Source organism: Lotus japonicus, chromosome 3, assembly GCF_012489685.1.
Source record: "Lotus japonicus ecotype B-129 chromosome 3, LjGifu_v1.2".
NCBI classification, from domain to species: domain Eukaryota; kingdom Viridiplantae; phylum Streptophyta; class Magnoliopsida; order Fabales; family Fabaceae; genus Lotus; species Lotus japonicus.
Window position 1 is genome coordinate 39846586 of NC_080043.1, and position 72089 is coordinate 39918674.

The window sequence follows — 72089 nt, forward strand, 5'->3', positions numbered from 1 at the left end:
GCTAGCATGGGCTAATGGGTCGACACTAAAATTAGCGTTAGTAAAGTTGACTCTAGTTGCCCGCTAATTAATTGACAAGAAGACGATTCTAATGTATCTTTTTTTAACGTCGATGCGACTAATGCTAATTTATCAACTTTGACGTTGGTCTGGCCGACGCTATTTACTCGATGTATGAAACAATCTATGGGGTTAGAAACTGCCACAAATTGTTTGTATAATTAAAATGACAGCTTTTGGCTATTAAAGCTGCCAGAAACTGCTTTTCAACCTATTTCAAATTCAGTGGACTGCCAATTATAGCACATCCCATGCCAATCAATGAAATACACCATACAACCCATGTTTTAAAAATCACACCATGAAACATTCCACCAAATTCTATCACTACTTGTTTAAAGTCATGCCGAAATTAAAGATAGTATGATATAATTTAGGGTGTTTAGAAGGCCAGAACTTAAACAGTTAAACAGCAAGGATGCAGAAAATATAATCGAAAGGCAGGGCCGGCCATGGGCCTGTGCAAGCAGGCCCACAGCCCAGGGCCTCCAAAAAGAAGGGGCCTCAAAAAAAAATTCGAATACTTTTTACAGCGTTTTTCTTTTAAAAAGCGCTTTAAATAGTCCATCTTTTACAGCGCTTTGTACCGCTGTATACTATTTTACAGCGGCTAGAGGTCTAAAGCGCTGTAAAAGGCCTTTTTTTGGTTTAGTGTACCTATTAAACTTTCTCCAAAAAAAAATTTAGGGGTCCACTTTTATTATTAACCCAAGGCCTCCAAAATGTCGGGACCGGCCCTGTCGAAAGGAGGATTGTATGAAAACATTCCACCAAGTTCCTGGTTTGTCAAGTGGCCCCTTTCAGGAAAGGAGGATTGCATGATCGAAATTAAGCTGCCATAGTTAATTCTCATAGTTGCCATAGTTAGAAGGATTCCTAGGATAGTTGACATAGTTAATTGGACTAGTTAGGGGTGACCCAAACTAAGGGTCGCTTGAGTTAATTACATGGGTTTGATCGCATTAAGCAGGTTGGTAGTATGGAACTCCATAATGCAGCTACCTGAACTCTACTCAAACTTTTGTAGGAACCCCGTGCAACATTTCGGTCCATTTAATTAATATGAGTTGTGTCGTACTATTATCACAATCTTTTGTTCTCATAATGGTTCAATTTCATGGCTCACCAATTAAACTTTGTCAAGTCAATTAAAAACTTACATGTTCATTTTTAATTGACATGTCCAAATTTTATCGACAAAACAGAGAATGATATACAAATCAATAACAACTACATCAAGGGAAGGCTCGAGGTTACTGTACGGTACTGTAGATAGCGGATTTTATTTGGTGTTGCGTGGGTATACAGTAAGAGTTACTCCATGTAATTCAAGTGTCATGTGCATCGTTATTTACTGATGTGGTTCGCAGAGATTGAATTGTTTGATAATAAAGTGTAATGGTTAGGTATAAATGTCAGTCCTTACTTTAGGCTTCTTTTTTAAATAGTTACAGAGAAAAAGGTACCTACTCTGTACCGCTTTATACACTCAACCATGAAACCCATTTTTCCACTCAACCAAACAATGTGAAATTGTCACTCAACCCCAATGATGAAGAAATCTCTCACTTAAAAGGAGATTGGAGATGTTGGCAAAGAAGAGGAGTCTCACCTTCCAGAAACTGGATTGAAGAGAGATGGATATATAGTGGTTCTGAGATGTCCATGGACAAGGTAGCATGTGGGTTTAGATAGTTGGGAGTTGACATCTATGCCGCCGAGGAGGATCTGTTAATAGGAAGGTAGGCGGTGTCTCCGACGGGCTACATCATACTACTACAGGCCTACAGCTCACGATTTTGGATTGTTGCATTTCCTGAGTCCTGAGCAAAAATCTCCCCTTTTTCTTGCCATTGTGTTTTGCGTCTTCCTCTGAAAGCCCTCTTTGACTAATCCTATAAGAACTTTCCTAGAAATAATATATTTTATGTGACTTGCATTTTAGCTGTTTTCTTTTGCGTTGAAACACTCATTTAAGGTTGCCTTCACGGTTTCGATAATATTATCTTGGATTTCGTGTGCATGGTAGTTTTCATAACTTTTGAAGTTTGATTCTTGATCTCAGGTAGGGGCTATATCTGTACTTAGATATACTAAGCAATTTCCAGGACTTCCTGCTGAATTTGAAGTGTTTTGGAAAAAGGGATGCAGACATGTATGTTCTTTTGGAATTTGTATTTAGTATCCAGGTTTGTTATAACTTTCTCTTAGGTTACTGGATTTGTCATGTCCCAGAGTTTGATAGTTATTCCATCTCTTTGGTTTCATCTCGATTCATCTTTTATATTTCTTGACTTTTTATTTACCCATATAGTTCCAAATATCAATATCTAAACATTAATAAGAATAATTGACAATTGAGAACTCAGGGAAGCGACATTTTTAACTCTATTGTGTAGCCTGAATATATTTTTAATATCATTATGTTCAATGTTAGATTGTTATAGGAAAGATTGAAGTTCAATAAGGTGCAAGTTATTGCTACATTAGTTGTTGATGACTTGCGATGGGAAGAAGGTTTAAGAAATGATCTTCTTTATACTTATGGAGCAAATTAATTAGCTTAATGTAGTAAGTTCTCCTTACCTATCAATTGTTACCGTGGAAGTGTCCTAAGATCAAGGAGCTTGAGCTTGAGTTTGTAGTTCCAGCATCTAAGATGTTACACATGAAAATTAATTAGCTTATGTTTTATTTTTGGTGAGGAGATACAGAGAAATTTTTTTAGGATGAAATTCTAGATTTTGGGTTGCTTGATTTGCTGTCATAGAGGGTGAGTCACCCTAAGTTATGTCCTTACATGGGAGAATATATAGAATGTCTGGGTTGCATTTCATTCGGTTTAAGTCTGCCGAAACCTTTCATGTGTTTCATGGTTTTGTGATTATGTAATCTCTTTGACTATTAGTTCTACTATTTGCAGCATAAAAACCTCTATTGATGCCATGGGCCATGTTTCAACTTGAAGGCACCTCCACTACACCTTTGCTTTAGTTGCTGCAAGTTATTGTATTGAGGTTCAGTGTTAGGAGTTAGAAGATGGATGAAGCAAGAACATGAGTTATTAAGTGGATTTAAGGCTATATATCTAGACATAACTGTGAACTTTTTTGTTTTGTTTTTTGTTTTCCTGATTGTGGGTTTCTTTTGATTTCGACTATTTAATTTCTCAAGTAGGAGAAAAGATTTGATTTGGGTAGGATAAGGGGTTACTAAATTGACTGTCTTTCTTTATTTGTAATATGTAGGCTGGCAAATTTCATAATGACAGTAATGATGAAAGTTTTTGGATTCTTTGGATAAAGCCCAATGATACCAAGTAGTTATTAGACCCTAAGCTACAAAGGAAGGATAACATTTTTGCACAACTGGTGCTGTAAGCTTCTTATATACCCACACATATATTCATGTCTCCAATTTTGATATTGTATAAACATGGAGTTTTCATTGTGTTCATCATAGAGCACACTGTTACTGCTACTTGTGCTTTAGTTAGTATTAATTGTGTTGAACCAGAAAACTAAGTAATATATAGTTGTCCACTGGATACGTTCCTGTAAGTGGTGACAAGTTGCTGTGTTTTTCGGAGATTGAGACTTGCAATGCTAAGACATTAGTCCACATGAATTTCCGTTTTAAATTAATTGATTTTGGTTCACACGTTTGCCTCATGAACAAATTTTTACCTGCTCTTGTCCTTATCAGGTCACTTTTCATAACTCCGCTACTCTCACGTTTCCTCTTTCTTTCTTTCAAAGTTATTACTTTGGTGATATCTTTTGATTTATTGCAAAAGTGAAGCAGAGGTTGTGTTCTGAGCACAACTATATGTGGTGTCCAAGGACGCTATAGCATTGCTATAGTGACTCCCAGTCTCTATCTAAGAAAAAGATAAAGCGTTCAGTACTAAGTTCCTACCCCAATTCCAATGGCTAATTGATCAAGTTATGAACTGAGTTTAGCTGTTACTGATCCTTTATAGAGAAATTCATAATTGAATCATGTTAAAGCAACTGCTTCTGTTTCAGTTACTCATTGAGGCTCTTAATATACACTTGAATCACAAATTGGGATTTTCTACTGCGTTATTTATCCAGAATCACGTTGAAGGTACACTTCATCACCAGTTTCGTTGTTGTCACGGAGATATCTGTTTAACATCCTGAATGGTATATATGTTCCGACATGCATTAGCAGTGTCTTCCCTTATAAATTATTTGTGTCAATTACTTTTTCTAATGAGGGACTACAAAACTTTGATGATTATTTGAACTATGCGGAAGAAATCATATACAGTTCGCATACCAAGGACAAACCAGTTTGACATATCTATCTTCAAATTATACTAGACGATTTTGTATATATAAGCAGATTGTTCCAAGGTTCACAAAAAAATGGGAATGGGACACGAGTGTCAGGTGAAGAGTTGCAGCCAAGTAAACTACTTTGGATTCAATGAGCAATTTTTCCTATTTTTCTTTTCTGATTGTAAATGGTTACATGTCAATAGATTATATAATCTCATTCATATAATGTAACCCATTAACCTTTACTCATATTTATATGCCTTTTGCCAAGATAGTATTGTGCTCAAAATATTCGTGTACAAGTTCTAGATTCACTGTTTGTTGTTTGTTCATTTTCTTTTATAGTTAGAACTTACATGGGAACTTGGAAATCTACACCAGATTGGATTAAGTGTCGAGAAAATTATTTAATACGTGAAAAATTAATAGTTGTTGTAAATTATAATCTTTTTCACCCTTAAATCTGGATTATTGGCACATGACAATCACTTTTTTTTGGTGTGGTGTAGTGTTATAAAGGAAAAAAGATATAAAAAAAACTGATATATGATATATCCTTGGTATGGTGAAACATGTATTTAACTACATTTTTAGTTGTGATCATTTTGATAAGATTTTTTTAATCTATTTGATAAGATATTTATGTTTCGGAAGAATGATTTATATTACATGTTTTTAGCTTATATATTTCAAATGATAATTAATATATATGGTTAAATATGTTTCAGATTCCCAACATATCCAAATAGGTCTTTAGAATTTTTTTAATGATTTTTTATAGTTGACAATTTTTTCTAAATTCAAATGAGAATAGGTGATATTACTTACATGTTCCATTCAGGTTGAATCATTCTCATTATTATTCTAAATTTCATGTTTACATGATCCATTCACATGGACTTTTCATTGCTTTTCACATCACTTCTTTAAAAAAAAATTAATAACTTTTAATCATTCTCTCCTCAGTACTCCTTCTTCCTTCTCCACTCAACCTCCTCAACCACCACTTAACCCCTCCTTTTCCACACTCCACAACCCCTCTCGGCCCCACCTTCGCCCACCTCCAGTAGGAAGTTTATATTTTTTCTATATTGTCACACATAAATGATAAATCTAAGATTTGAATTTAAAAAATAACAAGTACCCGTGCATCGCACGGGATTCATTCTAGTTGGAGACAAAAAAATTCAGTCCTTTCGCCTAATTCATTCAACAAAAATATAAATATTGTTATGTTCAAAGTATTGCATATTAAGAAAAATATTTAGGGATACTTTTCACACACCATTCAAATGATGTTTGGACATCCACAATAAATTTTGCCTAAAATACCCTTAATTGACTTCGAAAATTGCTTGAAGTTTCAACTTTCAGAAGTTAATTTTTTTTTTTTCAGAACAAAAGAATTTAGCTTTCAGAAGTTCAAGTTCTAAAAGTGCAAAACAAATACATTTCCGAAAATTTAATTTTCGAAAGCTACATTTTGTGTTCAAGAAGTTGATATATTTTGCACTTCCGAAACTTAAACTTCCAAAAGATGAAATTTAGCTTACGAAAGTCCAATTTCCGAAGTGAAAAATAAATGCACTTACGGATTCCAGAGCTAAGTCTTGTGTTCCGGAAGTTCGTGTATTTGTTTTGCATTTCCAAAATTTAAATTTAGATACACAAAAATTTGGTTTCTGAAAGTTCAAGTGCCGAAAATACAAACAAATATGGAAGGTAAGTTTATGTGGTCAGTGTATTTGTTTGGCACTTTCGGAACACACAAATATAGCTTTCGGAAATTAAAGTTCCATAAGTGTAAGAACACAGAAATTTAGCTTGTGGAAGTTGGATTTCTCAAAGTACAAAACAAATATACTTTTCGAAACTAAATTTTTGTGTTCTTGAAGTGTATTTGTTTTGAAATTCAAGAAGGCAAAAATTTAACTTTTGAAAGTTCAAATTCTAGTAGGGTATTTTTTTTTCTGCACTTACATAACTTGAACTTCCTGAATACAAAAATTAGCTTTCGGAAGAGAAAAAAAAAGGTTCTCATTCGTTCTCAATGATAACTTACGAATAAAAAAAAAAAGCATTTTGAATGGCTAAATTAATAATTGGAGCATCTATCTGCGACGGGAATTAGGTTTTAGTCTAAAATAAAAGTGAAAGAGTGTCTTTATAAGTAGGGATATGTAGATATACGGAAATCTCTCGTCATCTAAATACATACATACATGTTAGTGATTGTTTTTTACCTCCGCAAAATTTATGATGATTAAAAACCACCACTAACATGTTTGTTTGTTGGATGTCCAAGATTTTTGCATGTCTAGCAATCATTTTTTTTTATAAGCAAATGTTTTTTTTTGAAATATAAAGGATTATATATTATTATCCACAAAAAAACCCTTAAGGACAAGACCCTTAAGGAGAGAGAACAACCCCAATAAAAACGAGGCAGCTTGACAGTAAATAAAAAAGCAATTCAGACCAAGTCAAGGAAGGGATACAAGCCAAAAAGAAGACCCTAAGACTATACAATCATAGCCCTATAGGAACAAAATAAATCAAGACATAAAGTGTTCCTCGTATACCTTTTCCAGACCTCGAACAGCATCAATGTCATTCCCCTCAAACTCTAGCCCCAAGACTTTACCAACAAGCCAGGTCTTTTTCGATCGCGTGAAGTAACGCCCTCCACTAGCTTGATCTGGAGCCTCCGACGCCAAGGGTGTAGAGGCGAGAAGATCCTCCTGAACCTCCTCAAGTACCGAAGGCAGAACAGTAGGTCTCTGACAAGGGGGAAACTTTTTAGGACGCCCCCGCCGGCGAGGTTGCTGCACTGGAACCTCTGCTGAAGGCCCCTCCTCAAGTGAAGAACTTGCATCTTCCGCACCCCCAACCACAGGAACCAAACTCGAAGAAAGGTGAGACTCTGGCAGAACCAGCGGGTCTACCTGAAGCGGCAGAGAAGCTTCAGCGAAAGCTGCACTAAAACCAGAAGCGACCAACTTAGAAGACTCGACGCTCTCCAAAAGCCCACACCCAAACCTCACACCTGCAGAAGGGGAGGTCCTCGGAAAAATCGAATTCCTTAACCCCACCATCAACGACAAAAAAGAGGGGGCAGCAAGAAAACTAAAGCGTAGGCGCGGGACATCATCGCAATGGAGGAATTTGCTCCACCTTCCAGCCGAGGGACCCTGAATAAGGAAAGAAAGCAACCCTTTTTCCAAGAACCCCTGCCCCACTGAAAGAACAGCAGCAAGAGAACCACCATTCTGCACTACCACCGCATCTACCGCTTCACTCGCTTCTAACACACCACTACACCATCGAGCCTTCCTAGCAGAATCCATGAGCTGACCATCTTGCACTCCAACGCTTCCTTTAAACTCTCTCACATCACTATCCAAACCTGAACCCGAAATCTCTGGAAAGAGGACCAAATCCGGAACTCTAAAATTCTGAACAGCAAATCTCCCAGTATTTTCAAACATCCTCAACTCATCCTTGGAGAAGGAAGATGAGTTGCTCACCTTTTTAATCCCCAAGACAGTATCACGCCAGGACAGAAGGGTAGAAGGAGTGCCTACCTTCCATTGTTGCCCCAACGCAAAGGACCACTTCCCCTGTTCTGAACTGCTCTGAGAATCAACATGATTCTTGTCTGAAACAGAATTTTCAACCTTAGGAAACCTGGCCATAGAAGCTGATAGATAAGTTTTGCCTAATTTAAGCCCATCGAACCCCTCAATCGCCTTCAAAGCCTGCTCACGAACCCCATATCTGACGAAGCCAAAGCGCCAATTTCTTCCAACCTTTCTCTGTCGTTGAACAAAGAGGTTGATAACCTTACCATATTTGGAGCAAAGATCACGGAGCTGAAGGTAATCGCTCTTCTCTGCTAACTCATCGATGAACACCGAAAAGCACCTCCTCCTTCTCCCGTGAATTCCGTCTGAGCCACCACCAGCTTCGTCGTCTAGCTCCCCACCGTCCGCCTCTCCCTCCATGTTGCTGTCGCCGCGGGCCGCCGTCGAGCCCCTCCGATGTTAGTTGTTAGTAAATTAGTACAAGCTATCCCTCCTCGGGGTTCGAACCCTGACCATTCCCCTGTAATTACCCTTAGCTCAACCATGTGAGCTACAACCCATGTAATAACCCTGACCACCCAGCAATCATTATTTTAACTTTTTTATAACAATTAGAAAGATCGATAACTTATCAATCTTTATTTACTTATCAGTTCTTATAATAATCATTATTAGTATATACTTTGTGTAATTCACCCTAAGTAAATATGACGTAAAATCGCTCATAGTTTAAGTGGCTTTGACACGTGTCATATGAAATTTCAGCTCATGACACGTGTTAAATATTACTAGATCACCTAAAACGATGATGATCTTACAAAAAATTAACTTTAGATGATTTAGACAACTCATATTTGACACTGAAGAATTCGAGGGAGAGGGGAGAGGAAAGGTTAGATCTTGTTTTGACTTCTCAACTCTTTTTGCCTTAACATCTAAAGAGTTCCTTTAGTACATTTTTTTTTCAAGAACACAAACGTGGCTTCACATATCTCAAGATATCAACTGAGAAGCTAGAATTTTCACGTTAAGTTTAACATGGATAAAGAAGAAGGATTTTGACACCTTTTACAACGTTGTGTTGTACTTAGAAACTGCTGGCAGACCTACTTTTTTTCGGTTAGATCTCTTGGGCCTTGTAGTATCAGCTTTTTTCAGTTAACATTCTTATAAGATCATTTTTTTTTCGGTTAGATCTTTTGGGCTCAGCTGTTATTCAATGAATTTACTTTGACAAAAAGGACTACTAATAATTATGACAAAACAAAAAAGTTTCTTCTAGGGTTTGAAGGCAAACCAAAGACAGGGAGCCGCCAGCCCCCATTGAGGGCTATCTCTAGGGAGGGTTCCTCCTCCTCCATGGAGGCTTCTCTTACTCTTGGTAGGTAGTTTTCTCTCATAATAGGTGGGTTCTCTTCTGCATTAGGTGGATTTGCTACCCAATAAGTGGGTTTTTCTTCTTATTTTTTTAGTTTAGTTTCCCCTTTTCTATTGCTACCGATAGTCCACTCCGCCCACCTCCACCCACCCATTGCCGCTGTTGTCACCGTGCTGCAGCTTATGTGCCTCCATCATCATTTCCATGTCTCCACCATCGCATGTGCCTCGACCGTATCCTCTGTCGCTGTCATCTCCATGTTCAGTTGCTGGCTTTGTTTTGAAGACCACAACCACCTCTGTTTCTTCAATGGTATTTTCTTTGTTGCTTCCTCCAGTGCCACGACCGTGAATTCCACCACCAACCACTAACTGCAGCTTCCATCGTTCGAGAGCGTAACTTGGTCTCATCTTCTATGTCTTCCATATCTGGTTTGCGGCGGGGTTTGTCCCCTTATTTTAAAGGTGTTGAACACATGTGTTATTGATAACCTTGTAGTTGATAACCTTCCAATACTTTGTAGTTCCTGTGCTCATAATTTTCTAATGTCCCTCTTGTGAGAAGAGAACCTTGTAGAAGCAAACGAGCTTGAAAAAGATTGTTAGGAGAAGTCATGTATAATACTTGGTGAAGGAGAAGTCCTTAATAATACTCAGTTAGGAGAAATCCTGTAGAATACTTTGTTAGGAGAAGTCCTGTAGACTACTTGGTTGGGAGAAGTCCTGTCGAATACTTGGTTGGGAGAAGTCCTGTTTAATACTTGGTGTAGGAGAAGTCCTTGATACTTGCTTAGTGAAATCTTGGTTAAGCCAAAGACTAGACGTAACCTCATCGTTTGTGGGTGAACCAAAATATATCGTTTGTGTCTTTATCATTTATCTTTCTGCTCTTTTATCCGCTGCACCAAACGATTGCGAAAACGTTTTGAAAACTTATAATCGTTTGAAAATGAAAGTTTTATAAGAACACAATTCAAACCCCCTTTCTTGTGTTATATTATTGCATTTCAGTTCAGTTGATGGCTTTTTTCTCAAGACCACAACCACCTCTGTTTCTTCAAAAGTATTTTCTTTGTTGCTTCCTCCAGTGCCACGACCGTGACTTCCACCACCAACTACGGCTTCCATCGTTCAAGACAGTACCTTGGTCTCATCTTCTCTTTCTTCTAGATCTGGTCTGTTGCAGGGTTTGTCCTCTGTTGTAAAGGTGTTGAACACCTGTGTTGATAATAACCTTGTAGCAGAGATTATCGCCAGCAAAGCCGACAAGGTAGAAGATGTGATATGTAAAGCTTTCAATATCACATTTTCACTTCTGTTTGCAACATATCTTCTTTGGATTGAACTTTGGAGCCGCAGTTGTTCTTCGTCCGCCACTGCCACTGTTTCGCTACCCTAGATGGCTAGGGCTTGGAGACCTTGAAGGCTTGGTTTGTCTAGCCCAGTTTTCATGGGCTCAGTGTCATGGGCCTAATTCATGGGTTGTACTTGCAAGATTTTTCTTAATCTCCCTTAAATCTAACTCAGTTTAGATGTTTCTTAGGAGTCATATACTTAAGTGTTAATGGGCTGTCTTTGTAAGTTAGATTGAGCTTATAACCTAATTTTCTTCATTTAATGTGTATGATGATCTTTTTTTTTGTCGAAGTATGATGATATATTGTAAGTGTGTTGGACAACCCTTTGGATATTTTTTATTTTTTTAGGGGACCTTTTGGATATTGAATGAGTTATAAACCTTAAAAAAATTTTACAAAAAAAAATTATGACAAAATTAAAAACAAAACAAAACAATACTTTGGTTTCTACAAAAAAAAAAAAAAAAAAAAAAAAAAACTTTGGTTTCCTTTACTTTTGCAAGCCATACGCAGTTGGAATAATCGAGCTAGTTGATACCATCATGTTCTTGTTGAGCAAGATATGCAGATATTCGATCATCGATCACAAGAACTGTGACACACTTGATTTCCTATTAATTTCGTAGCTATTCGGAAAAAAAAATCACTGGAGCTTTAAAGAGAGAAAAATGGTAGTGCTTCCACTAGTGAAGCTAGGAACGCTTGCTTTGAAAACTGCGTGCAAACCCATCGCAAACAGGCTCAAGAAAGAAGCAGGTTACCACCCAAAGTTCCGAACCTTCATCATCAGCATTGCCCAGGTTCTTTCCTTTCTGTGATTTTTTCTTCATTTCTCTGGTGGGTGATTCACACACAGTGATTTATTTACATGGTGGGGTTTTGTTGTCACAGGCCAATCATAGATTCTCAACGAGAATGCAGAGACGCATTTATGGTAATACAACTGATGCTGCGATTCGCCCGCTGAATGAGGAGAAGGCTGTTCAAGCTGCTGCTGACATGCTTGGGGAGCTCTTTGTGTTCACAGTAATACCCTGATACTGCTTTAAGATTATTTGTTGATGAAACTGAAATGCACTCTACCTGTTTGTGTTTTTGACTGTGTTGATGCTATTTGTTATTTCAACTTTTGCGTGTCGGTGTGTTGGATTTAGATGAAACTGGAATGCCTTCTACCTGTTTGTGTGTTTTACTGTGTCAATGCTATTTGTTAATTCAATTGCTGAGTGTTACACTTGTTCTGTTCCTGAATCCAAGATGCTATTTTGGTTTTCAATCTGGAAAAACTAGGTCTTGTTCCGGGAGGGATGTTAATGTTCCTCCTACTCCTAGTACTGGAATTAGATGAGGGGTGGAGGGTGAGAGGTAAAGGAATGTTGCCTGTAAATGCAATTTGACCCCAGGTCTGGTTAATGAAGGGGGAATTGTGCTGGAACTTGGAAGTTGTGTTTACATGGTGGAGCTGCTGGGATGTGTATAGGCATGGTGTCAACAATGGCGGTAGAGCATTTTGTTGCTGGGGTACATGGATTATGGACACCAACTCATAGGATTGATCATATAGGTGATGCTCCCCAAGCTTCCATATTGTTACGGAAGATTGATTGGAGGGAAGGTTGATTGGACCATTCGGGTAGTAAGATTAGTTGGATCAGACTTTGATGCTGGCCTTGGGATTTGGGGACTGGATTCTCGGTCAGGAACAACAATGCTAGAGTTTCTTTAACTTATCACAACAGCTCGCAATTATTCTATATAGATAGATATTTGTATTACCGTACAAGCCCTCAACCCCAGATGTTTGCATTAGTCTCTCTGTAAGATAATAATGCCATTTTTATCCTAGATCAATTTTTTTTTTACTTGATCTTTGAACAAAATAAAAGACATTACTAACTAAACTGTGGAGATGTCAAGGATCATCTTTGACTCTCCTTGCGTACTTGATTAAAAGTCATTAGTTTGATTCGTTAGAGAACATTATATGTAATGGTGATGCATTAGTGCACAGTGGGGAGTGGAACTAAGCCCATGAGTTAAGAGGCCCGGGACGCCCAAACCAACAAAATATTTGGATGGGGATGATGAGGTGAGAATAGCGGTTATGTATTAGATAATGCGCCTCAATGAAAAACACGCATGAGAGCGCATGGAGCTTGTGGTGAAAATGGGTCTACAGGGAAACAGCCAATCTGGATGAGGTGAAGCTGCCGATGAGATTAGCGGCTGCAGAAGATGGTGGCTCGGGTCTGAAATTGGAGATGGAAATTAAAACATTTTTCAGGGGGGTAGAGTTTGCACAGGTGGACATTGTCCACCTCGTAATCATAAATAAGAGTTGCCTCTCGTGAGACTATTGATACCAAGTTGAGAATGATAGCAACATAGTGTTGTCAAATCGCGATCGTGGTGAGCCAAAAATCCGCTATTTTGGTCGCTATTTAGCGGTGAATAGCAGGAATAGCGCGCTATAGTGGGCAATAGCGGCATCACGATTAGCCAAAAATCCGGTCCGCTATAGCGGCGTAGCGCCGCAATAGCCGCTATTTGATAACACTGTAGCAACATGAGATGTAGAATGAATTATGTGTCTCAATTATACAGTGAAGGATAATATATACACGCATAAATATAGGATTTACAGTTACTGTCATTACAATAAATATAAACACAATAATATACAACACCTACTACAACCCATTTGGATGCAAACCGAAGAGCACTTATTGGAACTTATTAAGCTCATATAAGTCCACATCCAAACAGGGGCCTAGTCACACTCATAATTACCCTATTTATAGTTTTTCCAACAATCTCATTATTTTCTTTTTTTTCAAAATTAAAATTCCACTTTTCTTGTGGTTTTGCTTTGATTTGGGGAAATCGCCAGAAGACCTTTTTGCAAGAGCATTATTAGCTGTAGAGCCGTTAGACTGTACAAGTACTAACGACAAAACCATGGAGTTGATGCATATGTTATGTGTCTTGGTCGTTATAAAAATTGTCTCCTTCATTGGTAGAATTTTGCACTGATTTAATTGGATATGACCATTTTGTGCTACCAACTTTTTGTTGTGGTTTTTCACTAAATGATTATGAACATATTACTATTGTTCGACATAAAACCATTAATCTGGCTTGCCCCACAACTTGAGCATTTGAGACTAGTTCGTGTCATGGTATATATTAGATTCTCAATGAACATGTGGTTTAAAGTTTGATCCTTCAAGCCAAATGGCTCTTGCATAGGTAAGTTAGATATGAAGCATGCATGTGCCTTTACCCAACAATTTAATCTTATGGAATACTTGGTTCATGCCAGTGTATAATTATTGTTGTGAAGAACCATCTTTGCCAAAACTTTAATCTATTTATGAAATGCTATGAATTCTTATATATTAGTTTAATTAGAGTCACGTGAGTCATTTCACAGTTACAACAATAATAGTCATACCTTTTTCTCACTTGGTGGGGTTGGCTATATGGATTATACCATGCGACAATGCCTAATCATGTATTAAGTTCTCTTAATGGTTTGGACTTTGGCTTTTAGTTCTCATTGGTCTCCCTCTACCTCTAACTATTTAACTACCTGTCATCTCCTCCATATGGTTGTGATCTTCTTACTGATCCTTGTGCAGGGCTTCTTAACACATGCCCAAATTACCTAAAATGAGATTCTACTATCTTTTCTACAGTCAAAGTTACCAGAACTTCCTCTCCTATGATTAAATTACTAATTGTATTTTATCTCGTCTAACTGTTCCCCACCATAACATTCTTAATTGTTATGGTCCTGGGAGGAAAAAGCTCTGCTGAAAAAGTTAGTGCTGTCTAGCATTTCTCTTGATAATATATATAAGAAGTGCTTCCTAGAATTTGTAGAATTGACAGGTTTTCTATTTGTCAAATTATCCATTTGATCTTCGGTTGATAATTTAAGACTTTCATAGCCTTTTCTTTTGTTTCCAGTTCTTGCTTACAAGATTAATTGCATGCTGAGACTTTCTAACATGTACCACTTAGCAAGATTTTGGCTCTTATTCAATGGTCGTCTTAAGATTATAATTTGATGTCCTATTCAGGTTGCAGGAGCTGCTGTCATCTTTGAGGTGCAAAGAAGTTCTAGATCAGAAGCAAGAAAGGAAGAAGCACGAAGACAGGAGATACAGGTTATCTTTTAGCCTTGACTTTTCTCTCCGTTTTGGATTATCTGCTGTGAAGGTTGATTATGTAGGGATTTCATAGAAGCAAAGTAAATCTTGGTCTTGTAATCAATCTATTCTCTCTGAATGTGATGAATGATGGAGGTTTAAATGCCTTTTTTGGCCTCATGTAGGGGGAGGAAGGGATGTCCTAATATTTTTGTTACTTTGCAGGAAATGAAGACAAGGAATGAAGAGATGGCTAGAAAAATTGAACTTCTTGAACATAAGCTTGAGGAACTGGATCAACTTGCTAGAGCACGTGGACTTGCTGGCGTTCTAAACTTCAGACACACTCATACCAGTGAAGATAAAAAATCAAAATCCAATTGATTATTGCAATCATTCAGCATTGCGCGGAGATTTACCTTAAGAAATCGTTGAATTTCACTAGAACCGCAGCTTTTTGGTTTGGAAATAAATTGATATAATTGCATAAGAGTAGCACTGAGATGGAGAGAAATCACAGATCTAAAAGCAACATATTTAGATGTGTTGAGGGGCATTAGTTAGTCTGACACGAACCTGTAAATAATTTTTTTTTGCAGAATACATATCGCTCTGCTCTCTATGGACAAGTTCCACCAGCTAACAGAGTTTTCAGGCCTTTGGATGATTTACTTTTTTTTATCTCCTCCAAAAAATAAAATTCTGCCACTCTTCACACTAGTCAAGTGATTGGCAGAAAACAAATCCTGTATAATTTTTAGGGAATTGTTATTCAGACCCCCCACAGCTATTCAGACCGAATGAATTTTCTGAAACCTGAAATTACCCCTTTCGAACGCACCTTTAAATTGCGTGATGGTCGCAGTTTGAACCTCATTTTCCGAGTGCGACACGAACGCATACTGAGAGTGCGTTGGTGACGCACTTTGAGAGTGCGTTAAAAACGCACCGGCCATTGACCAAGAGTCAACAACCGGTAAAACTCATTAAATGAGTTATTAAGTGCGTCGTTACAACCTAGGGCACCGCAGCTCTATAAAAAGGGCTTCTCAATCCTTCATTTTTCACACAAAATCTCTCTTCTTCCTCCCCTCCTCTTCTATGCTTTTCTTATGTCTTGTGTTTAATGTTATTCTTTTGGTTTAGGGGGTTTTGAGTGGTTGGGGTTATCTGGATGTAATCCCCAACATTAGCAACTTTGAGTACTTTAAAAGTGAAATTTCAAATTCAGAGTGCCAAAGTTGCTAATGTAGGGGTGACCATCCTTGCTCATCCTTGCTTGTTCAAAGTACTCAAAGTTGCTACATAAAATAGGTCCACGCTCCAGTAGAAAATGTCCTCTGGCGTCTCCTTTTTGTGATGGAAACATCAAGGCTCACCCAGGCTCAGGTGGCTGCACTGGATCCATCCGGAATGCCGAGGAGCATAAGACATGAAAAGGACCTCAGAAGCCAAGAAAGAGACCTGAAGAAGAAGAAGACTGCCTCCTCTTGGTTGTATCCCATATAGGGGTCATTGTACTTGTATATGTCAAGTACTAGGGTTAGGGGGGTCTAGGGGTCATTGTACTTGTATGTTGGAAAATTTTGTAATGTATCATCAAACAATTATGAATAAAGGATATGTTTCTGATGATTCTGTTTCAGATCCGTTTTTGGTTTCGAGTTGCAAATCGCACTCTCAGGGTGCGTCCTAAACGCTGCTCCAAGGAGCGTCTAAGACGCACCCTGGAGAAGCGTCTAAGACGCCCCCTAAGAGTGCGATTAATTCAGAACTTCTGTAATGTACAGGGACCCTGACCATAAAGTTAGTGTTAGAACATACATTTTTATAACATATCGCACTCTCATGGAGTGTCCGTGACGCATCTTGAGCGTACGACTCTGACGCACCCTGAGTGTGCGATTCTTATGTCGCACTTTGAGAGTGCGTGACAAGAACACCTACATGGTGCGATGTTCACGCACCCTGAGAGTGCGTGAACAAGTGAACTCTGCAACAGAAACGTTTCAGGAAAAAGAGAAACAGGCCCATAACACCATCACACAAAACAAAAAGATGATAAAAAACATAGCAGCTTAATGATACAAAACACAACAATTGGAGACTAAATTAATCACATCACAACATAACATAACATGTCAACGACAAGTAATTTGTCTTTTTAACACAACCTACAACCTATGTGAAAAGTAATTTGTCTTCAATACATTCATCCATAAATTAATCCTAAAACACTAGACCTAACTAGTCTTCGAGGTAGAGACCTCAGATGATTTTCCTTTCTTCTTTATGTCAGGGTCACCACCACCATGTGGTGTAACTCCATTGCCACTGCCATTGTCATCATCATCACCTCCATACTCCAAGTGCTGCAGTATGATATCCCGCATACGCTAGTTTGCCTCGAGGATCCGCTGCGGCGTCTCACTGGAGTCAACTATGATATCACTCAACTCCCGTAATTGTTTGAGAACATCCTACAAGCAACAAAGGAACATAATCATAAATTGTAACATAAACAAAATCAAACTAGTCATTAAATTATTGATCCTTACTACAAGAGTTACTGCCACAGGACCTCTTGTTTCAGGAGGGACCACAAAGCGGTGTGAGATTGACTTGTACCACTCAAAGTAGCGAAGCGTTATCGTTGGAGTGTCAGTATGTTGAGCAGCCACGCAATGAGTCATGTTCTCAAACCTCTCATAAATATCCTCAACAGGGGGAATGTTTGCTGGTGGTAAATTGGGTTGATCCTGGAGCATATGGAACTGCCTGAACACACGCTCTGGCAGATATGGGCGGATGATGTCTGAATGCCGAATCCACCCACTGTAAAGACACTCCTGCCGAAAGGGCCAATCCACTTTATGCCCGTCATATGGAGTCCATATAACACTGTTATCCCTAAGGTCATCTAGGATTAGCCTCTTCGCATGCAGGTCCACAGTCCCCCTCTTGGTGACCCATTTGGAAGCTCGCGGGTCTTTCTCACTGTATTTCCTGTTCAGGTTTCTATCAAACAATGACGCAGGGAAGTGCTCAAATATCCATGCCTGCAATCAAATACTCATACATCAAAATGTGATGCATTATACATTAAATTACGTTAATTACAATTTAACTAAAATAAGAGTTATAGAATCATACTTGAAACAGATTTAAGTATCCTCCAAGGCTAGTGGTGTAGACCTTCGTGGCGTCCTTCAGCTGGTCATAATGGAAAGCCAATGTCATGGCAAAGTCCATGAACATCCCCAAATATGCAACATCCACCTTGTTGTTTGTCTTCTCACAGAAGATCGTCATCCCCACCAAACGCAGCAAGAAGGCTCTAGCAGCTTTCTTGGTCTTCCCTTTCTTAGTCATATCCTCGGCCACTTTCAACAACCATGTATAACGAGCATAAGGTCCTAAGGACTTCCGGATCTCCTCTTCAGCAGCTGCTTGTGTAACATCAAGCTGTTTATACAATGCAGTGGTTGCATCCTCACGAGTCAGGACTAGGAGAGTGAAGTATTTTCCCTTCACAGGAATGTGTAGCAAAGAACTAACATCATCCAGTGTGATGGTCATCTCCCCAAATGGCATATGGAAAGAGGATGTCTTCGGCTGCCATCTCTCCACAAACGATGTTAGCATGGTCTTGTCAACAGAGGGAAGGTTGCATGTCAACAAAGGCAATAGATCAGCAGCCACAACCCTTCCCTTTACATAAGTCGAAAAGCATTTTCTCACATCGTTTTGCTTCTCCTTATCATTCCCAAGCATAGCATTCCCATGGTGGTAGGTTTTCAAGACACCCTTATCAAGCACTTCAGCAGATTTCTTGTAATGCTTCCACACCTCTAGTGATATATGTTGCTTGAAGCTCTTTAGCAAGGTATTGTCATAAGGCCCCCTAGGAAAGAATATGTCATCATCATCATCTTCCTCACCTTGACCCGCTTGAATATCCCCTTCCTCCTCTTCCCCCTCCTCTTCCTCCTCCTCTTCCTCCTCTTCCTCCTCCTCCTCCTCAGTAGAACCCTCCTCCTCCTCTTCACCAGAACTCTCCTCCTCTCCTTCACCAGAACCTTGCTCTGCATCAACCATATCTTCAGGCTCCTGTACTGGTTCAGGTTCAGGCTCAGGCTCCTGTACAGCACTGGCAGCAGTCGTTGCACTACATGCACACCTTTTACGGCTTACCTCATCACGCTTTTTACGTGCTTCCTCTTTCTTTCGTAGGGCGGCGGCTTCACGCTCCTTACGTACCGATGTCATGGGGGGATTCTCCTTTCGTTGGCCGGGGGCAAATTCAAATTCTTTGTTCTTGCCATATCTGAACCAACATTGGAAACATAAGACTCAAAACAGAACAAAAACATAAAGGCATAAAAGCTTTGACAGATAAGGGTCTATGACGCACTCTCAGGGTGCGTCTGTGTCGCACCTTCAAGGTGCGTATCAAGCGCACCCTTAAGGTGCGTGCATTCTAAACACGCACCTTCAAGCTGCGACACAGACGCATCTACAAAGTGCGATCAAAACCATAACAGAATGGGTCGGGTCGCGTAACGAACCTAGATTTCGGGAAGAATGTTGGGTGGTTGGCAGCAGAAGGTGGCGATGGGGGTGGCGACGACTCCACTCCGTTGCGGTGTCGCTGGCGGATCCGATGGCGGTGGCAGGCGGAGGCAGTGGAGGAGGATGCGTGAGAGAGGGAGGGAGATTTTGAATGAGTGAAATGTGTTTGGGGGAGGGGGCACTACTACAGAAAAGGCTTTTCGCCACGGTTCCGCACGCCCTTTAGCCACGGTTTAACCGTGGCGATAGCGAGCGTGGCAATTGCTCTATTGCCACGGTTCAAGGTTGAACCGTGTCAATTGGTTAGCCTATTGCCACAGGTCATCAAGTGTAACCGTGGCAATAGAATCCACATATGGCCACGGTTACGTACTTAACCGTGGCAATAGGGTACACATATGGCCACGACTACGCGCTTAACCGTGGCAATAGAGACCTTATTGTCACGGCCCAGTGCCTAACCGTGGCAATATGTAGACTCTATTGCCACGGTTATGGTCTGGGAAATTGCAACATCCAGATTTTTTTTTTATTTGACCTGTTCTATGCATAAATTGCAGTACATTTTTTAAGAAATAAATTACATAAAATCTCATGTTCAGAATAACATTAACATATTCTAGAAGATAATTACTCAAATGTGCCAACAACAAAACAATACTAAAACCCATGTCACTTAACAAATTTGTCTAAAAATACTAATTGTTGTTGAGAACACACTCTCTCAAGAACTTAAACCAAATTAGCTACATCAGTTCAACAGAAACTATTAAACCTGCACTTGAGAATGTGTCACTCATTGTATGAGAATATAGCCATGTAAGATAAGAATTTCATTTAATTATAAAAAGGGAAATACGGGCAGAGCTTGAAGTTTTCTTTGTTTTAATTAACATATTTGGCAAACCGCAAAACATAGAATACATAAATTGTATGTCCCTTGGCCATATGGCTCCTTCTAAAGATTTCTAGGCTAATTACCTAAATGATACTAGTTGGTGACTCACATATCCTATATTCTATGAAACACTAGGAGAACGAAGGGAAAAAAAACTTCAGATATTGTAGACTTATAGTCATTCCTTCTACAAGAAAATATGACAAGTTGACCTGCACTGATCTCATCCTGAACTGAGCATAAACCCTTTCTGAGTAGGCCAGCATGAATGATGATCTGAAATGTGAAACTACAAATAGTGAATAACTTCATAAGAAAGTCATGCTTACTCTCGTAACTGATAATAACAGCAAGACACATGACTTTTAACAGCTCCCATAGGGAAAAAAATTAAATAAGAGATGTATTCACACTAGGTCAGTGGCCAGCTAAAACACCCTTTCACACTATCTAACTTTTTAAGCTATTACACTGTTACATAAAGTAGAAAATATATACTACAAAGTTCAGTCCCGACAGATTTTTTCATCTAGTCATTGTTTCACACCATAGAAATTCATGATCTTAGTTAGGAAATTTTCAAATAAACACAGCTTTATAATCAATTCACTATCTCACTATCATACCTGCAACCCAGTTTTGATACGAACAAATTCATCCAAATACATTGAAAGCTTGTGGGGGACCTGATATTCAGTAAAAGAGACTTAAGGCTGGAAGCAAGTCACAGATGATACAAGGAACAAGAGGTAAATTACAAGTGTAATGTTTACATGTAATATGATCTTCTGACCCATAGAGAAAGAGAGGAATTCATTCAAAAGAAATTGCTGGAAGCATGAATTGAAAAATATAAGCATATTAAAGCAAAAAATTAAAAGTATTATAAGCAAAGTAATGCCATATTGTAATCATGGAAGTGCTACCACCTTCAAAGCATTAAGCTGTGTCACAAGGTCATCTCTTGTAAAACCTCTAGCACTGTTTGCTCTGAAATTAGCACAAATATATAGCTTTAGCTCTGCATTATCTGTGTTACATGCTACTTTCAGAAACATAGTAAAGTTACTTAAGACAAATGTGAGATGAAGATTAACATAGTAAAGTTACTTAAGACAAATGAAGGACATGCTTTAAAATGAATATGTGCAGGAATCAACAAAGAGTAGTCCAAAAATGCAGATATATAAATCACAGTATATCAACTTGTTTCCCACAATTATTTGGGAGCATGCCATGATTTGTTAAATTTCATAATGAAGATAAATTTTATGGCAACAATAAAAGTGTCTAATCTAATGGCAGCTTATCTAATTCAATATGAAATATCACCAAGTATGTGTTGCTCATTTACTTGGTATGGTTTTTTAAACATGAGTTCATGAATTACGGGATAAGAAAAAGGTCATGAACTTTTCTAACTACATTGCGACTAACCTGCCAATACGAATGTCAAATGTTCGAACAGTTCCATCAAAATTTCCCCCAATAATTTCAATTTTTGTTAAGCGAACAGACATCACACTGTCTCCAAATGTGTCAATAATCTGCACATGAACTACAACTCATGATCAATAAACCAGTAGAAAGCTAATGAGCGCATTCAATGTAATGAGGGGAAAAAAGAGTTCTGGATTGTGAAGAAATCCACCTGAATTGGCTCAGTGCTGTGGGATCTGCAGTCCCAAGCACGCAATGATTGATCATATCCCGCTGAAACTATAACAGATGAATACTCATTGAATTTTACACCATTTATCTGCAGAAGAAATTAACAATCAGAAACTACAAACTATTGCCAACTTAGATCCAAGGTCCCAAGGACAACATATATTATAATGACAACAACAATCATTGAGAGCTCAAGAACATTACTCTCAACGATGTTGAGCTCTTATTTTACCATTGAATACAAACTAAACATGGATTGTAATAAATATTTACAGGGGTATTGAATTGATAAGAACCTCGGGAGAACTATACCATAAAAGCTAGCCATTGTAGTTTGAGAGAACTTATAAACCTCACTCTAGAAATCCCATACTTCCATTGTAGGACTCAAGACCTTGCAATTGGATCCTAACAGGTAATTTATGTTGAAGGTGCATATTGATATAGGTCAGAAACGGGTGCATCTAACTAGTCTCATTTTTAAAGGCAATAACAGTAACATCACTCAAACAAGAGGGAATGGTAAAGATCATAGCAACTAATTATTAACTGCTATGCTAAAATCATTATCCATCACTCCCATTCAGTCAAAGAGAAAATGATCTGGTATTTTACACATAATGGTACTAAGAAATGAAAATGCTGTATTGAGAGGTGAGAAATTGAGAATAAGAGGTACCTCACCATTATGGCCTCGAAATTTCCTAATTACACGACCAGTCGCAACATCCCAATAGAAGATCTGTCGATCTCCACCACAGGAACATAACTTGGAATTATCCCTACAATGAATAACAGTTAGCTAGCTCCTCACCAGTAGTACACTCACATTCATCCTCAAACACAACTCAAAATAAAAACAACTAGGAAATATGAGGAAAACTATGGCCAGAGCACTCTATATCGCTGCAGCTACCACAAAAGACTGTCCAAGCCTAATCTTTCACTATCCAGATGTCGCACATAGGAAGAGAAACAGCCCACAGCAAGCAAAAAACGACCATTAGAAACAGATGGAAAGAGGAAGCATGGCAGCAATGACAACATAAATAGCACCAGTTCACACTCTCCCGCAACCACAGCCAGCAAGCTAAATTAACATATTTGAAACAAAGGATTTTGAAAGAAGAGCATTCTAGTGCAAAACAACATTCAGGGTGTGCAACCTTTAAAAGAGCAACAACGTTAGAAGCATGAGAGTAGGCCATGGATATTCTAGAACATCATAAAAGATGAAAGACTAGTTCTAACAAGCAGGAAGAAAATAGATACTTAGCAGTCCTCACCCAAAGGCATCAGCTAACCATAGGTTACTGCATAATACAGAATCTATCAATCCTTCAAGACCAACTGTCCTGACTTTCATTCAAGATCAATAAACATAACTAAAAAAATTCCACTATGGCATTGGCTAGAAATTAGTTGGCTGTATATTTGTTGAAATTTGAAATTATTGTTAATAGTAACTTTTATGGTTTAAGTTGCAGAATAGGAAAACATTAGATATTAAAACCATATTTAATATGGAAAAGAAAAAGAAAACAAGGCAGAAGTTCAAAGCAGCTTTTAGCTTTGGTTCTTCGAACAAACATGGAAAAAATTCGAAGGAGAAGAGCATATTTGATTCACCCTCTTTACAAATGCACTCAGCTCATTCAAAGATTCCTTCTTCAACTATCTATGCCAACCATGAAACAAGGCATGCCAAGGACAGCCCCTTGTGGAATGGTCCAGAAAATTTTAAGAGGAAACCATTCAGAATTCTGCTACATAGGGAGAAGAAAGAAGGGCATAGTGGTGGAGATCAGGTTCCAGTTCCAGATAAAATTTTCTCACACAGAGCACAATTATTTATTTTAAAAAAACAAACTCACCAGAGAGCTTGAGGTTCAATCAGGGTCTCCCACGGCAGTAATTGAACTGAGAACGGAGACGGCGTGACGGCGAACGACGTGACGACGAACGACGTGACGACGAACGAGAGGGAGCAGGAGAGAGAGAGAGAGAGAGAGAGAGAGAGAGAGAGAGAGAGAGAGAGAGAGAGAGAGAGAGCGATTGACAAGCGAGAGGGAGAAGAAGGCTACTTGCAGTGAGAAGAGAGGGAGAGGACGAGTGATGCAGTGAACAAAAAGGGAGGGGAGGGAACAGATCCAGAGGGTTTGGGTTCTTCTTAGAAAAAATTTGAGAGTGGGAGACAAAGACGCGAGAGTGACGAGCCAGATTGTTTTGTTGTGGTTTCTAAAAAATTAGTCTATTGCCACGGTTCCTTAAAAAAATAATAAAATATTGTGCCCTTTTGCCACGGTTCCGTTTATCACCGTGGTAACTGACCTTTTGCCACGGTTCCGCCTATAACCGTGGCAATTGAGGTGTGGCAAAAGGTCTATTCTATAGTAGTGGGGGTTTCAGAAGTTTGAAGAAGTGGGAGAAGTTGGAGAGAGGGGGGGGGGGGCGGAGTTAGTGGGGAAAGTGGGAAGTTTTTTTTTTTTTAAACAGGTGCATTTTGGATAATTCACCAATTTTAAGGGGTCTAAATAGCTATAAGGGGATCTGAATAACAATTCCCTAATTTTTACCTGTAATTTTTTAAACAAATCAGATACAAGTATAGTATCTTGCCTTTTCAAGCTTCAACCCTTTAGAATTAACAGCCCCTTTGATGGATCGACCGTTTTGCTGCATTTGGCTTTGAGGCTTTTGATTGATTTTGTGTATTAATAAATGCTTCTTTGCCTTTTTTTTTTTGACACTTGTATCGCTTCATAAACCGATCCATCAATATAATTTATGTTTAGAAATGCACATTATTTTAAGTAAGCAATAAGGCAGTTTAAGCATAAGATAAATGATGGGCTACTAGCACATGTTTCTTGAGCAGTAAGGAATTTGATTTATGCTAGAACATTAGGTGTTCAGTGTTCTCCGTGCTATTAACAGGACAATCTTCTAGGAATACATTTACATTTGTACATTAGGGCGCTGCCCTTGGTTTGGTACTTATTTCAAAATGGGGAATTCCTATCATATGCTGAATCACGACAATTTAGGTCTCGTATCTATCTTCTTTGCTTTCTTTTGAATTGTTCGGTCCATGAAGTTCATGATGTAAAATAATGAGCTTAGTGGTTTCTACAAGTTCTTGTAAATTTCACTTGGCCTTGTTATACTTTTATTAGTCATGATTATAATGAAGAAAATGTCTTTTTTTTTTTTCAAACAAGAACCCATTGTCCCAGTATTTTGTACAACATGAGAGCACTGCTCATTTTTTTCCTGCTAGCTTCCAAATCTCACATCATGTTAGTTAAACTCTAGTTTGAACTCTTAAACTCTTACAAGTTTACGATCTTAGGTAATAAAAACGTGTCACATCGCATGTGAACTATTTTTCTGATAAACTCTGGTAAACTCGTGAGTTTACTGCTGAGTTCGCAAGTTCAATAAAAAATGGAGAAAAGTCATTTATTTATAAAAATGTTGGGATTTCATGATAGTCTTTGCAATACTATTTTTATTCTTCAAAAATCTCTCTCACTTTGTGTCTCACTCCCTCTTTTCTCTAATATTTCTTTGTATTGCGCAGAAGAATGAGTTGCGGCAATATAAGAAATATTGCCTATGAAGCTTGATTTTGAGTTCTTATGTTATATAAATCTTCTGACTTCAAACTATGAAATGTTAATTAGATTTTGAGAAAATTATAAAATAGTTAGATTTTTACTCTTGTTTGAAGATCATGACTTAATTGCTTCTATTTATTGCTTCTATTTGAAGTTTTCAGTCTTTTATCTTATTATGAACATGTGTTAATTTTTCCTATGAAATTATATTTAGTCATTTTATGTATGATTTTTGTAACACCCCACTTTTCGTTATTAGGTTATTTATTATTTTATTTTAATTATTATTATGATATCTGGTAATTAAGTGATTTTATTAGATAATTAAGTGATTATGTGATATAGATAAATAAGTATTTTAGGTTTTATAGTGAGTAGTTGGGAGTGAGGCCCATTGTAAGACTATTTTAGAGTTAGGAGTGAAATAGAAAGAGAGAAATCAGAATTTGAGAATTGGAGGAGTTAGCACAGCAGAAGAAAAGAAACGTGAAGAAGAAGAAGGAAGAGAACTAGGGTTCATCATCAATCAAGGTAAGGGTGTGAAATTTATCCTATAATTGTAGTATCATGATAGGTTGATGTAGAGCCATGCCTAGGAACCCTGAACTCGGAATTTTCGACATTTGATTTGAGGTAGAAGTGTTTCTGTCAGTTTCTGTGCTGGACAGCAAACTTCATGACCCGATATCACCCAGTTCTAGCGTTCAAATGAAAATTTGGTAAACTAATAAATTGTAGAGTTTTTAATCAGTTTTCCAAGCGTATAAAGAACGTAATTTTTTGTTTAGTAATGAGTCCTGGAGATCGTTTTTAGTGACCGATGTACTTGCTGTTTTTCAGAAAACTGATTAATTTGGGTACTCTTTTGGATTTTGGATATATGGATTATGGTGATTTATTTGAATTGGTGAAGATGAATATTTTGAATTCAATAAGGTGAATTATTGCAATTGGTTGTTGATGAGGTGAGAATTGTTGTATTGTTGTTTTGCAAATGTGATTATTTGATAACAGGTTGAAGTGTTTTTTGAGCAAATATGATGAGATTTTCATTATGGAAAGTGATGAAGAAATATGCTATATAATGCATGTATAGAGTTGAGATGTTTGCACAAATACACTTCATACAGTCAATAGACATGTCTGCTAGTTACTGCGGTGCTAGAGAGTGTCCCAAAACCCGGTGATAGAGGTATGCCTGCTAGTGACTGCGGGGCTAGAGAATGTCCCTAAACTGGGGTAGTTCTGGAAGTCTGATAGAATTTATTTGGTGGTTAACTGTTCTGTGTGGACGCGATGATACCGCTAAGGTTAAAAATTGGTACCACATGCATGTGCATTAGAGTCACACATTGAGTCTCACGTTTTTGAGTGGTCCTATGTGATGGAAGAGTTATAAGAACTGTGATAGTTGTTGTTGGTGAATATCTGTGAATGATGTTGTTAGTAAAAGTTTGGATAACATTTACTTTGTTAAAGATATTATATTGTGGAACAAAGTTGCTATGTAGAACTGTCTTTGAAAATAATGAGTAAGGAAAGTATAATTGTGAAGAGAAAGGTTTTATAATGTAAACTTCTATATTGTTCTTCCATTACCTGTTATTATGCTTAATTATATGATGAAGTTCTCACCCTTCTGTTGGAATGATGTTCTATGCGACATCGTACAGGTACAGGTGCTAGTGGAGCATCTCATGAGAAGTAGACAGAGAGCTATATACTGTTAATTAGACAATTATTTAGTAGTATGAGGGTCAATTGCTCTGTATGTAACATTGGGGGATGTGGTTAAATAAATTATTTTGATGAGAGTAGTTGACAACACTTTTTGGTTCTTTCTTTTGTAAACTTGAGTTACATGGAGTTGATGTTTTTGGATGGCCATAGTGCCTATACTTCTTTTACTGAATTTTTATTGAAGTATGTCTAGAAGATGATTTTTGGTGATTCTATTTATTCCGTTGTGCAATGCATAAAAGACGAAGTATGATTATTTTATGAAATATTTTGATCTAAAGTTTGAGAACGTGACATATGTTATTGAGGAAATATGTGGTCTTGGAATGTTTTTGTAATGCTCTCTTTGAATATGCGTATAATCACTCTGATGTATGTTTAAAATAAACAAGGGGATTAGAGGGTGTTATAATTTTTACTTGTTCTTATTTTATTTCAATGTGTGAAAATACTTTATATTTAGTCAATGAAAATACTAATTGCTAAGTTTTTAATATTAATTAATAAAAAATGTATAACGTTAAATGTTTCAATACCATTTAAAAATAAATTAATACTAGTAGTTTTGTTTGATTAAATATAAAAAACAATTAACTTATCACAATCGGGTTCTTCACAAGAACAAAGAATCACATTTCTTGAAACCCTAATTTTCACTAAGAATGACAAGAAGGAAGAAAATAAGCGATGGTGGCGACATGATCAACGATCTTCCAAATGAAATCAAATAAAATTAATCTAGGGGACGTCAAATAAAATTTCATTAAGTAAAGAACTAGCCTAGAAATTTCCTCAATAAGAAGACAAGTTTCATGGTACCCTGAGAAGATATTGACGAGATATCATATGAAGCATAAAAAGATAGCCCAGCCTGGGGAGGAAAATATCTACTTAATATGTAGATGAGGTGATTTAGAAGCTTATGGTGAACTCATAACAGGTTCTCATAGCCTTCTTTTGATATATAAGACTCTTAAAAAAGAATTTAACTCTCTTTGAAAATATTCTATATTCTAAAATTTGCAATAGAGCCATTATAAAGAGGAATGAAGAAGTGAGTAATACAAATAATATGTGTCTCCTTGTTTTTTTCTATTTAGAGAGAGGGGGCTTCAAGTTCTTAGGAAGAGTCGTACAAGTCCTCACGCACGGTTCGGGAGTCGAGCCCCAGCACAGGCAGGGGCTTAGGTCAACACTTATATAATAGCTAGTCATCAATTGGAAATGGGCAAGATGGTGATGAATTGCAATTACTCTAAACATTCAACCGACGACTTATTGCGACCCGCCCAGAATGCCCATACATACAAAGACCTTATTCACATCAAGAGGAGCTACGATAGCTCGAGGAGGATCTAGAGCGGACCCAAGAAGTCCAAGAACGGGATAAGCCTAAGTCGTAGAGTGTCAAATACTTTGGCAATGCATAAATAGAATCCACTAAAGAAGTCAATTTTTTAGTGGCTAACAATTCAATGATCTCCATGACTTGGCTATCAAGGTCACTCGCCACGAGCGCTTGTTGCGAAAAGTCTGACTCGATGCAACCGTGGCGGAGATCAAGATCACTAAGCCAGTTGTTTGCCTTGCTCTACGCAAAGCCCCACCCAATTAGGCTACCCGACTTAATTCCTCTTTGCCTCCAACCATATGGTATCTCCTATACTTCAATTCAAAAATGTGCTTCGCCCCTTTCCTCTTTCTTTGTTGTAATAACTGAGATTGGCATTGGCCTAGTTCCAACCCTTTGTCAAGGCACTTAAACGAAGCCTCCCTCCTCATTTGTTGCAGGTGAGAAACGACCTTGCTTTCCACTAGCCTAATTAGCAGTCAGAATGATGAGAAGGATTTGTTTTTTTTAGTCTTTTTCTTTGTCTCATGTAGTGTTTCATACTATTCCATTCATTTTTACTTGTATTTGTGCAATTGCATTAGTTTATTAGTTTTGTGATTTTATAGGGACTTTAGTTGCATTTTGGTATAGTTTTGAGTCTTTTGTTAATTGTCATTAGTTTTGGGTCCCTTGTGCAATTAAACCTTTGTTATTCTTGATATTTTTCTTGAGCTTTGATGAGAATAAGCAGGTGAAACTGAAGAAAAAGAAAGGCCAGGAGGTTTGGAGGTTTGAAGTTTGCATTGAAGTGGAGTTAAGTTGGAATTCTGAAGGTTTTTGGGCGAGCAACTGTCGCTCGAGCACTCAGCACTAGCGCTCGAGCGCTCAGCACACATAAACTTTTGTAAGCTAGTGGCGCATGGGCGCTCAGCACCAGCGCTCGAGCGCCCAACACTCTGAAGCCAACAAAAACTTGGCGCTCAAGCATGCTTTCCCAGTGCTTGAGCGCCACACGTCTGAAAACTCTATAAATAGGTGTTTAGTTGTTTTGTTTCATATCTTTTGTAATCTCTTGATACTTTGAAAAACTTAGACGCAGAGGAGCATCTAAGAGAGTGTGAGAGGGCTTCCAAGCTTGTAATCCAGGTTCTAAGCCAAGCATGATTCTTGCCATGCTTGGCTAATCTCTTATATTGCTTTGGTGTTCTTTGTAAGACTTTTCATATTCAAGTTATAATCTTAAGTTCTATTTCACATGTTCTTACTCTATCCTTGAATCTCATTTTCTGAATTTCAATCTAAGCTTGAATGCATGCTTCCTTTATGCTTTTTCTATAATCAGAACGAAAGTTTGTTATAGATTAGGGAACTGTTTTGGGATTACCCGTTCTATGCTTGCTACTGGGAATAGAGGAAGGGTTGGGGTTCGTTGGCCTGAACATTGTATGTTTTCTGCTTCAAACAAATGTTTAAGTACACAAGGAATTTGACTTATCTTTTGGTTTGAAAGAATTATCTATACGAGGCATCGATACGTAGTTGCTTAGGCTATAGCATCAAGGAGAAAATTATGAGTTCATGTGCATAAGAATGATGTACTTAAATTGATTAGTTGAGAAAGAACCCAAAGTATTTCAATCTTTGTTTCATTTCTGAATTTATGTTATTTTCTCTTTTGCTAGTTCGGTGTATCATTGTCTCAATAAAACAAACCTTCAAACTCAAGGCTTAAGCTGAATTTGTTCACTCACAATCCCTGTGGTTTGATATTTAAAACCGTGTAATTTTGTACACTTGCGCATTTCCCAACACATATTCCTTAGGCCATGTTTGTTTTCCACCGATTAAGGGTCCAAAATCCAATTTCTTTGGAAAAGCACTTCTCAAAATCACTTTTCAACTTTTTCAAAATCTAACTTGAGAATCAATTTCTTCATATTTTTTCCTATCACTTTTGTTCTTGGCTCAACTCCAAAATCTCCCTCTAAGCCTTATCTGTTCTCAATTTTGCAATACCACACAAAGTGATATCCATCGAACTGGAAGCTCTGATACCACTGTTAGGAAATAACACAGCTGAAGAAGTAAAATAAACCAGGAGCGCAATCAACAACACAAGAAAATAACGTGGAAACTCCAAAACCGGAGAAAAAACCACGATCGTTGTCAAAACCGACAACTAGAGAATAAACACTATGTGAAAATTGTTACAACACATAGACTTCACTCTCAACCACCCCCATGACCCCAGTACACCCACACTCTCCAACGTAAATTTTTGAACTACATCTCACTATGCTCTAAAACAAAAGCATAAGAGAAAAAGAAAACACAAATATAGCCTTAAAGTGTTTTCAGGTGCTACTGCTTGGTGTTTTTGGTGTGTTGAAACAAGGAGCTTGAGATCCCTATATATAGTCTTGGACCCTTCCACCCTTCACTAATCTAAGCGATGTGGGACTTCTCCAAGATGCATAACTTGATCTTTTTTATCCTTCATTAGCAATGTGAGACTTATATTCCAATCAACTCCAACAGTTGCGAGAGTGAGGTAGAAGAAGAAAGGAAGTAAGGTGGAATGATTATTCACCATGGAGAGAAAAAGAATTGGACACGTAGGAGTTGTGGTGCTCCACATACTATAAAAGGAGGTAGAAGTTTTTTTTTTTTGATAAGTAATGAGATTATATTGAATGGGAGTACAAGGGGTACTCCAACCCAATACAAGAAAAACAGAAAAATAAAACAACAAGCTAGATAAAAGAAAAAATACAAGACAACAGCCCTACAAAGACGAATACTACCCACCCCCACTTCCTTGAGATTAGACAATATAAAAGGGGTCTCATTAAAACCTTACTTGGATAACCCATTTTATAAAGTCAAGAGGAAAATCCAAGGAAGTTTACAAAAAAAAAAGTAATAAACCCCAACCTAAAACCACCCCAAAACCAAATACCAGCCATGTCAATTGCATAGCCTCCAACCAATAATAAATTAGAAGTCCATTCCAATCAAGCTGCCACCGAGAAGAAAAAAATCACCAACACATCCAAGTAGCCTCCAATTCAAAGCAAAAAATAAGCAAATAGCCGGCTCCTAAATAATTCAAAGCAAACAAGTCACTTTCTCACTACGGCAATGACGGATCCAGTAGACAGATTGCAGACCAACCAATTGACAATTCACAAATCCAATCCCACTAAAGTTGGGTAATACAAGAACATGGGTCCATAAGCCATTCAAATAATGAACTTCTGAAATCCTTTACCATAGATGACAACCAGAGCCAAGCCTTCCACTGGATAATACCTAACAAATTGTTCCAATCAGGAACCTCATTGGAGAACATCAACCTATTTCTCACACACCACACGGACCAAACCACTGACCCCCAAATAGCCCACCAAGCCCGACACTGCTTCATATTCCAACTGCCATGGACAAATTGCAGAAAATGCAATTGAGGATCACAAGGTAAAACAGAATTGAATCCAAGCCAGTGGAAAACTGAGTACCAAATAGGTGAATTTTTCCTGCAGCAAAACATGAGGTGTTCTACATCCTCCAGTGAGTCATCACAAAAAGGGCATGCTGAATCAGAATCATTTAATTGGATCCCCCTCCGAATAAGGTTTAGTTTAGTTTGAATCCTTCCCCAAAGCAACTTCCAAATAAAAGCTTTCACTGTTGAAGGGGCAGATATTTTCCATAGATGCTTAAATGCCGGAGTCTGATCAGAACTTGCTGCCCCGGTGATTAGAGAATATGCTGATCTAACCGAGTAGCCACCATAAACATCATCCTTCCAAATCCATTTATCCACAGAATCACGGCGCAAAAGGACCTGGCTGACAGCAATTAAGATTTCAGAAACCCAGGCTTGCTCCCATTCCCGCAGATCCCTGCGCCAAGACAAGCTCCAAACCCACCTATGAAAAGGAGGTAGAAGTTGATTTAAGTAGTGTAAGATTTAACACCTAGAGTTATAAATATATTATGAGGGTGGTAAATCATTATCCTAAATATTATAGAAAACTTTATGAAATTCTAAAATATGGATTAAGATCACTTTGAGCCAAAATAAGTGATCAAGGAGCATATAAATATTATAATTTTATGCCTAATTTAATAAATTAATTTATCAATATTTCTCCCTCAATATTCCACCTCAATATATCATAACCTAATAGTGAAAACGTGATATATAAGATGCATTTTTTAATATAAAAGATGAATTAAGTTTTCTTAATATAAACAAAACGTTGAAAGTTAATTTTACTTGGTATGAATTTTACCCAACGTAACACAAATTATTTTTAGTGATTTTTGTTACAAATTTTTAATGATCACATATTTTGAAATTTTTTTGTTACAACATATTATGAATTTTTTTTACGGGTGTAATTTATTTTTTCGATGTACCAACAACAAAAATAAACAAAGACAAAAACGACAAATAACTAAAATAATTGTGCTTCTACAAAACAATAACTAACACATTCACCAAGAAAAAACCTACAAATTTATGTTTTTTCTTTTACTTCTGTCTTTTAATAAATATAAAATATAACACAAATTTGAAGATTTTCACAGGATAAACAAAAATGAATATCCCGTGTATATTATTATTTTTTTTTGATAAGCAAAGTTTGCATTAATGGGAGTACAAGGGGTACTCAACCCTTAATACATAGTAGAGTTAAAAACAAAATAAAAATGAAGAAGCTATCCCAAACAGATAGCTAAAAAGATAACAATAATCCCCTTTGAAACCCAACCGCACCACACTAATCCAGTCAAACAGTACCCAAACCAACCAATAAAACAAAACATCAACACAAGGCATGACCAGCTACAAATAATTAATCCAGCATATCAGATAAAAATCCACAGATGCCAAATACAAATCGACTTGCACATCAGACATATTGAATGCACAGTAAAGGTTCCACATACCACTCAGCCATGGAATAAGTAAAACTCTGAATAAGTGTCTTCACCCATTGCCAAGACCTCCATTTAATTAGTCCTAAAGCTGTCGGAATACAAACGACACCAGCTCTAAAAATGAGCTCATTCCTCAGAAGCCAAATTGTCCAAACTGTGGCCAACCATATTCGAAACATTCCTCTGAAATTAGCATTACTCCAACCTTGCTGAAATTGAAGAATGTGACTCTTAGCATCTTTTCGAAGCACAGTAGAGACTCCAAGCCACTTATACACTTCCTTCCACACATCCATAGAAACCGGACATGAAAACAAAATATGAGAACAAGATTCTGCTTCAATTGAACAAAATTTACATACCACATCTTCTGGAGAAGTCAGCACCCCCCTCTTGAGCAAATTGTCTGATGTGGCCAATCTATTTAACAAACACCTCCAAGCAAATGCCTTCACATCAAATGGTGCTAGTGCCCGCCAAATAATTGAAAACACAGTATCTGGCTCCGGTAACACTGGTCCCTGCAAAAATAAATAAGTTGAATTAATTGAGTAAACACCCTCTGTGTTTGGCAACCACACCCACTTATCAGGGACCCCTTCTGTAAGTGGGGCCAAAGATAACTCTTGGCGCAACTCATCTAGCCACCCCAACTCTCTCCCTACCAATGGTCTGCGCTATGTAAACTCCCATTGCCATATCCCTTGGTTCCATTGCCTGCAGTCTGAAATACAACAGCGTTTTCCTTTGGACTAGTTATACAACCTATAATACTTCTCACGAAAGCTACCTCCCCCCGTCTAATCCTCACTCCAGAATCGTGTTGCATCCCCACACCAGACTTGTTTAGTCATGCCATCATAGAACCAACCCAAAACATCATTCCCACAAGCTTCTTCTACCCCTTTCCACCATGGTGAATCCTGCATACTGAATTTAGTAAAGTACGTAGCACTCAGCACACGACACCATAAACTATCTTTTTCAGTTCTCATCCTCCACATCCATTTTCCCAACAATGCCTTATTAAAAACAGATAAATCCTTTATGCCTAAGCCACCTACTTCCTTAGGCATACAAATATCCACCCACTTTACCCAAGCAATTTTGCGCTCTAACTCACCACCACCCCAAAGGAAAGCTCTCATTAGCTGATTACAAATAGTCACCACACATGCCGGTAACTTAAAGAAAGACAGATAAAATAACGGGAGCGTCGTGAGCACACTTTGAATAAGGCAAATCCTCCCCCCAAAAGAAATAGATTTCCACTTCCAACTTGATAGTCTATCCTTGATCTTTTTTATCACTGGCTCCCACAACTGACGCCCACTTGGCCTTCCTCCCACGGGAATACTCAGATACACAAAGGGGATAAGCATTACCTTACAGTTCAAATAAGAATCAAACTGTTGTGGAACCCCCAGCTCAAGCGCAACGGTAGCCAACTTGCTTTTGTGAAAATTAACTTTCAATCCAGAAATTAGCTCAAAACAGCGTAGCACACATTTCAACACCACCAAGTTCTGCACTGAAGCCTCCCCAATAAAAATAGTATCATCAGCAAATTGAACTAGGGAGACATGTAACCCGTTGCCCCGTCCCACCTGATACCCCTTAAACCTCCCCAACCTTACTGCATTTAAATACAATCCATTTAACCCCTCTGCAACAATTAAAAATAAAAAAGGAGCAAGAGGGTCACCTTGTCTGAGGCCCTTCTCCATTTTAATATTTAATTTCCGTCACTTCTATCACCGAACAACAACGGCCCAAATCAAATTATTTATCTTGAATAGGTACTTTAATCGGTTCAATAATTGGTCCGGTTATGAAAATATTGCTATGAACTCAATATTTGAGGTCAAAAAGAGATATAAATGTTATGAATAAAGAGTAAGCAAGTAAATAAGAGAGGAGAATAGAAGAACAAGAGATAGAGAAATAGTGTGATGGGGATGCTCTGCTAGGTGCACACTCCCTTGTATTTATATTATTAAGTTTGGAGTGTTGAACAAATATACATGTGGGCCTGGCCCATGGACTCTTAACTCTGATGGGCATCCATATATTTCATAACACTCCCCCTTGGATGACCATCCCTTAAGAATGTGTCTCATTAAAACCTTACTAGGAAAAACCCAGTGGGATAAAAACCTAGTGAAGGAAAAAGAGTACATCATTCTATAGTCCGTCTTTGTACATTGCCTCATTAAAAACCTTACCAGGAAAACCCAATGGGAAAAAACATGGTTAAGGAAAAAAGAGTGCAATGCATTTTAATTGTGATCTTTGAGCCGACGAACTCCCATATTCCGCACAAGCTTTCCAAATGTTGTAGTTGGAAGAGTCTTCGTAAATAAGTCTGTCAAATTATCACTTGAACGGATTTGTTGCATGTCTATGTCACCATTCTTTTGTAGATCATGAGTGAAGAAAAGTTTCGGTGATATTTGCTTTGTCCATCTCCCTTGATGTATCCTTCTTTTGATTGAGCAGTGCATGTAGTATTATATTCATATATAGTTGTTGTCGGCATCTTTCCAGAGGACAAATCACCAATATTAAGTACACATTGAATCACGAATCTCAGCCAAACGTATTCTCGTCTTGCCTCATGTAATGCTAATATTCCTGCATGGTTAGCTGAGGTGGCTATCATAGTTTGTTTCACAGATCTCCATGAAATGATTGTTCCTCCACATGTAAACAAGTAACCTGTTTGAGATATTTAGACAAATATCCAGCATCTGCATAACCAATTAAATCAAGCTTGGACATATAGGGGAAAAATAAACTCATATCCAATGTGTCTTTAAGATAACGAAAGACTTGTTTTATTCAATTCCAATGTCTTCGTGTAGGTGAAGAACTATATCTTGCTAATAAGTTAATAGAAAATGATATATCAAGTCGAGTATGACTAGCAAGATACATTAATGCTTTGATAGCACTAAGATATGATACTTCACGACCAAGTAATTCTTCATTCTTTTCTCAAGGTCTAAAAGGATCTTTATTTATATTTAATGACCTTACAATCAATAGAGTACACAATGGACAGGATTTGTCCATATAGATTCCTTTTAATACCTTTGCAATATAAGTCCCTTGGTAAATAAATACCTCAGCCTTTAGATACTCAATTGATAAGGCTAGACAAAATTTTCATTCTCAACTCTTTATTCTCAAATTCTTTCTTTAGCAAATCTACAGCTTTTGGGTGTTCTTCTAGAGTCCCAATAAATCATTGTCATAAACATTAATTATGACATAAACAATCTCATATCTCATCATAAATATGCATGAGTTTGTTGGGTCATTTTATGACCGTCCTTAAGCAAATAATCTTCTAGATTGCTTCATTCTAGTAATTTATTCATTGTTGAGAACACGAATTGTGTGCTTTAGGCATCTTACAATTTTCAAGGAGTTTTATAGAGATATCAATCTCAAGTGAGTCATACAAATAAGTTGTAACTCCAAGTATCCACCACGATTGTCACATGTGTCTTAAATATGACAACATTATTTCATTTTACTACAAAGACTCTTTAAGCCTTATCGTCTTTATACCTTTAGGGTATAGACATGAGGTCCAAAGACCCTTAAATTCAGCAAATGAATTGCTTCTTTCTATTTATGGCCAATCATACCCATTCATTTTTTTTTGGGTTCAAGATTCTCGCACGTATTTCTAATATTGAGCGCTACTTCATCATGTCGACAATTCTTCTTATTCTTGGTTCCTTGGTTTAACTTGTAGAGACATAATCATATGAGATCTCTTAAATAAATAATTACAGGTACCTGAACCTCTTTAGGAGGAATAAACATTTTTGTAGTATCTACACTTTTCAAGATAGTTTGCCCCCTCAACAAGACCATCTTCCTTCTCTAGGATATACCTTTTGAACCAAGTTTTTAGGCATGCCTTAGTCTAATAATAATGACAAATTTTCGAACTGAGATATTAAGTTAGAGAAGGGTATTTGCAGCATATAAGGAATTTAATAATTCCTTTTAGGTCAGAGAATGCATGTTTTGAACTTCTGGTTCATAGTGCGAGTATACATATGCATTCTTTACAAATTTTCAGAGCTGCTTAATTTCCTCTCCCCCTAATGCTGAGAAACAATAAGTAAGATATGAAATATCTATCGGAAATGGCTCAAATTGATTACATAATCTCATATTTCCTTGTGGTCCCACCTTAGTGCGTTGTGGTGGAGCAATTCAAAATATATAACGCACATGGAAAATTCTTAGATGGGAGATATTAGGTTCCTGACCATGAACCGATTGCAATGGGGAGAATTCTAATGAATTGTTGGCTTGATGCGTGTCAATGCTGCTAATTGCAAAATCACATATCCATAAATAAGGATATTTGTTCTCATATGTAATTGTCTAGCTATAAATATGAGGCATTTAACTAAACAACTCAGCTAGATCATTTGAATACGAACATGTGCAACTAGATATTCAAAATCAGGTCATTTACCAACTTGATCAAGGTTGGAATTTTCACTCTATCAACATTGAGAGCTGATGGCATATTTAGCCATTTAGTCGATGCATCGATAAATTTATGAAATACTTAAATGACCTATAAAAGGAGTGAATATGTGCACATGCATCAAATATACTCAAGAGTATGCGAGATTCAAACTCATATATTTTACCAATTATTAATTGGTCATGAGAACAATATATAAGAATTCCTTATATTGAAGAATCTTGAGGTTCTTCGATGAGTGCTCATATGAATTCATATGCTTTCGCATCATAAGACTCGGGATGGTCTAACCGGTCCTGCCAATCACATTCAATTTGTTCCATATATAGAACTTTCTCATTTAAAATAGTACTTCAATGTTTGAAGTAAAATTTTCTGGCATTTTAAATCCTTCAAGGATTTTGATATTTTCAACCCATAATTTATCGTTACATCAATTAGATGTAAATAAAGTCCTTCAAGACTTTCAAATTAATAAGGAATATGTGTACATGACAGTTGTGTCACAAGATGAGTATTGCATCTCATAATTTCCTTTTAACTCATATCCATCGCATGGGAAAACGCAATAGGTTTGACACATTTACATGTCTGGATTACTACTGATCCGAGCAAAATATCTAGCAACAATGTTTATACATACTCTTTATATTTGTATACTTTGATATCAATTTAGGGGGTGATAAGGGGGGCAGAAAGCATGAGATCATGCGCCAATGTGAGACTCTAACTCACACTTCAATTGTCAACATTCTCCCCCTAAGTGTGAGTCACAACCATATTATTATGCTTCCCTTCAACAAGCTATTAGCAATTGCACTGCAATTCGCTTCATCACTGTGTCAATAGGACACATCATTTGACCACTACATTGTGTCAAGAAGACTTTCGATATGAGGAGTCATTATCATGGTCACATCAACAATTGATTCAAATACCATTTTTAGGATTGCAACCGCATCTGGGGTTGTTTCTTCAAAAAATATAAGATTATTGATCAATGAATCTTTTCAAGAGTGTCAATGATCCCTTTTAAGATATTGCTTTGAAATTTCATAGGCTTCTTCTAGGGAGCCACCACAAAGTTTCATTTCATGAAACAATATCAAATATACCATTTGATGTCCTTCAGGGATAATTACTCATGCCTTAAAAGGATCACAACTTTTGTCATGTTTGTTGAAATATTCACTTCAGGGAATATCTCAATCATTCCTTGATAAAGCTACTTCAGTAGCTTACATGATAGACACATCTTTTTCAATCAACTTGATCATTTATAATTGGAATGATATAGTTCTTCAAGAACTATAATGTAGATATTGACAAAAGACTATAGGGTCTTCTTCTTTTGTTTATTTCAAACTAGTTGAATTACCCGTGCGAGGCACGGGTGACTTTTGTTATATGCTGTTTTATTAGCTTTTAAGTTTAATGTCTAAAGTCTTGTAGTGGAAATTGTGTTTAGTTATAGCGTTTTAAATTAATTATGTTGTCCAAGTGGAATTACCCATGTAAGGCACGGGTTAGTTGTGTTTAATAAAATTGTTAATCTAAATGTTGTGTTACACTATATATGTTTTTTTTTAGTAAATACATCTTAACCATTGTTTTAAATATATGTGTTTTGAACGTTTTTTTTAAAAAAAAATTCAATGTGTTTTAATCTACCGTCATTTGTTTGTCCTTATTTTCTTTTTTATATTGTTTTAGTTTTTTATAATTAAAAAAATTAATTTTAGTCAACTTTTCAAGTCAATCTTATAATAATTTCGTTGACTCGTCAAATATTCTTTCCCACCACAGACCTATTCCTCCGAAAAGTCGCTCACCCAGCTTTCATTCTATTTTTACACAATCATTTCTTTCTCATTCTCCAAGAACCTCTTTCTCTAATAAAAATTGAAAATAGATGTAATGTTAAAAAAAAAAAAATTTTTAATGAAATGGATTTATAAGAGGGTTCGCATAGGCCTCAAGTATCCATTCATGTTTTTTTTTAGTTTATATTTCTCTATTAATTTACTCTTGAAAATAAAATTGAAGCAACATTACTTAAAGACATATAAAGTGTGTTAATTTTCTTATGTTTATTTCACAAAACTGATAGTGGAGGTTTGCTATTATCCTGCGCCCCTCTGTTTGCCTGACACACCCACTTCAACATCCCACAAAGCGTTAGATCTGATTCCTCATTCTTCATACCTCGTTCGTAATTGCTCATCTTTTGTCTGTCATGAGCTTTTGATTTTTCTCCTTCTGAACCTGAGTTTCGATCTCATTCGTCATGCTTCTTCGTGTATTGCGCTACACAATCGTTTCTTTGAATTCGAGGTGATTGGTGCATCCACAAGAGCTAACATCGTATTGTAATGATTCTCATGTCCTTGTTTATGTTGTTCAGATTGCATTGGATCAGGTTTCAATACGAAAGGGGCAATGCAATGGGCAAATTGCCGCAAGGTTGAGAAAGGTCAGTGGCTTTATGCTAATTATTATGTGGGATTAGCTACTTTTGATAAGTGGTCTCTTTTGAGAAATACTTTTTTGTACATTACAAACTACTTATGCGGTTATCATTTTAACTATAATTAAGATGGTTTAAGAAGTATTACTTTTATGTCAGGTAATGTATTGCTTTTGAAATTACATAATAATTCTGAAGTACTTGTAACAGTGCATCAAATTATTTCAGGAATTCTCTTTCAAATCAGTAGCTGGAGTTGCTTTGGTTTGCTTGAATCTATAGTTTTAGTAATCTCTTGATTCATTTTCAGTTTTATGATTTTGCCAACCATAATGCATTCAATCTGCTGGATAGATACAACTCATGTGATCTTGTTTTTAACGATGATATACAGGTAACATTCTAGAAAAGCTTTTGGCTTATGCTCAATTTCTTATTTTAACTTAGGTCATTGTCTCTGATTTTTTTTGGTTATATACCCGAATTCAGCTAGTAACAAAAGAAATTTCATGTTAGAATGAATGGAATACCATGTAAATGTTTATAGTACTAAATAGAAATGAATATGTAGAACTCCATAAAACTGCACCTTATGGAGTTATATTGTCAAACACTTCTTCATACACAACATTAATTGTTGTATTAGAAGGGAGATCGTCGTGGTTTTCTATGAGGATCCTTAGCCCTTGTTTGCTTTTGACTCTTGATAGCGCCACATATAATTGTCCGTGGCTAAAAACCGGTCTTGGAAGATATAACCCAACACACCCTAGTGTTTGTCCCTGCGCTTTGTTTATCGTCATACCGAAGCAGACACATATAGGCAACTGCCGTCTCTGAAATTGGAACGGTAGATTTGTGTTATTTGTATTCATGGTCATCCTAGGAATCAGTACAGTAGATCCAGCTTTAGTCCCAGTTAGAACGGTGCACTGAATGACATGGTCTCCAAATCTCTTCACCGTCAATCTTGTTCCATTACACAATCCGTTGGACTGGTCGATATTTCTCATTAATATTACTGGGACTCCAATTTTCAAACTCAACTTATGCAGTGGCAGTCCTGAACAGTTCATCGCATTCAATACCTCGGGGGAAAATGCATCCAGCTCACTCTCAACATTGCCGTCTTCTTTGTATATTGAATCAGAGCTCAAGTATTCCCTTTCTTCTGCCGAGACCCGAGACATCATGTAATCATTGACCTTTCCAACCAGTTCAATCGTGGGGGCCAAAATGGATCTTTCCCTGAAGTATTCAGAGTTAGACATGTTACGCAACAAATCAGGGTAGGTATAATTGACCAAGTCTTCAAAACCGGTTTCTGAGTTTTTTATAAGGATTTCATCTGGTATTTGAATTTCTGATTCGCCGTTAACTGGCTGTCCGACCTTGCCATCACCTATAGTCAACAGCCATTCTGAAAATTCTGCTATATCTGATCCACTTGAGCACGAAGATCCTTGCAGGAGTCTCATGTTCTTTGTCAAACAAAGAACTTCACAAAAAGGCCATAGATAGGATGAATTTATTGTTGCACTGATGACATCTTGCCTGGATGCCCTTGGAATTACAGGTAAGATTTGCTTGAAATCACCGCCCAGAACCACAACTTTTCCTCCAAACGGCAAGCTGGAGTCATATCCTGGGGTGAACCTCAAAATGTCTCTCAAGCACTTATCCAAAGCCTCGTAACACCATTTACTCATCATAGGAGCTTCGTCCCAAATGATCAGTTTCGCCTTTATTAGCAATTTAGCATGAGGGTTGTTATGCTTTATGTTGCATGTTGAATCCTCAGTTATAGGTATGGGAATCTTGAACCTGGAGTGCGCCGTCCTTCCTCCAGGCAACAACAGTGCAGCAATACCACTTGAAGCCACATTGAGAACAATATCACCTCTTGATCGAATGGATGCTGAAAGCGTTTTCCAGACAAAGGTTTTACCCGTCCCACTGTAGCCATATAGGAAGAAAAATCCACCTTTGTTTCCATAGACGTCGTTAATTATTTTGTCATACGCATGCCTTTGTTCGTCAGTTATTGAGGAGAGACATTGGTCCAAGTATTCACTCATTTCATTCCTGTCGTAATTCAACTCCTCTACAATCAGTCTTTGTCCAACGTCTTCGACAACAATTTCTGAAGGATAAGGCATGGAAACAAAATTGTGCAGGCTCCTGCCATTGTTTTGTAGCATGTTCTCAATCTCAGCGAGCGCCAGGTTTTTTTCTGATCATCTGTTAGATTCAGTCCTGCAGACAGATAAATTAGATGAGTTTGGCAGGTTATCCGCAATTTAGAATGATCCAAAATGAAAGAGGCTTACCTGGGTAATCTAAGCGTCTTCTTTGTCTGTAGAGAATATCATCTGAAAGCTCTTGCACTTATCCCAAACTACCTCTGGATTTGACATGTTGTTAGACATCAACAACACCACAAACAGTCTTCTAAGATACTCTCCTGACCCCCAGAAGCTGGCCTCTTTTATTGTGTCTACAAATTCTTTGTCATCTTCTAGCAAACCAAGAGCACAACACGCATCCTTAAAAGTATTGTAGGTCACTTCTTTCATAGTGAGAATGTCTTTAAAACTCGTGCAACCTTTTTGAACGTTCAGAAGGATCCTTAAGTAATAGTCCTCGCCGCATGATGGAGGCACATGTGAAATTCTACCAATTGAGAAACCCTGTTTTCTAGGGCGCCATTCTCTTGTGTCGTCTTTCCAAACAAATTTGGTGGGATATTCTGAATAAGTAATGTCTCGTCCAGCCGCATAAAGTTGGTTAGCCTCCATCCAACCTATAAACTTGTTTTTCTTAATGTCGGCCTTTTCAATTGCATCCTGTACTGTCTCACCGTCATTGTACACTACGCTTTGCTCACCCGGAAGATGGAATGGCAACCTCACAACTGGAGGTTCTCTATAGTGCACTTCAAATCCAAACAATCGCCATGCCACCTCACATGCAGAGATGTATCTGCAGTCATAGTAATTTTTTATTTCATCAATCACCTGGGATGGATTACTTGAATCCGAAGTTCGGTAAAATTCAGCCGTCACTCTGTCGTTGCCTTTATGGACATACTTGAAAAGATATTTTATTGCACTTGTCTGGCACGTGTACTCAACGTTAATGTGAGCTCTATATTTTTGGAGTAGCAATGGGTTGTATGGTACAACATATCTATTATCCAGCACAGTTTTGCCTTTTTTGACAGTCCTGCCATCCTCTCTTCTTCTATATTTAGGAAAACCTTCTTCATCAATAATGGTCCTCGTCCTAAACTCTTTAGGAAAGAACTTGGAGCATTTTCCATTGTTCATACATGGTGACTTCAAATTTAGTACACCGCATGGTCCGTGAATCATATACTTCTGCACAGCCTCAAATAATTCAAGATTGTTGGTACGGTTTGGAATTTCTGCGGATATAACTTTCGATGTCTTCGGGGGTCTTGGGCTTGAATTTGGCATGGACAAAGACCAAAATGTGTGCGTGGGGAAGACCTCGCTTTTGAAATTCGATGGTGATTGAATCTGCAAGAATGATAGAGGAAGGTAATAAAAATCTGTGAATTGATTATAAATTTAGGCAAATGACATGATTTGTACATTATTAGATTTAAAAGTATCAGTAGGCTTACATCAACTAATCTTTCCGAACACTTTTCCGCTCTTCAAGTCATCAATTAGTTCGTCCAACTTCATTTTGAAAACTCTACAAAGTATGTCGGGTCTATCCTCAGGCTTCAAACCTCGTGTTTCAACAAAACGTTTGACTTCAGGCCATTCTGGATTGCATGTCATAGTGATAAATAAGCTAGGATATCCGATATATCTACAAATGGCAAATGAGTCCTTGCAATTGTTGAACATGTATCTCGGCCCTCCAGTAAATGATCCAGGCAATATGATTCGCTGACCTGTTGCAGCTGCATTTGTTTCTCCACGGACCAAGCACTCGTGCAATCCCTTGTAACGTTCCACTCGCAGTTTCGGCTGTATTGTCCTATAATATCGCATTCTATCAGCTTCAACCATGGTATAAGAGTCCACCAGAAATTGCTGGAACAGTCTCCTAGATTGAAGAACAATAGGTGATTCCCCTTTTCTTTCTTGCAACCTATATGCAAACCACTCGCGCATGGCAATGTCATCCTTTTTTCTCGTTCTTCCAGGTGCGTCATAATCTTTAGTTAAAATACCCCGTCTCCATCCATCCTCCCCGTATGGAAACAATAGTGGATATTGAAGTGCAAGAAATGACGGATATGTAGGGTCAATATGCTTGATCAACCTGGATTGTGTTTCAACAATGATCTCTCTCTTAACAGTAGCATCTATGTCACCCACCACCAACGCAGCAACTTCAGATGCTGTGGGAAGGTTATAAGTTCTCCCATCTTTGTCCCTCCGCCGAATTAACCTTAGCTTGACATTAGAAAAATCACCACATCTGTATCGTTCCCTAGCATATCTGTATGACTTAACCAAAGGGTTCTCTGCATCTAGCATGTTTTTTAAGTCTCTGACAATTAGCTCATCCAACTTATGAGCATCACCGCTTGGCCTTCAAATTAAAAAGTAATTGGTTAACATAAGGTGTTCAGAGGATACTTGTGTATTAAAAATACTATATAAGAAGATTGTAAATTCATAACGTTATGTATACCTGAGAGCTTGTATCCTATTAGCAACCTCATTTTCAGTGTCAAAAATATAAAGCTGGGCAAATTTGGGACTTTGACCAACTGGAGGTATGAGACTACCAATAGAATGGTAACTTTGTCCTCCGAGCAAGAAGATTGGAGGACCACGTCCATTGCTTATATTTTTGTCCACCTTTCCAGCCATAGACGTGAATGCAAACATTCCATAGAACATCCTTATGTTCTTTAAGAAATGTCGGCTTTTATCAGTTTCATTTGCGTGCAAGTCTTGGAGAATTTTAGGGGCAGCTTTGAGCAATGGTAGTTGAACCTTCCCATGCAAACAGCATAGAGGAAATTTTGGTGTTCTTGTAGGTACTTTCCTTCTCTTTCTTTCATCATACCAGAACATGGCTCCGCAATGCTCACACTCGTTAGTAGGATCTCTCATGTCCCACATGACTTAGGTAGAAAAATAAAAAAAAATGTTAAAAAGCTGTCATGTTATTAATGATTAAGAAAGCTATATTGATTATCAAACTGTGATACGATCACAGTAAATACCTGTTGCATGACCAGCTGCAGCAACGTCGTTCATTAATTCATCTGAGTTAACATCTGCAAATTTTAATCAATAGAAGAATATGATTTTTTTTCTCACAGCAGCTGTCATTTTCATAACAAAGAATTATCTGTGTGCATAGAATAGTTAATTCCCTCACATGGAACAATTTATTACCTTCCAAATCTTCATTGTCAATTAATGGATCATCGTCAGCAGGTTCATTCAAATTTATGTCATCGAAACCAACGGGATCTGGAATGTGAATGTGGTAGTTTAAGGTCCAAACTCAATTATAGTTAAATATTAGTGTCAATGATGGTAATCAAGTTTATGCTTATGAATAGTTTGACACAATACCTTCATGTTCTGCTGGAGGGTCAATGTCATTTGCATTGTTGCTCACAGGTCGTCTATCAACTTGACTTGTTGAAGCAATGTTTGGTGATGTCGAATTGTACGAAATTGTTCCAAATAAAGTTGTTGCAGGAATGACACCTCTGTCCATAGTTGTTGCGTCACTACTTTGGCACAGGTAATACATTATCTGGCACCCTTTCCAATACTTACATATTTTGTTCTATAACGAATGACAATTTTTTGAATTGTAAAGCATAACTACTTACCATCTATTGATGTCTTGCTGTTGAGGAGATATGGTTGGCTCTATATAAATGTTGTTAGAACCCTTATCAAGCATATTTGGAGGACGAAATGATACTCCTAAATTGTTTGTGACAGATTCGCTAATTCTTTTCTTTTTTAACAATCTGCTTGCCTGCTGTCAGTGGTTCTCTGGAATAATAAAATCTCACAAAGTCATGATCTAAGGTTTTTTGTTGAAAGCTGTTTAAGAAATAAATGGTAATTGTTGTAATATAAGGTTACATTAGTGTTGTCTTCTCCCTTCTCTGACTTTCAATAGGGGACACATCTTCACTGAATGATGATCTCGCATTGTCATTGTTTACTTTTCCTGCTGGAATTTGCTGGCTAAAGTTAGTAATTGTTATTTTGAGTGACATTATATTCATGTAGTATTTTTGTGAATGAAGTTTGAATGCAAGTAATTACCATTGGTCACTGTAGTTTTGCTATGACTGCAGCTTTCGTGTGGAACATTAGGCTTTTCAGAAACAGTTGTTTGATAACCTGCATCTTAATTTTGCATGGCATAAGGGTGAATGAGTGAGAATTTCATGAGGTAGTTGACGGTTTTTCTATAAGAAAAAGTAAAGTAGATTATATAGTATTATTTTCATGTTTGACTATTTTTCTTTATATTTCCTTTTGGACTTCAATATAGTATTATCACATACTAATAGTTAGGTTATAATGGTTCTCTATATAGGATTTGTTGGTGTTGGTGTCATAGTTCTTTAGATTAAAAGTAAAGATTATAAAATTTATACTTACAAACAATGATAAAAATTCATACCTGGAACAATTATGTTTGGATGGTTGATGGGATGCTGTATTTTTCTTTTATTTCTCAATATTAATTGTCTGTTCCATCTAGCTTGTCTGGCGTCCATGTTTGAGTAATTGGTGTTCAAGTTGGAGAAATTATCAAGTGGGTAAGAAGGTACTTAAATTAAATTTTTAAAAAAAACCACAATCAAATTGTTAGTTCAAAACAAAATAGATTGATATATGTTAGATTTATTGGAAATATGAACAAAAATAGACTGATATATGTTAGTTTCGTTGGGACTTGGAGTGATATATGTTAGAAATAGATTGATATATATATTAGAGTGTTATTACTTGGGACTCTACGAAATCTATTATTCATCAATATAATTTTGTTATTTTATATTTTAAATTTGATTGTCTTATAATTACTAACTCAACATTTTAACATAGCCCAACTATTGTTGGATACCGTAAATTTTAATATTAAAAAAGTAAGAAGTAGGAGTATAAACGCAGCTATTGTTGGGAACCGTACATTTTACCATAGCCCAGCTATCCGATATAATTTTGTTATTTTATATTTTAAATTTAATTGTCTTATTATTACTAACTCAAAAGAGAAATTATAAGACAAAATCTTTCAAATAACTGTGCATATATATTTTTTTTCATATTTGGGAAGTCAATTATGTAATGTTACCGTACTTTGTTGTATAAATCTCAACTGAATCTATTTAATTATGTTATTTTAAATAGATTTGTTTTTGCTTTAAAAAATTTGAACGTAATGGAAAACATATAAACCATATGTGATCAGACTTCCTTTTAAAAAGTAAAAATATTTGTTTTCTTAATGCAGATTTAATATTGAAAAACATGTAGATTTAATATTGAAAAACAAAATTTGTATATTTTTTATTGGGATGATGTGGGGGTGACACGTGGCAAAACCTTCTAGAAAAAAAATCTTCCTTTAGTATATTATATAGATAGATAGCTAAGTTTGTTTAAATATTCATTTATCATACAAGAAGGAAGTCTAAATACATGTAAATAAATTTGTTTGTCATAAATAACGAAAATAATTTTTATAACAAACTCATAGAACTATTCCTAAATATACTCTCTTCATAATCTCATAAATATTTACACATATTAGAAAAAAAATTCCTTTAAGATTTAATAGAGATTTAGATACTAATTTAAAAAAAATCATAACCAAATAATCATTCATGTATTGAGAAACAATAATTATATAAGTACATCTTTGAAAAAAAAAAAACGATAAGAATGCTTTTTTTTCCTTTAGTTAAAAAAAAATCTCTCAACTAATATAAATACACGGTCAATTTTTTTTCATTTTGTTATTTCAAAAGATATAAACAACTTTAAAAAAATTATATATATATATTGATCAAAAGGTTTTAGATTTGTTACAAACTTTACTTAACAACATATATTGGTCATTCAATTTAAAAATAAGATATCACAATTTAACTTAATCAATTATCAGAAAATGATTTATGTAACAAATCATATAAAAAGTAGTAAATTCAATATAGAGATCAGTATAATAATATAGTATTTGTCAAAAAAAAAGTTTAATAATATAGTATATTTTATGAATCTTTTCTTGATCTCTTCCCATTATGATATATCTCATGACCTTTCTTTATCTCTTCCACTTCTGGTGGCAAGATTCAATAATATTTCATTCACATCAAGGAAGGAATGAAGAATGATCAAGTCAACTAAATCATAGAGTAATTTCTCTCAAACGTATCCAGTAAATCGATTGAATATTTTTGGGATTTAATATTCATATAAATTTCTAGTTCTCCAATCTTTGTGTATTCATGCTATGATACTTATGGACTCATAGCTCAAAGAGAATATCGCAATACAATTAGGATATGATCTTCAAGAATCATATTTAAAAAATTCTACTACGATACTTCCAAACTCGTAGGTTATGAATCTTCAGGAAACATATATTTTTCCAATGAATCTTCAGGATTCATCGTAGGTTATGAATCTTCAGGAAGCATATATTAGGATTCATATATTTTTTCCAATGAATCGGTACTTCCAGACTCGTAGGTTATGAATCTTCAAGAAACATATATTAGAATTCATATTTTAGATAATCAACTACGGTACTTCCAGACTCGTAGGTTATGAATCTTCATGATTCATTAAAAATAATTCAACTACAATGCTTCTGGATTGTAGGCTATGAATCTTCATGACTCTTTCAGAATAATTCAATTCCAGTGCTTCTGGATTGTAAGGCTATGAATCTTCCTGATTGATGCAAAATAATTCAATTACAGTGCTTTTGGATAATTCAATTTCAGTGCTTCTGGACTATAAGGCTATGAATCTTCAGGATTCATGCTTATTACTATGGTACTTCTTAACGTGTTATGAATAAATAGTAAGCAAGTAAATAAGAGAGGAGAATAGAGGAACAAGAGATAGAGAAATAGTGTGATGGGGATGCTCTGCTAGGTGTAGACTCCCTTATATTTATATTATTAAGTTTGGAGTGTTGAACAAGTATACACGTGGGCCTGACCCATGAACTCTTAACTTTGATGGTCATCCATATATTATATTTCATAACAATAAAAGAAAACCTAAACATTATTTGTTCCGAAAAATTGTTGCGTCTAGTTCAAGCTTCAAACTTGAGCAATCAAATCCCTGTATATCTCTGCAATTCCACTAGGTCTCGGCGATGAGGGTTCGCTTTTCTCGTCTGAGTTGATCTCAAACAGAACCGAATTCGCCCCTGTTAGAGTTCCGGGTTTGACTTGTCGTTTTGCAAGCCATTGCCTCCTTTCTCCAATTTGAGACCGAAGTTAAATTACCCATCTCCTGATTCTCTTGTAAATTCAACTTTTATACCGAAAGTTCCAAACTTGGTCAACTGGGGTTACTGGGGTAGTGTCATCTATTGGGTCCATCAATGTTGCAATTTGTTTGCTTTTTAGTATTTTTTTTATAATTATTATGATTATTACTCTGCAATGTGGATTGTGCTTTGTTTTGTTTTAGAGTTTAATTGTTGATTGTTGTTGATCACCATATTAAAATAATTTTCTGTTACATGAGTTTATTTTATTTTATTTTATTTTTAATTTTGGGAACTTGTTTTTGACATGGTGCTGTTTGTGTTCTTTTGGTGTAAATTTTGCCTCAAGGAAGGTATGATGGGAAAGAATTCCAAGGGAAAATGTGGATCGCCTTCTCGTCAATCCATGAAAGAGAAGGAGAAACACTTGGTGGATAAGATACAAGGGATTTTCACCAATCTTCAGTATGCAAGAAAGGAGAACAGGGCTAATGACATTGTGATCTGTGAGGAGCAGATGCATCAGTTTCTGCGGGAGTGGAAGGCGGAACTGGAGTCTCCAGCCACCTCCTTAGCTGTATGTCGTTGAATTCTTAGACATTGCTGATGAATATCTGTGCATGTTTTCTTTTTTTCTTTTCTACCTCGAGAAGTATTGGTACTTTATTAATATGTATGCGCTTGCATTATATAGAATGGAAGCTTTGATTCGTTTACCGGGGAACTAGCCCAACTATTGCAAGAAATTGAGGAGCAAGATGATGCAACAAGTCCATTAACAAAACCTGTGCCATTGAAGACTGAGCCCCATCCAAATAACGTTAGTGATAGCAGTTATCCATTTTTTGAGGAGGTAGGTTTCGTGTGACTAGTTCTTGTGATGTGAGTCACTCCATTTTATGTGTGTGCTAACAGCCTTTTTTCTGGGTCTTAATATGAAGCAAAATTTTGCTTGTAATATTTCTTCAGTTATGCTTCTGGGTTGTATGGTTTTTGTACAGGTTCTTTCTTCCAGTTAAAGATGAAACATATGGTGTACAGTATATGTGTTGTTAATCTATTTCAGTTTTTGCTTAATGTTACAACCATATGGAAAATTTTGCATGGTCATGTGAAGCTTTTCTTTTCTGAGTATGAACTTTAGAGGGATAAAAATCAAAGGATCATATATTTTATCTCTTATGGACTTAGCTGTATCACCAAAACAGGATATGGATAGTTTGAGTGCTTTTGTCTAAAAATTGACTTAATGTAGTTTGGGTTCTTTTATTTTACTTATTCTAATGAATTTGTTGACTCTCAAATCAAACAGTTGCTGTTTGTGTTCATCAACTTACCTTTTCTGTGCACATCTGATGGCTTGAATTGTACTAGTTTTTCTTTTCTTGGTGCTAGATAGTATACAATTAAACTTCACATAGTGTTTAAGCTGTAGAATGTAAGGGAAGTCTACTGATGCCTTTGTGGTGAGTGGTCTTTTAGTTTACTCAGGTAAACCTGTTGGCTAAGATATTTTTAACCTTTTTTTGTTTACATGTAAATTGAATGAAAGCCCAATATGCCCAAGTACTCCAGTTTCTTGATGTATGTTGTTGAAAGTTTTAGGAAGACCATGCAGCCTTGTGCTAATTTTTTGGTCCATAATGATTTCAACTTTTAAAATTCATCAGGTGAGGGAGGATTACCAATATGGAACTCTTAGAATTTTTTTTCCTAACATGGACTGATTAACTACTCAACTGGTTAACAATTTCAACTTTCAACTTAGTTGCTAGCTGTTCCTTAAACAGATTTTTTTTAAATCTTTTTACAATGTTTACTTTGTTTTTTTTTTTGTTTCCTGTAAATGATTGTAAATAAAATAAAACTATGCAGTGTATAAAGAAATAGAATATATATGAGCTGAGTGTTCTAGCCTGTTCAATCATATTTTATGCTTACTGGATGCTTTTTTTTTAAGAGATACTAATATGCGCTTGATATCTTGCAGAAGTGTTTTAATGATAACCAACCACTATATCATACTTTTGAAGGCTCTTCTTCAACTCTCTACAACAATGCCTTTAATAACTCAGATATAATTCAGTTGGACTATCATCAACTCAGCTTGAATCACAATTTGGATCACAACACAGTAGGCCACAACTCGGATTTAATTGGTCAATTTGATCTAAGCCAGGAACTCAGGCACCACACAGAAATGAAAAACTCTGAGTCAACTCAAATTATTTTCGATGAAGGCTTTGATTGTAGCCAATTTTTCGGAGATGATGATCCTGTGCAGTGTGGAGACAATATTATACCTAACATTCTTCCAAGTATCCGCCCTCCACCTTCTGCATTTTTAGCTCCAAAATGTGCACTATGGGATTGTTTCAGACCTGCTCAAAGGTTAGAATGGTGCCAGGACTACTGTAGCAGTCACCATGAGCTTGTGGCAAATAAAGAGGGCCTTCCTGGCACGACTCCGATCGTGCGACCTCGAGGCATTGACATCAAAGATGGTCCTTTGTTTGCTTCTGTTCTAGCAAAGACACAGGGAAAGGAAGTGGGCATCCCTAAATGTGAAGGTGCTGCTTCCACTAAATCCCCCTGGAATGCTCCTGGTGAGTATGCAAATTTTTTTTAATGTTCCTTGTATTGCTATTTAATAATGTTCATTACAGTGTGCAAAATCTAGCAACCTGCTTGTCTATCAATATTGTAGAAGAAGTTACTCCATGCTTATTACTTTTCATCTTCATTGTTTATGTTTGAATACATAATTTTATTCTGTTGTTGCAGAGTTCTTTGATCTTTCTCTTCTTGAGGGTGAAACTGTTAGGGAGTGGCTCTTCTTTGACAAACCAAGAAGGGCATTTGAAAGTGGAAATAGAAAGCAGAGATCGCTCCCAGATTACAGTGGGCGTGGTTGGCATGAGTCAAGGAAGCAGGTGATGAAGGAACATGGGGGACAAAAGAGGTCCTACTACATGGATCCCCAGCCTCTTAGTTATCTCGAGTGGCATTTGTTCGAGTACGAAATCAATAACCATGATGGCTGCGCATTATACAGACTAGAGCTAAAGCTCGTGGATAAAAAGAAAAGTCCTAAAGGAAAAGTGACGAGGGAATCTCTTACTGATTTACAGAACAAGATGGGGAAACTAACTGCCGCCGTTTCATCATCTGATGATGCACTCCCTGACAAGGGAAACACAACACCCAAGTCTAAGAATGTTGGGTGTCCTGAAAATTAAGCAAATTTCGATGTGGTGATTGCGCCAAATGACTGAACAAAGTGTACATATTTGGGGATGGATCACTGCATGTAGAAATTTCTAACAGTCCCTGAACAAGGTAACAGCTGTTTCTTGTCGTAGAAGGTGTTCAAACCCTAGTCTCCTGAGTTTATCATTTTTCTGCGTTTGGATATTGGCATTATGTAAATTCAGTGCGGCTTTTGTTTAAAGGTTTAAAAAGTTTTATAGGATCAGTTTTTGGTTCAATTCATCCATTCAATTTGATTTACAATATTTTCCCCGCCGATAGCTTATAAATTCAACAGGATTAAGAGCACTGAGTGACAAATCTTATGAAATATTAGTTTGCCACAAATCACTTTTGTGCCTGATATGATTGATTGAACATTTTAGTTTAGCCTAGGCAGGGGGAACCAATTCCTGTTTTTGGAAGTAGCACATTTATAATTAACAAGAAAACGTTTACAAGTTCTGTACTATTACATCAACATGCACACATTGCAAAAAGACTACGATAAACTATTACTTAAATTATTTGCCTTTAGAAGCACTGCATCATATAAGAAGCTTTTCAACATATGAGAACTACTTGAATTAACTTTTAGGCTCCAACTTCAGTAATGAGTGATGACCACATCCTCATCTATAACATACATGCACAACAAATAAATCATAAACAGGCAAATCCAACAGACTCAGTAAATTACTTTTCATGAAGCACAACTTGCATTGCTCTAGAGAGTTATGGGCTCTTTTTCCCAACAATCTCTTGAAGCTTCTTGCAGAAATTGTCAATATAAGAAGACTCTAAATCTTTGGTGAGCAGCATCTCTCTAATCCTGGCATGGTTAGCTCTGATTTTTTTGCTGGTTTCATTCTCATTATCCATCACAATGCTCACAGCTTTGCGGACACTGTCCTTAGTGTAAAACCCAGTTTCTTCACCTTTTTCCACTTCCACCCCAACTTGCAAGTTATTAGCCATCATCCTTCCAACCACAATCTGGTCACCAACATTTGGTATCAACACCAATTGACACTCATTCCCCAATGCCTCTGACAATGAACCGAATCCACAATGTGTGATGAAGCACCCCACAGATGGGTGTTGCAAAATCAATTGCTGCTGAATCCATCCACCATACACAATCCCTCTTCCTTGAACCCTAGTTTCAAACCCTTCTGGCAGTGCTGCTTCAAGTGAATCAAACCCAATTGGGGGTCTCAAAGCTGCCAAGAATGGCAAGCCAGTGAGCTCAAGACCAAGCACCAATTCAATAAATTGCTCTGGTTTCATAGTGCATTCACTTCCAAAACAACAATAGACCACTGACCCTGGTTTGAACCCTCCAAGCCATGAAACCCATTTCTCATCCAAACCAGACTTGGGTAGCTCTAGTATTACTGGTCCTGTAACAAGCACAGGTTTCTTGAACTCCTTTTCTATGTAATCAAGATAAGGCCCTTCAATTTCTCTGCAAGTTCTGTATCCCAAGGCATCGGCTTCACTCAACGAGATTTGCTGGCGATCGTAGAAAAGAACATTGCTGCCGAAAATCTCTTTCCTTTTCGCAGCATAGGCTCGCGCTTCATGTAAATGAAGCTTCATAGATGAATCAGGGTACCCTGGAGGAGGCTTCATCATGTCAATTTCAGTTATGTTGGCTCCTTGGTGATACCTTGATGGGGTAAGAGTGTAGGCGACCAAGGATGAACTAGAAACACAATATTGGACGGCCTTGATACCGAAACGCCGCGCCAAAGCTGGCATCCAATGGGTGAAATCATAGAAGATAATGTCAGGTTTGAGGTTGTTAAGATGAGTTTCCATGTCAGGTTGAGTTAGATCCATGGCTGTCATGATGTGGGGGATTAAATGGTAAGCCGCATCTGAGGTGGATTCTGCATTAGGAGGAAGGCCTTCGACATGAGGAATGTTGATCGTTACGAAGGTGATGAGATTAGGGTGGAGATTGAAAGGTTCTAACTTGGCTTGTGACTTTCTATTTATGAAGTAGGTGATTTTGTGGCCTTTTTTGGCTAACTTGTTCGCTAGGTGCATAAAGGGAGTTTGATGACCAAGAGCTAGCCATGGATACATTGCTATGTTCAAAGAACTTGAATCCATGATTGTGAATCAAAATGTAAAACAAGAGAAGCGAAAAAAGAAAAAGATCACTAGATGGAGATGATGCTAAGCAAGAAAATTATAAATAGAATGAGTTCTTATGGTGTATGCATTGCTTACTTATAGGGAACAGGCGAATCTAACGGGAAACATTTGCTAAGTCTTTGTTTCTCTTACATTTCATATTTGTGTTGTTTCACGTTGGTACCGCTAACAATTTTGTTTTTGGGGTTAGTTATATTCATTTGTCCTTGTAAATATTAATCATCAATTGTTGTAAAATAAATAGTAACTAATTTGTAATTCAAAAAGATATTAAACATTTGTGGACATTTGAAAATTCTTTTGAGAAATAAACAATCACATAATTGTAATTAGGGGGAGAGGGTTATTCATGATGCATTTCTGAATTATCATTAAATCTACTACTTCTTATTCATGAGTTCAGTTTTTACTATTCCTACAAGACCTCCAATCATGTTGCGCCACGTGTCCTGCTCTTTCAACGCTTTTCTTTCTTTCAAATGGAGCCCTGGCAAACGATGTCGTTTCAATTCTCCAGCATTCTTTCTCCCCAAGTTGGCAAGTCCCCATCTCCAATCAACCCAGCTGGCTTAACGTGTCTCAGACCCCTTTCTACCCACTCCGCTGATTTCACTTCCTTTTTCTCCTCTTCAATCTAAAACCCTAGCTGTGATTCAGTGTTTTCGTTCATCTTTCCACCCACTTCTCACCAACCCATCAACTTCGTCTTTTCCGATTGATGGTGAGCCATTACTTTCGGCCGCCGGTTGAAGCTTGCCTCAATATTTGCTTACAGTCTTGTATGCTCGAACCATTCGTGTCTTTACACCTCAAACGATTCACTGTTCGTTCGTCATCCTTTCTCCCACAAAACCGGGAACGTAGGTTTGAATGCATCAGCAAAGGTTTAATTTCTCACCAAATGGTCAGTGTCAATCCAAAGCTCCTTTAATTATCTCCCCTCTGTTGTATATATTTTGTACTACTCAATCCTTTCATCTGTATAATCAGTAGATGTAATTTTTTTGAAAATCATGTTAGTTTTTTATTTAAATCGTACTACATGTGTGGTTGTGTTACTGTAGTTTCAAATCTTGGCTATAAATACCCCATGTTCTGAACTCCCACTCAACTCATTTCCATTTCTCAATTTCTTCTCTTCGAAATTCCCTTGCTCTCACTGATTTCACTGATCTGTTTCATTTATATATCTGCACACATAAATTCCATTTGAAGGTTTATAATGAGTTGCAGACATGTCAATGTACTGTATGGTGTGTGTGCCTAATTGGTTGTTTTTTCTTTGTTTTGCAGTTGCCACTCCTAAACATATTAGTGAACTGATGCATGTGGAAGGCATGGCAACTGACGAATTCAAAAGCCACTTGCAAGTGAGTCTGTTTGCATTTCAGCTTGGAAGCCTGGAAGGATTTCAGCTTTTTAGATGAGTTTGAACTACCATTTTCTTTGATTCTCAATAGCTAACATTGATTCTTCAATATTGTTTTCTCATTAACTTGACTTTGTGATACAAGTCATGACCATTAGAGTGTAATAGGCCTTTAGAACAGATCAATGCCAACAACTAAAATGAATATGTTAATAGTTCCAATCTGCAATTGCAAGGTTAAATTATGCATATTAGTTCTAATGAGCCAGAAATAAGGGAGATTTGTCATTGGTTGATAAATCTAAACTTCAAGAAGGTTATGGATGACTCACTCAATCCAATTTAGATACAAAGGGACTGTACAAGTAAGACAGCTACTTAATGTAATGCGTGAAGTCCTTATTGTGGCTGTATGAAATTTGGAATTTATTTCCCTGGTGAATTAGTTTTGGGAGAAGGTTGCAATGAATCAAAAGGGGGCCTTTGCTGTCGTTTTTTTTTCCAGCAGTTTGTGGATCTTTTGTGTATTGTTATAGTGCCTTTTTGGTTTGTGTTGTGGGTATTTTGGTTTTTCTAGGTTCTTTGTACTAGCTGGTTTTTTATTGAGGGGTGTTTGTTTCTAGGTTCTTTGTAATGGTAGGTTTTTATTGAGGGGTGTTGGTCTAGCTTATCTTTGGTTTGGTTTTCTACACCATACTCCCTTGAGAGAGTCTGTTCTCAAGTTCCTTCACCTTAATTCAATGAATTTTGCTTTCAAAAAAAAAATAGTTCCAATTTGAATATGTTAGTAGTTCAAAGTTAAGGATATCAATAAAATACTTTTCTTATGCCTAAGATATAACTAAAAATAAGAGGCTTAATTAAGTAATCTTAACGAGAATCTGTTTTCCTTCATGAATTTTCTGTAAGAAGAGATAGATTTATTGTCATGGTTGAGATTAAAGCTGTGCTTCCTTCATAAAATTCACTAGCTATGTTCTTTAAGTAAAATATCAGCTCATTCTCAAGCATCTATTTATTTGAGTTCAAAAATTACCATACAGGTTATTTGTGTTGAAAGGAATCCCTGTAACATTTGTAGTAGATTTGGTTAGATCGGTCTCTTCCTTCGTTGGTTAGTTTCGCTGGTTTTTATTCTTTTCTAATATAATATTTCTAAATTTCTGTTGTGAGGGAATCGTGTTATTGGTGTTGTTTGGTTTGTTAATATGTTAGTCATATTTTCATTTATGTCAATGCTTACACAAGTGAATCTGTGCAGAAAGCAGGACAAAAAGTTTGTGTACTTCGGTTTTCATCAAGTGAGTAGACATGGTATGAGCAAGACATTGACCTGTTGTAGCAGATTTAAGGTTCTTCCATGCACAAAAGTTATGACAAGGTTTAATAGTCTCATAGCTTAATGTAAATTCTAATGTGAGATTTTTCTCAGTGACAAATAAAATGATCAGAAAACAGAGGTGAAAATAAAGCTAAGCAACAACAGCCAGTCTCTAAGTAACAGAGTCTTCAACTCAATGGGAGGGGTCTCTAAAACAGTAGCTCTTAGAACCTTGCAATCAATGTGTGTCCTGTTTATGTAATCATTGTATTAACAACTACTTTATGGATCGTTTCTAATTTTCTATGAATTCTGTGTGTTAGTAATTTAGCATTTCTATCTGGTGTGTGTTAGTAACTTAGCAATTCAAGTCACAGTAGTACAGCTTGAACCATATGGTTAATTGTTCGACCTTTGTCATTAATTTGCTGCGGCGTCATTAATTTATTTTGTTGCTATGTTCGCAGATCCGACTTATGAGAGCAGGCTGAATCTTGCATTGAGCTTAGACAGATATGGAAATAGATGACCTTTCTGCGAAATGCTTTGCCATGGAAGGTGTTAAGGTAATTAATGGGTCGGAATGTAAAATTGATTGCATCTCATCCAAGGTATATCAGAGCATGGTATATCAAAGCATTTGTGTGCTGTGAGATTTTTCCCATTTCCCAATTACTCTTATCACTTGGGTACGTTCGTTGAAAGAGTATTTATCAGGTTCACACCATTTTGTTCTTGGGCATTATACTCTGTATCTGTTGCTGTTACACAGTCTAAACGATCATCGGGGATATTAGACATGTGAATAACAATCACGGATGATTTAGAGAAGCTGATATATAGCTTGGTATTGTTTAATTGCTGTCATAATTTATCTTGATAAAAAATTAATTATGAAATTTGAACTTAGTCCTGAGTAATATTATAAATTTGACTCGTCCTTGCTACTTTGATTTATATGTTTTGCAACACACCTTTTAAACACAAATCAAATATGACATGCAATAAGCTAGGCCTAGACTTGGAATCTTCTCATGATTAAAACAGAAATCTCCTTTATACAGGACACTTAGCCAAGAATGACCGCAAATCACCATGAAATCGCATGAATAACCACTAGCAAATGAAAACCAACTCTCTCCTACTAAAATTTGAGGAAATGTACAAGTTCAAACATACAATCATTATGCAGTTATTGCATGAAAATTTATGTTTTATTTCTTTTTTTATGTATATGTTTGAAGAAAACAAAAGTAATAATGCATCATAGAGAACAATAGACAGAACTCATTTATGTGGTTAGTTAATAGCCATAGATTGAGAAGGTGGTGTAAGGATGAGACAAAGTGACTGTCAATCCATGCTCTTTCCAAGGGGTATTTTTCACATTGTTCCTCCCACTTGATGTTGAACTGTTTTTGTTGATTTACTGCAGAGATTTTGGTAGGTTGAAGGATTGAGAGATTTTATTTCTGTGCTTTATTTGCAATTCTGGTGTCTCTGGATAGAGCAAAATGCTTTGACATTTCAAAGGAATATGCTGACCTTAGACCTGTTATGGGACATCATAGTTTTGTTGGCTCTTTTAGTGATCAGAATAAGGCATTTTTCAGGGTACCTCATTAGGATACATGTGGAGTGCATAGATTATGTACTAATGGGTTCATTTGCTTTTTGTTTAAGGAGGCTATCTCATCTTTCTTTTCCTTTGTAATCCTATGGTCCTTCTAAATGAAAAACCTAATGCAGTTACAAGGGCACATACCTTCTTATCTTATCTTATGTACTAATGGATGTTCTATTCTTTAAACAGTGATAAATCAAATGAAATTAAGTGTAATAGATTCGACATAGTTTTTCTCAATATCACATGACATCAGGGATTTGACTTCAGTTACCAAACCCAATTGCACATGGTAATTTGAGTGACTATAACGATGGTGAGTCTGATGTTCAAATTCCTAATGATTTGTTGATCTATCAATCTTTCAACCTTATTGCAGACATGGTAATTTGAGTTCATATGTTTTGTCATTATTTCTTGGAGATGAAAAAACTTATCCCTCTTATTAAGTATTGAAGGTCAATGAGGATGTTGGAATTAAAGTTGATTGGTTAACCACAAATTTTTTGAATGATATTAGATGTTTTGGTATTCTTGATCACAAGTTGGTTATTAAAACAGGTGCACCTGTCAAGCTCATGCGAAATCTTGACATTTCTATTGAGACTTATGGTTGACTACCTTGATTCAAATGTAATTGGTGTTATTGTTCTTTCTGGCACACATTTCGGAAAGATGGTATACATTTTTAGGATGAATTTGATGCCATCTGATCAAAGCACGCCAGTTAAGTTTCAAAGAAGGCATTTCCTTTGATTTCATCTTTTACGAACACTATAAACAAAAGTCAGGGAAAATCATTATCTCATGTCGGTGTCTATCTATCGAAGCCAGTTTTTTCCCATGGGTAATTATATGTGAGCAACTATTATATACCTTATTCGTACATCTTTGTATGTTTATTTGTTTATTTTTTACATGTAAGATTGCGCCAGAGATCACACCCACAAGCTCCATACTTACCGTAAAGGGCGAACCAAAGTTAATATTGCAAAACTATCCAATTAATGTATATAAGGAAGATGAAACATTAAGACATAAAAGGAAGACAATAACTACATATAAGTGTTTACTAATTAAAACTGTATGTTTTAGTAAATACATCATTACTCAATGATAATAATTAACAGTTAATTTGATGAAAAAATTACCCGTGCATCGCACGGGCAAACGGGCTCTATCCTAGTATTATATAATCGATAGTCACTGTCAGACTGTAGTGAATGCTTGGAATAGTCATAGGAGGCATTGCTCTTATTTAGGATCCGCTATTTCTAACTCTGCTGTTCTTTCTCAGTGCTTTCGTCGTTTTCGTTTAGCTCATGTTTTAAGGTCAAGCAATATGGTTGTGAACTTTTTAACCATGTTTGCTTTGTCTAGCTACTGTTTTGTTGGAATTGAGGAATACCCTGTCGGTTTAGAGGGGGTTCTTTCCTCTGATTTGATTTCTTTTTTTTTTTTTGGTACATTGGAAAGATAAATTGCTCCCTCCAGAGATTGATCACTAGACATCCTCACCCTACCCATATGTCCCAAGTTTTTTGGTTCATTTGAATACCGTAAAGTTCTTTTATGCACTGACGGTGGGTAGGAGCCCACAAAGAGGAGGAAGGACCTGCACGAGTAAGAATCTAAGTCCAGAGATAGTGAGGATTAGTCGGAGGTAGATGAGCAGAGTGAGGGGAAAAGAGCAGTGGTGGCGAACCCATATTGCCCAGTTGTTGATATCACTCGTGAGGAGAGGAAGGCTATGTCCAATAAGTGGGAACATACCATTTTTGTTAAGTTGTTGGGCAAGAGGATTGGGTTGCGGCTGATGCAAGGAAGGCTAGCAAGGTTGTGGCAGCCTAGAAGGGAGATCAAGGTTATTGACCTCGATTGTGACTTTTTCGTAGTCCACTTATCGAACTGGGAGGACTATGATCATGTGTTTGATGGTGGCCCTTGGGTGATCCTTGGGCACTACCTGGCAGTGCACAAGAAGCGGCCAGAGTTTGGTTTGGCAGATGGAGACCTGGACTAGGTGTCGGCGTGGATCTGAATCCCTCGCTTTCCGGTGGAGTACTACGAGAAGCCTTTCTTTAGGAAGATCGCGAAGGGCCTTGGGCGCTTTTTCAAGGTGGATAGCCACACGTTGAGGGAAAAAGACTTCATGTTTAGCTCCGGGGCTTCAACGGAAAGGGCTAGGTTCGCTCGGATCTGTATCGGAGTTGATCTCCGAAAATCTCTAGTATCCAAGTTCTTGTTCAATGGAAAAGAGTATATGGTGGAATATGAAGGCCTCAACCTTATTTTCTTAAAGTGTGGGTGTTTTCACCATAAGATGGACCAATACTCTATTGTGCTCTCGACTGTACCATTGGGTAGTACTCCGAAAAAAGGAAGCCAGAAGGCAGTACCTGTTGAGGTCCCACAGTTTGAACCTTGGATGATAGTGAAGAGACCTCATCGGGGAGCAAGCCGCTCTCTAGGGGTGGAGGGAAGCCAGTTAGGGAGGGGGGAGTTGTTCGGTTCAAAGGGGTCTCAGCTAGCAGCTCTTGATGGTTAGGACGGGGGCCAATGGTGGACGTCGAGACTCCGGCAAGGGTGGTTTCAGAGAAGATGGTGGGACAGGGAGGTGTCCATGCAGCTGCCACGAATGCAATTTGTGACGCCCCGACTTTTGAAGCGTCACTTTAGTAACCAATTAAAGACTAACAGCGGAAAATGAAGGTTTTTTTTAAAGGTGAAAGAAGTAAATGAAAGACTTGTCCAACGTGGACTTAAATAAAACTCCAAAAATACCCCGATAAACTAAATATATATAAGACAGATACAGCCCATGTTGTACCGCAAACGTCACAGAACCTGACGGTGACAGAAAGTATGCCAGAAGGCAAGTGTACGGAACTATGATCAAAGTAGTGTAATAATTACAGTCTTGAAAATGTGAGAGAGTCAGCCCAAAACAGCCTCCTCAGACCTCCTATCGTCCGACTACTCTCTGTGATTTCCATACAGAGAATCACACAAAAAGCAAATGTACAACAACAAACCAGAGCTACCACTGAATATACACCCTAACCCAAATCATGCAAAGAAGCTAGTCTCCCAACCCTCTTCCTCCTCCTCGCTCGCATAGTCGTCCTTTGTGTCTGAGTCCACAGTAAGCACATTGGCATCCACGTCAAGAATCCCTCCTAACTGTCTTCCGTGCCACCCTAGTCGAACCAGTCTCTAGATCGACTACGTCAGTAGTGATCTCCTCCTCAACCATGCGAACCAAAGGTTCAACACGGTAACCACGAGAGGAAACAGACGCCCAAAGACGAGTCAGAGTCGTGGCGACATGCTCCTCCTTTGGCTCAACGAGCCTCGAAGATGACGCAACGTTAGTAGGGTCCACAACAGCAGGCGGTGTCGGTCCAGACGGTGTCACAGCAACAATATCAATCTTAGAAGGATCCTCCTCATTAGATGACAACGACGATAATGATGATGGTGGCGTAGGTGGTCACAATTCAGTGCTTGGTCCAAAATGAACCATCGGTGACAGATCAAAGGCAACGGTATACTTCCGCAGAACTCCAATAGCCATGTCTCCATGGTTTTCAATCACGTCCTCCATCACTCTCCCTCAGTACGTCGCTCGGTGGTTGGCGGAGTCCAATTCCCAAGCAGTAGGGTCAACTCGATCAATCAGCTCGTACCTGATTCCCCCGGACGGGCGAACCAACGTAAACCACTCCCCAGTGACATTTGGTAGTTTGTCGACCGCCCAAACACAAACAATACACACAAGGCAAGGTGCGAGGGTCATATATATATATATATATATATATATATATATCATGACATATATATCACTATATCCTCAACTACTACATCAACATGCATAATCATCGATTCAGCAAAACACATAACGATATTTATCAATATCAAATCATCAACTCGTAACGATGTTTATCAACCTCAAATCTTCACATGAATGGTATGAAATACAATGTTATGCGAAAATAATGCTCCAGACAGGCTGGACACATGTGTACGATGTTGGGTCCAGGTGGGCCAGCATCCTGCCTGCAGGTAGCATTCGAAACGGGGCGCTGTCTGCTACGCTATAAGAAATAACGTTGGGCCCTCACTAACACCAATTGGTTTTGGCGTAGTGGTAAGCGCGTGATCCTACAAGTGGTATCAGAGCCAGGTCCCGTGTTCGAATCCCACGGAAGGCATGCTGTGCAGCTAGTTTGGCTGGCAGGTGCTGGGGGGGGGGATTGTTGGGTCCAGGTGGGCCAGCATCCACCTAACAGTGTTCAGTGATCCGGGCCGGTGTGAAAAACAATGGCTGCCACCACCAGTGAAACTCAAAGAGATGGTTACAACGCAAAGCCTCCTATGTTCGATGGTCAAAGGTTCGAATATTGGAAAGATAGACTGGAAAGTTTCTTTCTGGGTTTCGATGCAGATCTCTGGGATATTATTGTGGATGGCTATGAGCGTCCAGTTGATGCAGATGGCAAGAAGATCCCAAGGTCAGAGATGACTGCAGATCAAAAGAAGCTGTACTCACAACATCACAAAGCAAGAGCAATTCTTCTAAGTGCTATTTCCTATGAAGAGTACCAGAAGATTACAGATCGTGAGTTTGCTAAAGGCATTTTTGATTCTCTGAAGATGTCTCATGAAGGAAACAAGAAAGTCAAAGAATCAAAGGCATTGTCTTTGATCCAAAAGTATGAATCCTTCATCATGGAGCCAAATGAGTCCATTGAAGAAATGTTCTCCAGATTTCAATTGCTTGTAGCTGGCATACGACCTCTCAACAAGAGCTACACAACAAAAGATCATGTCATAAGGGTCATCAGGTGTCTTCCTGAAAGTTGGATGCCTTTGGTGACTTCAATAGAGCTCACAAGAGACGTTGAGAATATGAGTTTAGAAGAACTCATCAGCATTTTGAAATGCCATGAGCTGAAACGCTCAGAGATGCAAGATCTGAAGAAAAAGTCCATAGCCTTGAAATCCAAATCTGAAAAGGCTAAGGTTGAGAAGTCAAAGGCTCTTCAAGCTGAAGAAGAAGAATCTGAAGAAGCATCAGAAGATTCGGATGAAGATGAGCTGACTCTGATCTCCAAGAGACTCAACCGCATCTGGAAGCACAGGCAGAGCAAGTTCAAAGGCTCTGGAAAGGCAAAAGGCAAGTATGAGTCCTCAGGCCAGAAGAAGTCTTCAATCAAGGAAGTCACATGTTTTGAGTGCAAAGAATCTGGGCACTACAAAAGTGATTGTCCAAAGTTGAAGAAAGACAAGAAGCCAAAGAAGCACTTCAAGACCAAGAAGAGTCTGATGGTGACATTCGATGAATCAGAGTCAGAGGATGTTGACTCTGATGGTGAAGTCCAAGGACTCATGGCCACTGTCAAAGACAAAGGAGCAGAGTCAAAGGAAGCTGTTGACTCTGACTCAGAATCAGAAGGAGATCCAGACTCTCACGATGAAAATGAGGTATTCGCTTCTTTCTCAACCTCTGAACTGAAACATGCTTTGTCTGATATCATGGATAAGTATAACTCTTTGTTGTCTAAGCATAAAAGGTTGAAAAAGAATTTCTCTGCTGCCTCTGAAACTTCTGAACATGAGAAAATTATTTCTGATTTGAAAAATGATAATCATGCCTTGATCAATTCTAACTCTGTGCTTAAGAACCAGATTGCTAAGTTAGAAGAAATTGTTGCCTGTGATGCCTCTGATTATAGAAATGAATCTAAGTATGAAAAGTCTTTTCAAAGATTCCTAGCTAAAAGCGTGGATAGAAGCTTGATGGCTTCAATGATCTATGGCGTAAGCAGAAATGGAATGCATGGCATTGGCTATTCTAAACCAATTAGAAATGAGCCTTCTGTGTCTAAAGCTAAATCCTTGTATGAATGCTTTGTTCCCTCTGGTACCATATTGCCTGATCCTGTACCTGCTAAAGTTTCTAAACATCCTCTTAAAAAGGGATCTTTCTCTATGACTAAATATCATGCAAATATTCCTTTAAAATATTATGTTGAGACACCCAAGGTGATCAGAACCTCTGGGGTAACTAACAAAAGAGGACCCAGAAAGTGGGTACCCAAGGACAAGATTATCTATGTTGCAGATATCCTTGATAGCTCCACTGAAACACCAATCATGGTATCTGGACAGTGGATGCTCGCGTCACATGACGGGAGAAAAGCGTATGTTCCGAGAGCTGAAACTTAAGCCTGGCGGCGAAGTTGGCTTCGGAGGAAATGAAAAGGGTAAAATTGTTGGTACTGGTACTATTTGTGTAGATAGTAGTCCATGCATTGATAATGTCTTCTAAGTGTCTATTACTTGGTTATTCTGATAGATCTAAAGGTTTTAGATTTTATAATACTGATGCTAAGACTATTGAAGAATCTATTCATGTTAGATTTGATGATAAGCTTGACTCTGACCAGTCAAAGCTAGTTGAAAAGTTTGCAGATTTAAGCATTAATGTTTCTGACAAAGGCAAAGCTCCAGAGGAGGTTGAGCCAGAGGAAGATGAACCAGAGGAAGAAGCTGGCCCCTCTAACTCACAAACTCTGAAGAAGAGCAGAATCACTGCAGCTCACCCTAAGGAATTGATTCTGGGCAACAAAGATGAACCAGTCAGAACCAGATCTGCCTTCAGACCCTCTGAAGAGACCTTGTTGAGTCTGAAAGGATTGGTGTCCTTAATTGAACCCAAGTCCATAGATGAAGCTCTTCAGGACAAGGATTGGATTCTGGCCATGGAAGAAGAATTGAATCAATTTTCCAAGAACGATGTTTGGAGCTTAGTGAAGAAGCCTGAGAATATTCATGTTATTGGAACGAAATGGGTATTCAGAAACAAGCTAAATGAGAAAGGAGAAGTAGTCAGAAACAAGGCAAGGCTAGTTGCTCAAGGCTACAGCCAGCAGGAAGGAATAGACTACACTGAAACATTTGCTCCGGTAGCAAGACTGGAGGCAATTAGACTGTTGATCTCCTTCTCAGTAAATCACAACATAGTTCTACATCAGATGGACGTAAAGAGTGCCTTCCTAAATGGTTATATCTCAGAGGAAGTCTATGTTCATCAATCCCCAGGTTTTGAAGATGAAAAGAAACCAGACCATGTGTTCAAATTAAAGAAATCACTCTACGGTCTGAAGCAAGCTCCCAGAGCATGGTATGAGAGACTTAGCTCATTCCTTCTGGAGAATGAGTTTGTAAGGGGTAAAGTAGATACAACTCTTTTTTGCAAGACTTATAAAGATGATATCTTAATTGTGCAAATTTATGTTGATGATATTATATTTGGTTCTGCTAATCAATCTCTATGCAAAGAATTTTCTGAGATGATGCAGGCTGAATTTGAGATGAGTATGATGGGAGAATTAAAGTACTTTCTGGGAATACAAGTTGATCAAACACCAGAAGGAACATATATCCATCAGAGCAAGTACACTAAAGAACTTCTGAAGAAGTTCAATATGCTAGAATCTACAGTGGCCAAGACTCCAATGCATCCTACATGCATTTTGGAGAAAGAAGATCAAAGTGGTAAAGTATGTCAGAAGCTCTATCGTGGAATGATAGGTTCACTTCTATACTTAACTGCATCTAGGCCAGACATATTATTTAGTGTTCACTTATGTGCTCGTTTCCAATCAGATCCAAGGGAAACCCACTTAACTGCTGTTAAGAGGATCCTAAGGTATCTGAAAGGCACCACTAACCTTGGCTTGATGTATAAGAAAACATCAGAGTATAAGCTTTCAGGTTATTGTGATGCTGATTATGCTGGAGATAGAACAGAGAGAAAAAGTACTTCTGGAAATTGTCAATTTCTGGGAAGCAATCTAGTCTCATGGGCAAGCAAGAGGCAATCAACCATTGCTCTATCAACTGCAGAGGCAGAATATATCTCAGCAGCAATATGCAGCACTCAGATGCTCTGGATGAAACATCAGCTGGAGGATTATCAGATCCTTGAGAGCAATATCCCAATTTATTGTGATAACACTGCTGCAATCTCGTTGAGCAAGAATCCTATCTTGCATTCAAGGGCAAAGCACATTGAGGTAAAGTATCACTTCATTAGAGATTATGTGCAGAAGGGCGTACTTCTTTTGAAGTTTGTTGATACTGACCATCAATGGGCAGATATCTTTACAAAGCCCTTAGCTGAAGATAGATTTAATTTTATTCTGAAAAATCTAAACATGGACTTTTGTCCAGAGTGAAGATGGATCAGAACCTCTGACTATGATACTTCTTGATCAGAAGATGTCTAGTCCAGAAGGTAACTCAATCAGAGTGTGTGTGCCCACTGGTACTGACTCTGAAGCTGAGACAACAACACGTGTGTCAGAATTTCTGATGCATAGTTCCTTGTGCCCGTGTGACAGTCTGTTATGAGTGCGTGTAGATATGCTTATCTCCTGTGTGTGATTGTGTATTTCACTGTTACTATCTATCTTTAATTTTCAAACGTTGATCTTAAAGTGCTTTTTGAATCAACAACGGTTATTTGATAAAACCCACTATACACACACGTTCTCGTTCACTTCCGGTTTTCTCTCTCGCACTCTCTGCTTTTCAAAACCGCTTTTCTCGATTTATCTCTCGATCTCTCTTCATCCTTCAAACTTCATCTTCTACCTCAAACCTTCAACCTCTTCAAAATGGTGAGACAAACAAGAAGATCTACTGCAGATGCACCTCAGTTCCCTCACATGGAAGTTGGGTTGGCAACGGGTCAAAGGGGCTCTGAGAACCCGGCACAAGAACAAGTTCAAGTTCAAGAGCAGATTGTTCCTATTGCAGAACGGGGCTGTGCCGTTCACTGCGTATTTGCTCCTGAGGAACTCCAAGTCCTGGCAGAATGGAGATTCAACCTCGATAACTTGGCTGCAAATGGGTTTGATCTTCGTCCTGAAGTCCAAGCTCAAGGTTGGGGAAACTATTTCAATCGACTTCGAGGACCGGTGTATGAGAAACTGGTAAAGGAATTCTGGAAGCACGCAGACTGCGATGACACTCAGGTGGTCTCTCACATTCTTGGCAGGAAGATCATCATCACTGAGAAGTCATTCGTGAATCTGCTAGGAGCAGAAACTGCTTATGGGTATCGGTTCCAACTGACGGAATCCAAGCTGAAACCCAGCACCAAAGACATAGTCAACAAGGCCCTGTACACCACTTTCAAACCGGGCAAGACGAGTTACAAGGTGATGGATCTTCACCCCAAACTCAGAATCTGGCACAAGATCCTGCTCAACTGCATCAATCAGAGACCGAAGGGCAGTTCCCCAGATTACATCAACTTCAACCAGAAGGCGATGCTGTTCTTCATTCAAGACAAGGAGAAGATCTGCCTTCCCTATTTCCTGTTTTCCTACTTGAAGGAATGCATCAGGAAGTCTCGCACCACCGCCTCCATCAAGTCTGCAATCAAATATATCCCTTTTGGGAGGCTGCTCTCAGACTTTCTCATTGAAAGCAACTTGGTGCAAGATTTGATCGATACTGGTTGCACAGAGGATTTGAGCACAATTGTCAGTGATGTCTTCACTGCAAACTCCTTGAAGAAGATGGGCTTAATTCAGAAGAAGATTGCTCCTGCTCATGAAGACTCATCTTCTGAGATCAGAGGAAGAAGAATGCCTCTGAATGACTACCCTCTGTGGACTCAAGCAGACCATCCTGAAGCCATCAGATGCTATGTTGAAGACCTCAGGGCTCAAGGATTCGAGATTGACCTTGATGATTTCATCAGCAGACTACCGCCAGCTCCAGAGTTTTCTTCTCCTCCCAAGAAGAAAACCAAGAGGAAGATGATTCTGGAAGAATCCTCAGAGGAATCTGATGTCCCTCTGGTCAAGAAGACGAAGAGCAAGCCTGATGATGATGATGGTGATGATAGTGAGGATGGTCCTCCAAAGAAGAAGCAGAAGAAGGTCAGAATTGTGGTGAAGCCTACTCGGGTGGAACCAGCTGCTGCAGTGGTCAGAAGGACTGAACCTCCTGCCAGAGTGACTCGATCATCAGCACATACAAGTAAGCCTGCACTTGCCTCTGATGATGATTTGAATTTATTTGATGCACTTCCTATCTCTGCCTTGCTTCAACTCTTCAAATCCCCTCACTCCTATTCCTGAATCCCAGCCAGCCGAACAAACCACCTCTCCACCACATTCTCCAAGATCTTCCTTCTTTCAACCTTCTCCTTCTGAAGCACCACTCTGGAATTTGCTTCAGAACCCAACCTCTAGGTCAGAAGATCCAACCTCTCTCCTTACCATTCCATACGACCCATTATCTTCTGAACCAATCGTCCAAGAACAACCTGCGCCCAACCAAACAGAACCACAACCCAGAACGTCTGATCACTCTGCTCCCAGAGCATCAGCACGTCCTGCTGTCAGAACCACGGATACAGACTCTTCAACAGCCTTCACCCCTGTATCCTTCCCAATCAATGTTATTGACTCTCCTCCCTCTAATACCTCTGAATCAATTAGAAAATTCATGGAGGTTAGAAAAGAAAAGGTATCTGCCTTGGAAGAGTATTACCTTACATGTCCAAGCCCTAGGAGATATCCTGGCCCTAGACCTGAACGTCTAGTTGACCCAGATGAACCTATCTTGGCCAATCCTATCCAAGAGGCAGACCCCTTAGTTCAACAAGCTCACCCTGTCCCTGACCAACAAGAGCCAATTCAACCAGACCCTGAACCTGAACAATCAGTGTCTAACCAATCCTCGGTTAGATCACCTCACCCTCTGGTTGAAACTTCAGACCCTCACCTTGGAACCTCTGAACCCAATGCTCCCATGATTAACATTGGTTCTCCACAAGGTGCCTCTGAAGCTCATAGCAGCAATCACCCAGCCTCTCCTGAACCCAACCTCTCCATAATTCCCTATACTCACCTTCAACCCACATCTCTCTCTGAGTGCATCAATATCTTCTATCATGAAGCCTCTTTGAGGCTCCGCAATGTGCACGGTCAGACTGATCTCAGTGAGAATGCTGAAAATGTGGCTGATGAGTGGAACAATCTGAGCACTTGGCTAGTGGCTCAAGTTCCAATTATGATGCAGCTCCTGCATACAGAGGGCAGTCAGAGCATTGAGGCTGCAAAGCAAAGGCTTGCTAGGAGGGTGGCTCTTCACGAACTAGAACAGAGAAATAAGCTTCTTGAACCTATTGAAGACGCCAAGAGAAAGAAAGAACAAGAAGAAGAAGCTGCACGTCAAGCAGCAGCTCAGGCTGAACAAGCCAGACTTGAGGCAGAGCGTCTTGAAGCTGAGGCTGAGGCAGAGCGACTTGCACCAGTTGTGTTTACTCCTGCTGCTTCTGCTTCCATTCCAGATCCTCAAGCTGCACAGAATGTTCCTTCCAGTTCTTCTCAGCCAAGCTCTTCCAGACTCGACATCATGGAACAACGTCTTGACACTCATGAATCCATGCTGATTGAGATGAAGCAAATGATGATGGAACTTCTGAGACGCACTGACAAACCTTAGTTTTTAGGATCTCTTTTTTATCCTTCTTTTTCGTTAACTTTGTTTTCCTTGTTAAACTGTGTTTCTTTTTATTTATTTATTATCTTTTGTTCGTTTGTGATTATATATGCCTATCTATATATTTATGTCACATATGTTTGCAAAAGTCTTTTTTATTCATAATTCTATGTTTACATCATATTTCTTTACATCATATAATCTAGAATGGAGGATCCCTCCTCATTCTTCTGCACTCCTGGCGCTGCTCTGACCTATCCTTCTCCAGACGCTCCAGTACATGCTGGATGTTGTTGAGTCTGACCTTTAGCTCATCTTTCTCCAGAATGTCGTCTGAAGTCCTGAGCTTCTCTTCCAAAATTTCTTTTTCTTCCAGCAGCTTGAGTTCAAGCCGGCTGAGTTCTTGCACCTCCTCCACGAAGGCAAGAAATTCCTTCAGGTCTCTCTCCAACTCTGGACGCAGGTCCTCTTCCAGCAGTGTCCGCGTCAGCTCCGAGATGGTTGTTGCACCCTCTGGATGCCTGATGTTCAGGAACAAGTCCTCTTCAAAGGCCTTCTTCCTCAGCTCTTCTAGTGCTACGTTGTATGATGCCATTTTTTTTCTTACTGAAAATTATTCGAGGTGTGAAGCTTACCTTTCTCTCCAACGCTTTATAGGCTTCACTTTCTCTCTGAAAGTTAATGCTCTTACAGTTTCTCGAGGTTAAGTTCTTGGTAACTGACCCTTCT

At 37.9% G+C, this 72089-nt stretch overlaps 6 protein-coding genes and 1 long non-coding RNA gene across 11 annotated transcripts; 3 read left to right on the forward strand and 4 right to left on the reverse strand.

The window, feature by feature from the left end:
• Positions 1-1514: 1514 nt before the first annotated feature.
• On the forward strand, positions 1515-3514 carry LOC130742595 (uncharacterized). Its single transcript, XR_009021205.1, has 3 exons — positions 1515-1802; positions 2126-2249; positions 2984-3514. It is a non-coding gene; the product is annotated as an uncharacterized LOC130742595 (long non-coding RNA).
• A 7686-nt stretch (positions 3515-11200) lies between these two features.
• On the forward strand, positions 11201-15560 carry LOC130742596 (uncharacterized). Its single transcript, XM_057594692.1, has 4 exons — positions 11201-11486; positions 11578-11712; positions 14772-14858; positions 15066-15560. The coding sequence occupies exons 1-4, from the start codon at positions 11355-11357 to the stop codon at positions 15222-15224; spliced, it is 513 nt and encodes a 170-aa protein (XP_057450675.1). The 5' UTR covers positions 11201-11354; the 3' UTR covers positions 15225-15560.
• A 25640-nt stretch (positions 15561-41200) lies between these two features.
• Positions 41201-42811, reverse strand: LOC130744131 (uncharacterized). Its single transcript, XM_057596321.1, has one exon. The coding sequence runs from the start codon at positions 42809-42811 to the stop codon at positions 41201-41203; it is 1611 nt and encodes a 536-aa protein (XP_057452304.1).
• A 138-nt stretch (positions 42812-42949) lies between these two features.
• On the reverse strand, positions 42950-44089 carry LOC130744132 (uncharacterized). The gene has a single exon (XM_057596322.1). It carries the CDS (start codon positions 44087-44089, stop codon positions 42950-42952), a length of 1140 nt encoding a protein of 379 aa, XP_057452305.1.
• A 171-nt stretch (positions 44090-44260) lies between these two features.
• On the reverse strand, positions 44261-46334 carry LOC130744133 (uncharacterized). The gene is made up of 5 exons (XM_057596323.1): positions 46187-46334; positions 46004-46081; positions 45829-45882; positions 45288-45726; positions 44261-45185 (listed from the first exon to the last, which is right to left on the reverse strand). Exons 1-5 carry the CDS (start codon positions 46332-46334, stop codon positions 44261-44263), a joined length of 1644 nt encoding a protein of 547 aa, XP_057452306.1.
• Positions 46335-49886: 3552 nt separating this feature from the next.
• Positions 49887-53574, forward strand: LOC130742601 (transcription factor VOZ1-like). 5 transcript variants are annotated; one of them, XM_057594698.1, is made up of 5 exons: positions 49887-50188; positions 50449-50676; positions 50794-50952; positions 52090-52705; positions 52884-53574. In XM_057594698.1, exons 2-5 carry the CDS (start codon positions 50455-50457, stop codon positions 53336-53338), a joined length of 1452 nt encoding a protein of 483 aa, XP_057450681.1. In that variant the 5' UTR covers positions 49887-50188; positions 50449-50454; the 3' UTR covers positions 53339-53574. The 5 variants fall into 5 exon arrangements, with proteins under 5 accessions (XP_057450681.1, XP_057450682.1, XP_057450680.1 ...); XM_057594699.1 differs by having other exon boundaries at positions 49887-50133; XM_057594697.1 differs by having other exon boundaries at positions 49887-50105.
• Positions 53575-53881: 307 nt separating this feature from the next.
• On the reverse strand, positions 53882-55511 carry LOC130742602 (UDP-glycosyltransferase 79B30-like). The gene has a single exon (XM_057594701.1). It carries the CDS (start codon positions 55467-55469, stop codon positions 54084-54086), a length of 1386 nt encoding a protein of 461 aa, XP_057450684.1. The 5' UTR covers positions 55470-55511; the 3' UTR covers positions 53882-54083.
• Between the last annotated feature and the right edge of the window lie 16578 nt (positions 55512-72089).

Coding starts and splice junctions, on each gene's coding strand:
- LOC130742596 (XM_057594692.1), top strand. CDS start 11,355: ATGGTAGTGCTTCCACTAGTGAAGCTAGGAACGCTTGCTTTGAAAACT. Junction 11,713..14,771: donor GGGAGCTCTTTGTGTTCACA/GTAATACCCTGA, acceptor TGTCCTATTCAG/GTTGCAGGAGCTGCTGTCAT. Junction 14,859..15,065: donor CACGAAGACAGGAGATACAG/GTTATCTTTTAG, acceptor GTTACTTTGCAG/GAAATGAAGACAAGGAATGA.
- LOC130744131 (XM_057596321.1), bottom strand. CDS start 42,811: ATGCTACAAAACAATGGCAGGAGCCTGCACAATTTTGTTTCCATGCCT.
- LOC130744132 (XM_057596322.1), bottom strand. CDS start 44,089: ATGCCAAATTCAAGCCCAAGACCCCCGAAGACATCGAAAGTTATATCC.
- LOC130744133 (XM_057596323.1), bottom strand. CDS start 46,334: ATGGACAGAGGTGTCATTCCTGCAACAACTTTATTTGGAACAATTTCG. Junction 45,727..45,828: donor TGCAGCTGGTCATGCAACAG/GTATTTACTGTG, acceptor TTTCTACCTAAG/TCATGTGGGACATGAGAGAT. Junction 45,186..45,287: donor AATAGGATACAAGCTCTCAG/GTATACATAACG, acceptor TTTAATTTGAAG/GCCAAGCGGTGATGCTCATA.
- LOC130742601 (XM_057594696.1), top strand. CDS start 50,407: ATGGTGCTGTTTGTGTTCTTTTGGTGTAAATTTTGCCTCAAGGAAGGT. Junction 50,677..50,793: donor CTCCAGCCACCTCCTTAGCT/GTATGTCGTTGA, acceptor TGCATTATATAG/AATGGAAGCTTTGATTCGTT. Junction 52,706..52,883: donor ATCCCCCTGGAATGCTCCTG/GTGAGTATGCAA, acceptor CTGTTGTTGCAG/AGTTCTTTGATCTTTCTCTT.
- LOC130742602 (XM_057594701.1), bottom strand. CDS start 55,469: ATGGATTCAAGTTCTTTGAACATAGCAATGTATCCATGGCTAGCTCTT.